Below are 69,308 nucleotides of genomic sequence, written 5' to 3'. Positions count from 1 at the left end.
TTTTTTTTTTTTTGGGTGAATGAGGGGGTGAAGACACCCAAACGAAATAATACATGTCACTAATAACAATAGAGCAGCCCATAAGGGCACCTACAAGATCATCCGTTAGATGTTGCATAAGTCATTGAGGAGGAAACTGAAAAGAACACAACCCAAATTTCAAATTGTAGCTCCATTTGGTTAGCTGGTTTGTAACATAAATTAACACATTCATGTTCATCGAGCTTTATTATAAATTTTCTGGCTGCATTATCTCAGTTCTCATAATTATATTTTGTAAATAATGACCTCTTAACAACTCTTGTATTCCCAATTAAAAAAAAAAAAAAGAAGAAGTCTTGTACATAAATATATTCCATAAATAAACCACATTAAAAAAAATGTAATTAATTTTAGTTAATTTAACTAAGATGCATGATATTCGTTGCTGCAAATAATATCGAGTATGACTCCGATCTTTCAGGTCTAAGATCAGACACATGTGTTAAACATGATGGTGAGAATAACCCTAAATTAGATATTATGAATGCAAAATATTTAAATGCATCCAAATGTCAATGGCAATATATTTTATGGGTATCATATAAATAAAAGAATAATTTAGTGGCAATTCAATAAAAATTAAAAAGTATGTAATCCCACTGGAACATACATAGCACAAATTACATAAACGTGAAATACACATAATGTTTTGTGTAATAAAATTTTTAAACTCAAATACATATAATATAATTCGTTTGGAAATGCTTTTAAAATAAATGAAAGCGTTTTTGATAAAAATATTTTTGAAACTAATTCTTAGTAAAAATCCAAGTGGATTCTGAAATGTTACTTTAAGTGTTTCTTGCAAGAATCACATATCTGGTATTTTTTTCTAAAAAACACTTTAAGTGTTTAAGTGTTTTTGAAACCCAAAATCAATTACACTAAAAACATTTTTTTATCATTTTAAAAACACTTACAAACAAAAGCTATAGACCATCTCTCCTTCTGAAGTTTTTAGTGCACGCGTGTACAACCATTTCAGGGGTAAAAGTCACTATATAGGTTGAACGTATAGGTATGGTGCGGATCACCATATAAATTATAATACACAATTACTCGAAAAAGAAATGGCTTAGTCCTATAGTGTTTGACATAAATATCGACACACCACGATCTGGAATGTTCACTTGGGCTTCAAATTGAGCTGTGCTGGCCGACATCAAGAGGGTGATGAAGCCATAAAGTGTAGTGATATGGAAAATGTGAATAAATTTAAACCTAAAAGTGCCTAAATATAAGAGTGCGCTAATGAGTGGGAATGAACTCATTTCACACGTGATGTCAGAGCATAAGTAAAGTACACTAAAGTAGGATGAGAATTATACCATCGAAGGTAACCAACCATACTGAGATTTGCCAAGAATCTTCGTCGACACAAAAGCACAACTACTAAACCTGGAGGGGCAAAAAACACAAGAATGAGTGGGTCTAAAAATAAAGTTTTGTAAAAACCTTTTCGAAAACATCATAACCCCTCACTGTAAAACAAGTATAGTTTTCAAAATATACATACTACATATAGTATGAAAATACTTACCGTAGCAGTATCTCAAGACTTCAATACTAAACATATAACCTCTAGTAATCACAATATCTCACAGAAATAAATAAATCACATCGAGTGCTCATTGACACATGCTGACACACAATTTCATGCTGAGGTATTCTGACATGAACATGACTGGGTGTAATAATGGTTTACGCTCTAATACTACAATCATGTGAAGACTGATGCTATGGGCGTCACATACAAGTCCCAATTGCCTATAGCAATTTAGGATAAGACTGACAACTACAATGGATCCAAAGTGAGCGTACGGTGCGATGTGAACATACATGTGAATGACTGGCCCTAGCCTAGGCAAGTACCAACACCGGTGCAGCAACGATGAGCAGATAACGTAAAAATAGTCATACCACAGTAATTCGATAATTCTAGTCAACATATATTATTCATGGCTGAAAATATAATTAAGGCATCCCACACATACCTGTGCATCCCGCAGGATTCAGAATAATTTCGTAAATTCCGTCATTTTGCTAATTCTTGTAAACATTAGTCTAATCTAGGCATACGTAGGAAATTCTTTTTCAAATGTATAAATGAAAACTAACAAATATGTATATACTATATAAAAGAAAAGACTCACTCACGGATATTGGCGAGGACATAGCCGTTCGAACTAGGAAAGCCAAAGTCTCCTATAGTAATTGCACCTAATCATAATATTGGGACCCGTTAGTAAGACTAAATTAAAATGTTTGAATTTGGAAAAACGGAGTGCCAATTTGGAATTAGAGCATCGAAATACGCTCAGGAGGGACCAGGGCAAATTTTGTAAAAAGTCAACTAAGACACCCCGGTGGCCAACCACGTTAAAACTTTGGAATTTCACTAAATGGGTGTCAAAAACGGACTCGGGATATCTAAATTAGCCTAGGAAGGTTTCCGAGAAAATTTCGAAAAAGTCAACACAAAGAATATTCCAGAAAATATTCCAGGAATATTCTGGGTCTCTACCGGAAAATTGGAAAAGTCTCTCGGAGTTGGTTTCTGCACCAGATTGTCACCAAAACATGTATGCAACTAAAAAAAATCGAATCAAAACGTCAAAGAGGAAGAGATCGAAGGTACTTCGAGTCTTACAACGGTTGGAAATTTTGAGAACTCGCCGAAGTTCTCCATCTTCTGTTTCTCCAGTTTACATGCAGGCCCGAGGGTTTAGTTCAAATTTCTGGGCTCAGGGAAATAGATGGGACGAGGTGATAAGTTTGGATTGTGGTACTAGAGTGTAAACCATTATTACACCTAGTCTTCTTCATGTTACAATACCTCTGCATGAACTTGTGTGTCAGCATGTGTCGATGAGCACTCAATGTGATTTATTTATTTCTACGAGATATTGTGATTACTAGAGGTTATATGCTTATCTATGAATTTGTGACGTATTGAAGTCTTGAGATACTGGAGACTATGGTAAGTATTTTCATACTATACATAGTATGTATATGTTGAAAACTATACTTGTTTTACAATGAGGCGTTATGATTTTTTTGAAAAGGTTTTTACAAAAATTTATTTTTAGGTCCACTCACCCTTGTTTTTTTCGCCCCTCCAGGTTTAGTAGTTGTGCTTTCGTGTCGACAAGGATTCTTGGCAAATCTCGGTATAGGTGGTTGCTTCGATGGTATAATTCTCATCCTACTTTATTATACTTTACTTATACTCTGACATCACTTGTGAAATGGGTTCATTCCCGCTCACTAGCGCACTTTTAGGTTTAAATTTATTCACATTTTTCACGTCACTACACTTTATGACTTCGTCACCCTCCTAGTATTGGCCAACACATCTCGATTTGGAGTTCAAATGGACATTCCGGATCAGGATGTGTCAAATATATTATATATAGATCAAGATATATACCCCTCTGCCTCCTTACTGAAAAATAATTAATAGCTCCAAAAGAAAAATTAGATGAAATTTCTAGTTGTTACTAAATCATGATCATTTGCTTTAAAAAAAAAACTCCAACACTTACAAGCTATGGTTTCGAATCCAATAAAGCTCAACAAAATTCATAATTAAGTCAATTATATGACATTGAAACCAATTCCTCTTCTTAATTAATTGATTTGTTTTACTGGCTTATCCACTTCAATGAGACTACTAATTATTTGGTCTTCCACAAGTTTAAGTGTATTTTATTCCCAGATATAAGACATTTTTGTTTAATTTTTATAGCACAATTGCTATACTGGTGTATGAGTTTGATATATATGATTCAATGTATTAATTCTAGGACCCATCTAATTCCTAATCTATTATTAGTTATTCTCTTTTCTCTTTTAAAAAGTTGGTCATTTATTGTATAGGAATCAACCTCATCTACTTCCTAAACAAACTCACGAGTTCACTATTGAACTCAAGAATTAGAATAACTCCCTAAATCTAAAAACTCCATAGCGCCCAACCCCTTGCTTTCGCTTGGGGCCGGTGGCAACTCCTATCTCCATTCGTCTAGCCTTCCTCCTTTATCTTCTAAGGGATTGTTGTTTATTTATTTTTCTTCTTAGTATTTCTGTTAATAAGTGGTTATATGTGAGCCTTTCTTCGTGAGTATGTTAATTTTATGTTGTGCAAAAAATTTATATCAGTATAGACACTAGTTGGTTCATTATTAGTTCTTCTTCAGAGTCAACGCTGCTCGTTGTCAAAGAGTGTCCTCGTGTTCATTATATTCAAGGCTTCGTGCGTAGAAGTTTTCATCAAGAATGGAATTTATTTGGCTTTGGAGTGCCATCTCAGTCATTTGAGTTTGGGTATAAATGATTTCAAGACTTGGATGCGTTCCTTTACTTATCATCGAGCATGTTTGGCCCTCAAATCCATCAGTATGGTGGCAATTAGTTTGGTCAACTTGGCCTTTTATTTATGTTAAAGCTTCTTTGAGGACCTCTTGAATATTATCTCGAATGTCCTCTTTGATAACTGTATCAAATCTTAATTTTATAATAAAATCGCTTTTATTTCATCTAAAAAAAAATTAGAATCACTCTCATAAAAATATCAAATTTTTTGACCCATATAAGATATTATTCTTTTAGATCAGAATCAAACTTAACTTTTCGGTCTATTGTGGAAGAAATAAGGGACAAAATAAAATAATCTAGTGCGGTTCAACATGCGTTCCTTTTGTCAAATTATTGTATCTGACGTAGGCTTCTTATTATACATGAGAGGATAATTAGTCTTTAGTAGCCTTAATAGTTGTCCCACTTTGTCTTCTGGGATACCCCCTCATACCCGTGATACAGTCACAAACACAAGATGTTGGTTCTTCATATATATATATATATATATATATATATATATATATATATATATATTCCATTATATCTTTTTTTTTACTGTTAGATTTTATTATATTCGATCTCAGCTGTTAGATTTAATGCATTTTAAAATTACATTTAAAAAAAAACAAAATTTGAATCTGGACTGTTGGATCAACCAACGATTCAAAAAGCCCAACGGATCCCACCCTGTCGGGCGCTGAAAAGCTCAACCCGAGTGGGCCAAGTTGAGCGCGTGATCGGGTCGGGTTTGGAGGGGGTGGGGGATATATATATCACCAACTGGAATTTTGGTTCACTAATATTAATTTGTATTAATTTGCCTCCACTTGATCAAAAGATGTCTCCAGTTCGATGCCTATGTGTATGCGATAATCATTTCAAATTTTCTATTGAACAAGAAAACTCATTTAAATATTTTTATACACAGATAGGGTAGCGTAAATTACTTTATAATTATGAGGGTCTTTTCGCGTTACAAAATATTTTTGTAAATGCCTTACCGTCTTATAACGACGAGGGATCAGGTGGTTAAACATGTATATCTATGTGCTGAGGTAATTATTTGTATGAGATACAAAACCTCGCTCAAACGCATCTGCTTAATAGTTGGCTTCTGAGTTTATCATGACTTGTACTTATTGGCTGGTTGCTTTATTTTTTTGGTGAGCATTTTCTAAATAAAACCACATCTCTAATTAGTGATGTCTTGATCCAGCTGATAAAAGAAAAGGATGACATCTTGTCGATCTAATACTTAAAGAGTGGTTTATTGAAGTAGTAGTGGAGGGTGCTGTTGCATCAATTTGGTCCTTGTACAAGTCAGCAGACGTCAAACGTTTGAAAAAAAAAAAATCGCAGTTTATATGCTTTACGCAGGTATATATCAGCAGCTAAAGATCGAGCGGTTCAAATTTGAACCCGATATTTGATTGAGTAATTGAATGACGTTGTGACAAAATGATTAATCTGTGTCAAATTGGCAAATTGGTTGTCCTGTCCACTTATGGTTTTTCGTCTGTTACTCAACAAAGTGAACATTCAGATATCAAAAGGGTTTTATTTATTTAGTTTTAAAAAAATACTTGACTTGTGATTGTTGGACCTGACACGGAAATATTCTGCTCTCATACAATATTTTAGAATGAGCGCTAAACAATATTTGCAGTCTCCCGAACGGAATATTCCTCTCAACTTAACTGCGCATGTAAAAAGGAATACCCTACTATTTCCTTGGATGTATCAGGAGTCATGTAGTTTTTTACATGGGAGTATATAGTTAGAAATAAAAAGGAAAAGAAGAAGAAATTTTTTAACATGACATATGCAATTACTTAAAAAGCCAGGTATACGTAAGCATGGAGGTAATCAATCATTATGCCGAAACGAAAAAGAGAAGAACGATGATCTCCGACTTTGATGATTTGACTAATATCTATACATGCGTGAATACATTACCATAGTTGAAAAATCAAGTAATGTTAGGCGCTCTTAAGTTCCAAGTAAGAAGACTATTATTAATAAGCCAGTCAAACCAGTCGAGTTATTCTCTACATATTGAACTCCACTTCAATCTTATTGTGAAAACTTGCTTATCTTAATCATTGAACAGTCTGAACTTGATCCATGTAGAAGATAAGAGATATTTAGAGCAGTGGTTCCTGAATTTTCATCTGATTGAAGCTTTGGTCCTTGAATTAAAAAATTATGAGTTTGACCTGAATTTGTCACAATATGAAGCGGTAGTTATTTTTTGTAACTCTGTTAACTTCAACCCCTTGTTTACCTCTTATATCCATTCATTTGGACTGAATTCTAGCGGTGTTGCTGAAAAAAAACCATTGCTTCACATGTGACAAGTTTAAGAACCACTATACCAGTTTTCTCCTCAAAATAAATACGTTAAGCTGAAGGTAATACAAAGTTTGATGAGATCATAAGTTTTATGGCATGTTCACTAGAATTAGGAATTAGAATTATGTTATATTCATTATTTCCCAGATGTTGCTATCACATATGTAATGCCTTGAGCATTATATTAGTTAGGTGTAATATTGGATTTTTTCGCACTCTTTCTTTCCCTAATAACGATTCATGTTCATAAGTTCTCTCCATTTTTAGTCGGTAAACATGCCAAAAGTTATATCTTAATTACGTAATCTGAGGATATCTGAACTGATGCATGGCAATCACGGTTACCAGCAAATAACTGTTTTCCACAAACTAATCATGTGACAGCCCGTTTCGAAAATTTTAAAACGTACGCGTGAAAAGACGATTTTGCCCCTAGTTCGATTTCTTTACGTTTTGAGTTATGTTTTGGGTTTTGTTGGCATGTTTTGAGCCACACACACTCTCCCACACTCCACACCCTTTTCTCCCTATCCCTGCACCTGTCCCGAGTCCCCTTTCCCTTCCCATTTTCCATACAACGTACAGACACACACACAAACCACCCAAATCGTCACAGATCGAACGAACAAAGTACATATCCATGCTCGTGAGGCTCGTAGGAGTCCAACCATACCATTTTCAGGTAAGAATACCTTCGTTTTCACGTCGAACTCGGGATACCCGATTTTGGGTACTGTTCATGCACACGTAATTTCTCATGTTTTTTGGGAATTTCAAGCTTGTAAGAAGCTTGGTGAGGTCTCTAGGAGGCTCGGGGTGGTTCGTTTGACGGTTTTGGACGTCGGGATCACGAGTTTCGAGGTTGGCCGGAGTTGGGGTGAATTTCCAGGTGAGATTTCGTGGTTTTTAGCACTTGAAAGTGGTATGATTGTGTTCCTTTCGTTGTAAGCTTCATTTTGGTACCAATTTTGTGAAATTTGGTTGAAAAACGAAGAAGTTACAAAGGTTTTAAGTTTTTACGATTTTCCAGCGCTGGCGACGGCGCCGGAGACGACGACGGAATATTCTGTCAAATCTGATGGAATATTCCTGACGCCGTTGACGGTTACCCTTAGGGATAACGGAATATTCCTGACGACGTCAACTGACGCCGTCAGCGTGCCAGGCACGTGCCTGCGCGTGGCCGGTGCGTGTGGCCGTGCCTTGGCCGGCACGTGGGGGCGCGTGCGACAGTGAAAAATTATTTTAAAAATATGGGGATGTTCCTGAGGTTGAGTAGATCACGTTGGTGTATTCATACACCCCATTTGAGCATTGTATGAGAAGTTATTCCTTAAGTTTGTTTATGCGCTTTAAAATTAACGTTTTTGTAGTTGTTTCACATATAGGTGAATCTTATCCCAAGGACGAGCGTGGTCACTCGAGGCAGGGGGGTTACGACCCTTCCACATACCAGTGAGTGGGCTTTTGGTTTTCCATATATACCTATATACTTATATTTCCCCAGAAAATGATTTGAATTGTTTATTCGTTATATACCATATATTATATTGCCGTTTGTTATGCATGGTTGCTTGCATTTATATATGTGTGTGTATTGGTGCTGCGGATGCACAGGTAAGTGCCAAGTGAGTGGTGATTTATATTTACGTTCATTAGTGATTCTAGATACATAGAGAGCTCGTAACCTGCACCCCCGGTGTTAGTGCTCCCGCCCAGAGTTGGGCACAGTCCTTCACGTGATGTTCACCTCCCGCGCCACACGCTCAGCTTGGATCCAAGTTAGGTGCACAGTCCTGTCGTACAGACCACTTTAGGTGGTTCCGACTCGTAGGTGACCCGCGATTATTCGCACAGCCTTCATGTGATCGTAGCACTTGAGCGTGTATATATATATATATATATATATATATATATATATATATATATATATATATATTACACCCAGGCCTGTCGTACATACCACTTTAGGTGGTTCCGACTCGTGTGTAGGTCCAGTTAGTGAGATTTAGATTTGAGCTCTAGATTCAGCTGTACAGGTCACGTTAGGTGACTCCGGCTGACAGTTTATATGATTTGGATGTGATATTACCTGAGCATTTGCATTTCATTTGAGGTCCTGGCATAGCATATTCTTGAGCATTGGTATATATATCTATATATCTATTTTTCTGGGAAGTATACAGGTTTTACGGCGAGGGGTTAGAACGTTTTTATTAAATGGTTTTCGAAAAGCTTTGTTTTTGCCCACTCACGCTTTTGTTTTGCGCCCCTCCAGGTTTTAGTTGGCTACCACGTTTAGTGGTTTCCCTGAGGATTCTCCTGGCATATCTGAGAGACGATCACCAGCGTAGGACCACCTTCGGGTGTACTTTTGTTGTGTCATTTTCTCCCGGACTGCTTTAGGATTTATGCTCTGAACTAAGTGTCGCACTTACGCTTGCACTTGTTTTTATTATTTTATGTAAGCTAGTTTTATTTATCCGTACTATTTATATTACTATTTTACTTGCTTCCGCAATGTGCACATGGTTACGTCACTTCCACGTGACGGCCAGCATACCCTGATCTCGATCGGGGTGTGTCAAATCAACACTCTTAAGCCGACACGTGTTGAAACTAATTGGGACTCATATACACTACAACCAATGAGAGTGCACCACATCATCACAAAGTGATGCCATATAGGCAACAAAGGAGTAGGCCACGCCCATATATGCATATCTAAATCGTAAAAAATTGTGGTGCATACGGTTTCGTCTTCAATTTATTGTCTTCCTATTTTAAGTGGCTCTCTTTGCTGATTAATATATTATAGAGTAATATTATTGTTTGTAATAAATTTTTTTTAAAGAAATAGAAATTATAAAGGAGAAAAGAACCAGAATATTAATATACGTGAGCTTCCCGGATTTTTCCTCCTCTTCGGAGGAGAAGTGAACAAAATAAAGCACGAGGTGTGCAGCTAGCATTTTTGAAAACCCTTGCAAACGTGTCACCCTTTAGTCACTAATACAATACCCCATCGTGGGTCCCCAAACGCATTCTCTTAAAAAATAATGAAAAATCCAAACCAACACGACCGTCCTCCACTTGTATATATTTCCCACAAGCAATCCCTCTTCTCTCGATCAGCCTCAACAATCATCTTTCTCTCCATCCTTCCTACAACTTCTTCTCCTTGATTTCTCACCCAACTTCCCACCACATCCTCCAAATCTTTCTCCAAATTTAGCATTCCCAATTCGGTGCCAGAGCATCCCAAACCCATTCAATACTATTATAAATTGTGTCCTTTTAATTTGTTCGTACTTAGCTAGTTGTTCGGAATCACTCCCCTTTCATTTTATCCGAAATCACTTCCCTTTCATTTTATTATGGGTAACGTTGATTACGCGCACCCTTCAACCAATGTGGAGAACTCTCCACACCGAGTAGAGATCCCACCAGCTCAACCTTTCATCAAAACATTGAAGTCTTCTCTCGAGGAGACCTTTTTTCCTGATGACCCTTTGAGGCCGTTTAAGAACCAACCTGCTTCAAGAAAATTCATTCTTGGCTTCCAGTACTTCTTTCCCATCCTTGAATGGGCGCCTCGCTATACACTCGATTTCTTGAAATCCGATCTCATTTCCGGCATCACCATCGCTAGCCTCGCGATCCCTCAGGGGATTAGCTATGCCAAGCTTGCTAACTTGCCACCAATTCTTGGCCTATGTAAGTAGCCTTTTTTAAAAAATTAGTCTCATTTTTTTTTCTTCATGTTATTCACGCTCTCAATTTGTTGTTCAGTGTTCAAAAAAAAAAAAACGTGCAGATAAGATTATGGGGTCGGAATAACTTTTTTCTTTTTTTTTTCTTCAATTTTAACGTGAATGGATTAATAATTATGTCACATGTGTCATGTGCGAGTTGCGTTGTGATAGATTATTGAACTTTGATTCTTTTATTGAGTTAAAAATAATTAATAATGTAGATTCAAGCTTTGTTCCACCATTGATTTATGCCATGATGGGGAGCTCAAGAGATTTGGCTGTGGGGACTGTGGCTGTGGCCTCACTTCTCACAGCTTCAATGCTGGGGGCTGAGGTCAATGCCGCAGAAAACCCTACCCTTTATCTTCACCTTGCCTTCACTGCAACCTTCTTCGCCGGAGTTTTCCAAGCTTCCTTGGGTTTGTTGAGGTCAGCAATTACTAAAGATTCTATTCATTTTAACTATAATTAGCTAATTAGAAGCAACTTATTAACTTTCCAAAAAAAAAACAAAAAGCAACTTATTAATTTAAGTAGTGGGAACAACAAAACAAGCTCAAATTGATCGAAAAAGGTTAAGTTTTTACTGAAACATCTTGTACTTATATATATTTCTGGATTTTTTGTCTTTTATGAGAATTTGACTTTGTCCTTGTTCAATTATGAATAGACAAACGCTAATTTTTGTAACTGATTGTATTCAAGAATCTACAGAGAGTGATCGATCACTGTCAGCTTCATATATAGATTGGAAAATACACAAGATATGGATAGAAAGAATATAAAAATTATAGTCCCAAATTTTTTTCTTTCTATTTTTGGTATGTATTTCATATTTTACAAGGGAGCTGAGACCGCAAATTTGCTTATATATATATATATATATATATATATATATATATATATATATATATATTTCTAATAAACAATTAATTTCGTGTATATATATACATATACATATACATATATATTTATATACGTGGTTGATTTTTAATTTGATTCGACTGGATTTTTGCAGGCTAGGGTTTATTGTGGATTTTTTATCACATGCAACGATAGTAGGGTTTATGGCGGGGGCAGCAACTGTGGTGTGCTTGCAACAGCTAAAAGGAATTCTAGGGCTTAACCACTTCACCAATGGGACCGATTTTGTGTCAGTTATGCGCTCTGTTTTCAGCCAAACACATGAGGTTTGTTGTCCCTTTCCTGCCTTTTCCGGCCACAGAAATATATAAACCAATATCACAAATTTATAAATCTCAAACGCTCGTGATACTTTTCTTGATATTTAATTTAATTAATGGAAAACTATTCCATGTGAGCACATAGGATCAAATTAATGGGTGTCAATCAGATGAGTGGAAATTAATAAATTTTAACTTTAAAGTTGCATATAATACTGTTTTAGAGTTATCTGTGACTTGTCTTATCATATCTAAAACTCACGTCATTATTCTAAGAATAACATTATATGTATACACTCACGAGAAAATATTATGAAAAAATAGAACTCTTACATATCTGCGTCATCGTAAGAGGAGTTTGATTCTTGAACTAGCTCGTGTGGCCATGCGTACTCTTTTGAGTAAAAAAAAAATGAAAAAGTGAGGGGATTTTTCTAAAGCTTGAAGTGTTTTTATTTCAAAAGGCATATGATGTGTTGAAATAACAATTGGCATAGAAGAATTTGAGCTAGAAAGTTTGCATCTTTGGTTTTCGTTTGCATATATAATTCTATTTCTATCTCAATGATTGATGGTTGTTGCAGTGGAGATGGGAGAGCGGAGTTTTGGGTTGTTTATTTCTTTTCTTCCTCCTCACCACCAAATACTTCGTAAGTGAATCGAACCAGCCATATCTTAAATTTCTTGTTTATTAATTTCAGATACTTATTCTTTGTATCTGCCATGTTTTAATTAATCTTGATTTAAAATTAAACTCTCTTCTGTCACGCAAGTATATGCTGTTGGCCCAAAAATTAAAATATCATGAAATTGAAAGCAGAAAAATATGGTATAATTCGATTGGATTAATAGGGCCATTACTGAAGTAATTTATAAGTAATTTACAGAAAACTATCACTGGATGGGATCATATGTCCTAATCAGAAAGTTTCTTGAACTGCTTAGCATCTCATTTTTCCAAGCCTCTATTTTCCATGGTTTGGAATCAACTTTTATATATATATATATATATATTTTTTTTTTTTTTTTTTTTTTTTTTTTGTTTCTTCATCAAAATTATCCTTTCATTTTCAACCCTAACCTACTCCCACTTTCAACATTAAGTAACAAAACCTTTCAAAGACGATTGACCTCGAGCTGCATCTGCATCCACCTTGTTCAAGTAATACTAGCATTTAGTAAATAATTAGAAAATTTAATTAATCCATGAAAAGGGAGCTTTTAACATAATATAATTATTAACCATTGTCTTGACGCTTTCTCTGGCTTTGTCCTTAAAATTATTGCTCTAGTTTTGTTTACGTTGCAACTTGTAAGCATGAAGAAAGTGAATTTTAAATTAATGCTAATGTGGCTCATACAGTTTCTTTGTCTTTATATGTTGGACAACATGATAATGCAGAGCAAGAAGAAACCTAAGTTCTTTTGGATATCAGCCATGGCACCTTTGACGTCAGTGATTTTGGGAAGTGTTCTGGTTTATCTCACCCATGCTGAGAAACATGGCGTTCAAGTGGTGAGCTTACACATCAAACTAAAGGGAACACATGCATAACCCCAATCTCTCCTTATAAGAAAAAACTTCATAGGATGGCCTATAGCTTTTATATGTCTATCTCTCTTGAAAACGATCAGAAACATAAAGAGCTCATGAGATCGTCCCATATACATTTTTCTTCTCTTGTGCAAGAGATTCTTTTATGTCATCGAGTATATATACATGTGTGTCTGCATCTCACACCATGAAAATCACATGCACATGAGGGCATAAATGGCAAACCATCTATCTCTCATGCGAGAGATTACTTCATGATGTTAGGTGTATAAACTCGTACGTATATTTATGTTTGACATCGTGTAACGAGAGGTACAGACACCCGAATACATACAGTACACACTGTGTGGAGTCCGTGATCACCAACTAGACTGGCTTAGTGTGGAGAAAGACATTAGGAACAATTTGGACCACCATAAACAGAGACAAAGTAGGTCTACCTCCCCATGTGCTATAAGCCTTTCACAAATTAATCTTGGGCCAAAACCGAAAAATGATTGTTCGAGCACTCTGTCGTCTACATTATTTGAGTCCCCACAAATAATAGCACTGTGTAGTGACTGGGTGGACCCCCAACTTTGCCTTACCTCCCATAGCATTATGTGATAGTTCTGGTTGCTAGGTCATGGTCAACAGATTCAACACGTTTCCTTTTCATTTCTTTTGAATTTAAAAGTAAAATAAAAATTCCTTCTTGTTTGCTTTTTGTTACTTACCCAATGACAAAAGGTTTCTAATTAATGCCTGTATTTTATGGTGAATATATTCAGATAGGAAATCTGAAGAAGGGGATTAATCCATTGTCGTTTGGAGACCTTGTGTTTGTGTCTCCTTATCTCACAACAGCTTTTAAAACTGGCGTCATTACGGGCATCATAGCTCTGGCTGTAAGTATATATATCTAAATTAAAACCTTAATTACTCTACTAATTATTGATTAACACGACTGATCACCATAATTAATAGCTTAAAATAATTAATAAATTGATTGTGGAATTTGTTGATAATTATGTGCAGGAAGGAATAGCAGTTGGGAGAAGCTTTTCCATGTTCAAGAATTACCACATTGATGGGAATAAAGAGATGATTGCCATTGGGATGATGAACATTGCTGGTTCTTGCACTTCTTGCTACCTCACTACAGGTACTAATTACCTACATTAATTACTTAATTACTGACAATTGTTAATGTTGAGGAGAAACACTTCTAGAATCATGTATACTATAGGGAAAAAAAATGGAATCATCTATCAACTATTAATGTTGGACGCCATAATAGTTGAGTTCAATAACAATTGAATCCAGTCTTTTTTACAATGAAATTGTGATTTTGAGGATTAATATTTGTAAAGAGCCCTTTAATTAACTTCATGTGCTAATTATCTTCTCTCATTAATCACATGAAATTTCTTCAATAATTTTCAGGGCCATTTTCCAGATCAGCAGTGAACTACAATGCAGGATGCAAGACGGCAATGTCAAACGTTATCATGGCAATTGCAATGATGTTCACATTGTTGTTCCTCACACCATTGTTCCACTACACTCCCCTTGTTGTGTTGTCTGCCATTATAATCGCCGCCATGCTCGGCCTTATAGATTATGAAGCTGCAATCCACCTCTGGAAGGTTGACAAGTTTGATTTCGTTGTCTGCATGAGTGCGTACATCGGTGTCGTTTTTAGCAGCGTTCAAAACGGCCTAGTCTTAGCGGTACGTATGAATATATGTCACACTATCCTAATGAAAATTATTGTGTGTATGACAGTAACAACAGGTCAACAAATTACTGTGGTTTGACTTATTTATGCAGGTTGCAATATCTGTGATGAGGGTGCTTTTGTTTGTGGCAAGGCCTAGGACCTTTATTCTTGGAAACCTTCCGAATTCCATGGATTACAGAAATGTTGACCAGTACCAAAGTGCAAGCAATATTCCTGGAATTCTGATACTTGAGATCGATGCTCCCATTTACTTTGCAAATACCAACTACTTAAGAGAAAGGTATTTGAAAATTAACTATGTTTATATAAAAATTAATAGGTATTTAAAGCTTGATGTTAACCTAAACTGCTACATATTTTCAGGATTACAAGGTGGATTAATGATGAGGAAGATAGAATAAAATCTGCAGGGGAAAGTAGCTTACAATATGTGATATTGGATATGAGTGGTAAGGGAAATTATTAAACAATTATTATGCATTAATCAATTCACCTAAAGAAAATAATGTAAATTATTCAATTAGTGGTACTAATCACCCTAAAATTGATTCCTTTGCAGCCGTTGCTAACATAGACACAAGTGGAATAAGCATGTTGGATGAGGTTAAGAAGCTAGTTGATAGAAGGGGGCTTCAGGTACAGTTTATAGTCTTTTATCGTGGCTCTTGGAGTGTTAGTAATAGTTTTAATATACAAAGAACACTAAATCTAACACCGTGTGTCATTTATGCATTTAGCTTGCATTGGCGAACCCCGGAGGTGAGGTGATGAAGAAGATGAACAAGTCGGAGTTGATCGAGAAAATAGGTCAGCAATGGATTTATCTCACAGTTGCAGAGGCGGTTGCAGCATGTAAATTCATGCTTCACACCACCAAACCCAACCCAATCAAAGATCAAGAACCCGGCGATTGGAATAACGTCTGAGTTGCGTAGCTAGCTTAATTGGCTTGCCTACGTAGTACGTACCAATATTTGGATTTATGTATCAGAAAAAAGCAGCATGCGTGCACGTAAAATATGATGAGGTCTCATTGAAAAATGAGGAATGAGTCTCGTTGCTTTACGTCTATTGGTTTGCTTAATTAGTGGAAAGTTGGAAGCGTTAATTTTTTTCCTTCCAACATTATGTAATTTGCATAATGTATATCTCATGACGAAACAAAATTTTATATCTCATGATGAAACAAAATGTTATGTAGATTCATTTTTGTGAACCTCAATTATTAGGAGTAGTCAACTTATATGTTATTGTCGAAATAGGTCTGGCCACTATGATTTCACGCAAGCTTATATCGACTTACATATCAAATCAACCCCTCAAGTGACTGGTAAAGAAATTCTTGTTTGTTATAATACTTTCCATTTTGAGTTTGTGAAAAGAAAAAAAAAAAAAGTGCACCTACTTTTACGAGTTTTCAAATTTTAGTTTTCATTTTTCATATGAAAATAAAAAACAATACAATTATCAAACAAGCTTTCATTTTAAAAAGAACGTAAACAAAAAAATCACATAAACAAATTTAAAAAGAATGTAAACAAAAAACCACATAAACAAATGAAATGGTTATCTAGTGGACCCTAAAATACATATTTTTCTTAAATCATAGTATTGTTATTGTACATGTGTTATTTATGTACTTATATACTTTTCACATTTAATATATTTATTTTTTCTTGTTTATTTTTGAAAATTTCTTTCATACTACGTAGCATTAAATGTTACGAACATTGGATGACTTAGATTAATTAAATTATTATTTTTTTATTATGATTCTATGAATCCAGATTATCCAATGCTCGTAGCATTTAATGCTACGTGAGGAAGTGTTTTAAGAAACTTTCCAAAATAATACACACGTATTTTTTATGTATCCGTTTCATAACGAGTTTTCTCCAATTTCAAGAGCCGGTTTTGCCACTTAATACCCTAGTAATATTTCTCTTCACTTGTAAGGTGGAGGTCTTAAGTTCGATTCTCACTAAAGGCGAATTTAAACCACATTATTGCTAACCCTATGTATCCGTTTCATAACGAGTTTTCTCCAATTTCAAGAGCCGGTTTTGCCACTTAATACCCTAGTAATATTTCTCTTCACTTGTAAGGTGGAGGTCTTAAGTTCGATTCTCACTAAAGGCGAATTTAAACCACATTATTGCTAACCCTTTGTGAGGTTAAGCCTACTCCTTATTCTTTAGTGTAGATAATATCATTTGTTTAAAAAAAAAAAAAAAAAAAAAAAAAAAAAAAAACTGGTTTAACCCAAGACCAACTCAATGTTCAAATTGCATCCACAATCAAACCAGCCCACATCCAGTCGGCCCTGCTGTCGTGGACTCCCTGTTAGACCAACAGTCGTTTCCGTTCTGTTCCTGCAAAACAAATGTGGACGACCGAGACTACCGGCTCGAACTCGGTTCAGTGACTTTCAGTCATCAAATGTCGGAAACGATATGTTGGAGATGAAGAAAACAGTTCCAATTTATTAACTTTCCGTCACTTTCCTTCCATCCAAGCATTTTTTCTCTTCTGGGATCATCAGAGCTTTACCTTCCATGGCGCCTCCGAAGAAATCGAAGAAAAGCAAGAAAGACAGGAAATTGAGGAAAAGCAAGAGCGTGGTGGTTCCGGTGGAGGCGAAAGCAGTTGATTCTGATTGGTGGGATAGTTTCTGGCAGAAGAATTCTTCAACCCCAGCAGGTTTTACCTTTCACTCAGCTCGCTCACTCTTCAGTAACCCTCTTAATTTACTGCTTTTTTTTTACTGGAAAATGTTACATTCCACGAGAAAAATTGATGTGGGTTTTATCTAAAATTTGTTCTGGAATGTTAAATTCGGCAACTTTATTCAGATTTACAGCTCAAAACCTGTAAAATGTGGTTTTCAAGTTGGCTAGAATCGTGAATTTGATCACTGAAATGGTAAGAACTCAGAACAGCACCTGAAAATGCATGTTGTTATGAAGATGTGGGTTAGGCCAGTTGGCTAGCCGCCCCCTTGCACCCAAGTTCAGATTCCCCTCCCCTTAAATTGGAGTAGGTTTTTCATACGAGCGAGGTATTCTAGTTTAAACTAATCTAAGCTGCGTGGAAGGAGATTCGAACTTGGATGCATGAGGGGAGCGCATCTCTAGCCCACGTCTGGTCTGCGTAAATTAGAGTAGTTTAGAATATATATCATCTTGTCAAAAAATGCAAGTGGTTGTGGTAAATATCTGGTGGGTGTGACAAGAAAACTAGCTATCAATTAAGTATTTAACATTTTAAAGGCGCTCTAGCACACAACTGCATAAATGAGAGTAGTTTAGAACATATATCTTGTAAAAAATGCAAATGGTTGTGGTAATTTCTGTGGCCGTTACAAGAAAACTAGTTATCGATTAGGTATTGAACATTTTTGAAGGCGCTCTAGCCGACTACTGTGTAAGTAAGATTAGTTTAGAATATATATCTTGTAAACAAATGCAAGTGGTTGTGGTAATTTCTGGTGGTCGTTACAAGAAAACTAGCTATCGGTTAAATATTTAACATTCTTAAGGGCGCTCTAACCACGACTGCATGTATAAGAGTAGTTTAGAATATATATCTTGTTAAAAAATGCACGGTAGTTGTGGTAATTTCTGGTGGCCATTACAAGAAAACTAGCTATCGATTAGGTATAATTATAAATTTAGAGATTTTGGTTTGACATCTGCAGTAGGGAAATTGTTGATTTCTATTTTAGTAGAGATTTTTAAAAGTTGATTTCACTTTAGAGAGTTTCCATGATAAACTTTGTTCTGCACTTCTGATTAATTCACACGTGTGTAGGTTCTTCAGTATCCAATGATGAGGAGGAAGGATTTAAGTTTTTCTTTAGGGTTTCGAAAAAGACTTTCGACTACATATGTTCACTTGTAAGAGAAGACCTTGTGTCGAGGCCGCCATCAGGACTCATCAACATAGAAGGAAGGCTTCTCAGTGTTGAGAAACAGGTTGCTATTGCCATGAGAAGGTTGGCATCCGGGGAGTCTCAAGTCTCAGTGGGAGCTGCCTTTGGGGTTGGCCAGTCCACAGTTTCTCAGGTCACTTGGAGATTCATTGAAGCATTGGAAGAGCGCGCGAAGCACCACCTCAAGTGGCCCGATTTGAATAGAATAGAAGAGATTAAGTCTGAATTTGAAGCATCCTTTGGATTGCCGAATTGCTGTGGAGCCATAGATGGTACACACATCATTATGACCCTTCCAACTGTTCAAACATCAGACGATTGGTGTGATCCGGAGGAGAACTACAGCATGCTCTTGCAGGGAATTGTCGACCACGAGATGAGATTTCTCGACATTGTGACTGGTTGGCCCGGGGGCATGACTGTGTCTAGACTGTTAAAGTGTTCGGGGTTTTACAAGCTCTGTGAAGGCGGACAGCGTTTGAATGGAAATGCTAGAAGTTTATCTGGAGGAGTAGAGATTAGAGAATACTTAGTTGGTGGGGTTGGCTATCCTTTGCTTCCCTGGCTCATAACTCCTTTTGAAAGCAATGCCGGCACAGCTTCCATTTCTTCTTTTAATGCCACACATGAGGCTGCAAGGTCGCTTGCAGTAAGGGCATTCTCGCAGTTGAAGGGCACTTGGAGAATCCTCAGCAAGGTTATGTGGAGACCTGACAAGCGAAAACTTCCAAGCATTATCTTGGTATGTTGTTTGCTTCACAATATAATCGTCGACAGTGGAGATATATTGGACCCAGATGTTGCTTTATCTGGTCATCATGACTCAGGATACGGAGAACAAAGCTGCAAGCAAGTTGATCCATTGGGGAGGACCATGAGGGATAACTTAATCAAACACTGGGAGCGTGGCAAGCAGACCGGTGCACCAAAGTGAATTTTGTTCTGCGGCTCTGCTCATCTGGTTTAGACGAGTTGAAAGCTCGGAGCCTCCTTGCACAGGGCGCCCTACAGATACTGTTTGAGGAGACGTTGAAGCTTGTAAAGCTTGAAGAATCTGTACGCATTTTGCCTTGTCTTCAGTGCAATTGGTTTTGGCAAATGTCAAGGAAAAACTGTTTATGCTGTCACTTTGCCCTTTTTCCTTGTGCATGTATTAGGGTTTTGGACTACAGACCGAAAGTAACATGTCGAGCCGTGGAGAAAAACTTGGGTGTAACCGGCGGTATATCCCCTCACTCTGTAGTGCTACAACATATGTGACGAGTGCTGCAAGGCGAGGGTGATATACTCCCGCTTACACGTAAGGATCTCCCCGGATTCCGGAGAACGAAAAAAACCTGTACGAGAACTTGTAATGCAGAAAGAATGTAAACACCGAACCAACAGGAGGAAAAAACATGAAAGAAAGCAAACCCCATCAGAGTGGGTTTCCTTTGAATAGAAGATGGGGCCTGAAATATACAGCAGGATCTCAGAACTAATTCAAGACCCAATACTCTTCCTTTCTCTCTCTAAAATATGGCAAAATAAGTAGAGCTCTAAAAGGTAAAAAAAAACTTATGGACAATGAGGCAAAACTAGTGCCTCGTCATTTTACTGGAAACTAATGAAATTTCTTGGCTTCAATCTCCCCTGGTTGGGGGCTGTATGCATGCACAGAAGGGCGCTTTCTTCCGTTTCCCTTGGTTGACAGGTTTTCTCACGCCATAGAGGTAGTCACGTAGAAGAACGCTTTTCTTCTGCTCGAATATTCTAGCTGATCCTTTGCTGTCAGTTTTGCCATCGATTTTCAGAAGAAGAAACTGCAGTTTCTGCACCTGCAACTGCAACCGCCCAATTTTTTCCGACCCTCTTTTTGCTTGTTCTGAAAGTCTCCTCCTTCTCACGCTCCCACTTTCATCTGGTACTTCCCCAGAAGCTCCCTCCGAGGACGGAGGAGGAGCATCTTCAACACTCTTCATCAACTTTTGATTGGCGTCAAACAACTTTGTAATGGCCTCTTCAGCTTCTTCCAGCTGCCCCTTTACGCTATCAAGTTCCATATCTTTGCCATTTTTGCTCTGTTCAGTAATCTCCACCTTTGTCTTAAGGTCTTCCACGGTTATCTGAAGGTTTGTCAACTTCTGCACATCGGAGTCGAGTCTTTCTAGGATCCTTCTCTTGTTCCCTTCTTGACGGGGCTGGGTAAATCTCCTAGAGAGCTCTAATTTGTCAATGCCCAATTCCTTCTCAACCAATGACTCAGAAGAGGGGTGTTTTTTCTTGTGCTCCTTCACTGCCTCCATCTGACCGTGGTCAGTAGGTACCACGGCCCCCTTCTGGGATTTGCCAACCATCAAATCAATGCTGCCATCCTGGTCAGCGGTCTCCCACAACTCAAGCATCTGAGCATCAGGCTCTGTGGTTTCTCTCCTGCTTACCTCATAGGATGAACACTCCGATATGTGATCAAGAATGATGTCTTTTGTCAGAACTTCATTCCCTGATCCAGCTATTTCACGCTTCTTCCGAACCCGATTTGTGGAAACATGACTTTCTTTCTCCACCACTGCCTTTTCAATAGCTTCAATCCTTCTTTGTAAATTCTGCAAGTCCAAAACACCATCTGATACCGTGGCCATTTGATCTCCATCCGTTTGAGATCTTTCAGCGTGCAGAAAGGCATCCTGGATATAAGAATACAAATATGTTAATTTCAAATGATATCCGAAATCACACCATTGAACTAGAAAACAAAGTCGCTACGTCTTAAGCTGAACAATCCATGTCCAACCACCAAATAAGCTTTAGACAGAAACCGGCTTACTTTCTGAAAATTTTGCCAGAGATAAACCATGAACTTTGATGATAAAGCATGAATTCAAATAACGGCTTGTGATAATTAAAACTTTTAACTGCCAGAGGGAGCATATAAACAGACATGAATCTTACCTCTGATTCTTCAGTGTCAAGTTTATGAGATCCGGTGTCTGCAAGCATATGCTTCTCAAGTGATGTTATGCACTCCTTCAAAGACATGACAGCTGGAATATATGCTGCCAACTGAGCTTGTAGCCCTCCATTTTTGTCTTCCAATGCCCTGACTCTTTCTTTCATGATTTTGTTCTCGATGCCATTGGAATTGCTTCTGTCTTCGAGTATCTGACATGCTTCAATGAGCTCACGGACTTTTCCTTCAAACAATGTTTCACGAATGGTGGACGTCTGTAGTTCGCAAAAGAATGTGACAGCCTGAAACAACCACATTTCTATCTCTTGCCTTTCCTTTTGCAGTTCAATGATCAAACTTTCCTCTTTAGTTTTGGTTTTTTCAGCTTCTCCATGCATTTTCAGCAGTTCAGACTCCAACTCCTGATTCACTTCGCGAAGGCTGCAAGTCTCTTTGGTTTGATGTTCATTGTCTGCAGAGAGTTTGAAAATCTGCTTCTCTTGATGTTCTAGTACCACCTTAGCCTCATCATAATTACCACTCAGATCCTCCACTAACGCATGCAATTCTTGCTTCTCATTCTGTAGCGCATTGACGGCCTGATGTACTTCCAAAAGCTCATTTTCTTTATGAGACACTGCATCCTTTGCATTTGCAATTTCACCATTCAATTGATAATTGACATATTTAACTAGCTCCAGCTCATTCTCGGACTTATTTAATGACTCCTTGAGCTGTATGTTGTCCATCCATGTAACTTCCAACTTCCCCTCCAATATTCTTACCTTATCTTCCAGGTCATTCTTTCCAAGATGAAGTTTATCTAAATAGTCAGTGAGCTCTTCCAGTTCCAGCAGCTTTCTGGAAATAAAATCTTTGAGAACAAGTGAAAAGTTATTGTGATATATCGTTTCACCAAACATGACAGACTTCTCCTCTTCGAGGCCACGATTCTCTTCCCACAAATTCGATACCATCCTTGTCAAAGCTCCTTTCTCTACAAGCATCTTGCCATTCTCTTCCAATAGATTGTTGTGTGCACTTTGCAAGTCCAAGAACTGCTCGTGCAGATCATCTATTTCAGTCCTCAATACTTCCTCCCTGCGGTCGCCTTCCACTACTTTCAACTTCAATTCTTCATTCTTCTCCTCAAGTCTTTGGGCCCCACTCTGCAACAACACGAGCTTCTCAGACTGGTTCTTGAACTCTTGGTCCAGGGTGTTTCTTTCTCTCATAAGATTTGCCGCCTCTAGTTTTAGTTGGTCAATCATTTCTATGTGAACTGACTTCTCAATAACCAACTGTTGATTTTGATCACAAGTTTCAGACAGAGATTTTTGCGCCTCTTGAAGTTTGACAAGAATGTGGTTAAAAAGTGTTTCGTCTTTCTCAACCTCTCCTGCACAATCGAGGTTTGCATCCACGTCAACAGTCTTCAACACCTGATACAGCCCCATTCTCAGTACTTTCGTTTGCAAAAGAAAGGATTTAATCTCCATCTGCTGCTCAAGATTTCCATGCTCTAGGTCAGAAATCCGCTTCTCTGACATTTTGGATGCCTCCAACAGCTTTTGACGCTCAACCATGAGGGACAAGATCTTTTCTTCCAGATCTTCTATGCATTTCTGCAAGACAAAGATTTCAATCTGCACGTTCACAGCTTTATCTTGTTCCACTTCATATTCTTTCTTCCTGCACATGCCTTCTGCTTGGAGATGAGAGATCTGCAATCCCATACCGGCCACCTGGGTTTCACTTAACTGAACAAAACTAGCATGCTTTTGCTTCTCAGAATCTAAGAAAACATGTAGCTCTTCCACTTTACGAAGTGCAAATTCTCTTTCCTTCTCCAGAGAAGAGAGTTTCTCTTCTATTTCTACATATCCTTTTTCCAGACCTTCCAGTCTTTGCCGAGTAGCGTCCAACTCAGAAACTACATTTTCTCTCTCCGTGATCAGACCAGACTTCTCGTTAATAAGCAATAAACAGCACTCTTCTAAGCTCTTTGATTTTACCCTCAAGACTTCAAGTTCAGCATTTGCATCGCAAAGGGAATTCTCCAAAAGGTTGTTATTCTCGGAAGATTTCTTCAAATTCTCAGTCATAATCTGTAACTGAGAAAGTAGGGCGGCATTTTCAGCAGCAATTGTGCCTTTTTCTTCCAGATGAGATTGACATGATTCTTCTAACTTCCTTACCTTCCCTCTAACCCCTTCTAACTCAACGTTCAAATCAGAAAGGGAATTCTCCAAAAGAACATTTTTCTCCATAAGTTTCTGCATGATTTCCAACTTTTCTAGCAGTGCGGCTTTCTCACTTCTCTCAGCCTCACACATCTGTTCTAGCTGTGATTTTTCATCCCGCAGTTCTTTCACAGATGACGCGAGGCACTCTGGACCCAAGCCGACTGACTCGACCTGCTCTAGCATAGCTTGGTGTTTCTTGTTCAGATCATTGAGTTCCTCTTTCAGGCAATAAATCTCTTGCTGGAGAGCGTTTCTTTGGTCTACTCTAAGTCCAACTTCCTCTTCGAGTTTCCTAATTGTCTCCCTCAAGATTAAGATTTCATCTTGCAGATTTTTTATTGACATGGATGAAGACAGATTGAACTCACTCAGGCTCTTGTTTTCCTCCTTCGCCTTCTGGACTTCATCCTCCAAAACTAGATTGCGTGTTTCCATGTCCTTCATAATTAAAGCTCCATTCTGAAGCTCAGAATACATAGATCTAAGTTCCTCCTGGGATTGAGAATGCAAATGCTGCAGTGTCTGGAAAGCAGTTTCCGCCTCCATGAATCGCAAACGCTCTTCTTGTATGCAAGTCCAGAGTCTGCCCAACTCCTTCTGCTTCTCTGTAAGTTCTTCACCCTGAGATTCCATTTTCTGCACCAAAGACTCCAACTCAGACTGGAGAGTCTGATTAGATTGTGCCAGCAGAATACACGTTTCTTCAGAACCCTTTAACTTTGCAATCCCATCAGCTATTTCAGAGTGTAGCCGTTGGGCCTCCTCTTGGGCACTAGCTATCTTATGCTCTAGAGTAGATTTGGTTTCCAAGCACTGCTGGTACTGGAGAGCAGCAGCTTCCTTCTCTTCATTTAACTTGGCAATTGCTTGCTTCAAGGTTTCAACTTCACCTTGGGCTTTGACAGCTCGCTCACAAATTCTTCTTGCATCCTCCTCAATATGCAGTATTTTTTCCTCCAGATTTGGTATTGTTTCTAGACATTGTTGATATTGTGCAAGTGCAGCTTCTTTCTCTGCTACGACATTTGCAAGATCTTGCTTTAGAGCTCCAGCTTCAGTTTCAGCTTTACTCGCGCGATCATTGAGCTCTCCAGCATCCTTTTGGGCACGAGAGATACTGTTCTCCAGATCAGTGATTTTCTCCAAACACTGCTGATACTGCAGAAGGCTAGCATCCCTTTCAGACTCTAATTTGGCAAGTGCTTCCTTCGAAGCTTGAACTTCAGCTTCAGCTTTGCTGGCTCGTTCGTTCAGTCCCCTGGAATCACCATGTGCACGAGAGGCTTCCGACTCCAGATTATTTAACCTCTCTAAACACTGTTGGTACCGAAGTAGGCCAGCTTCCTTTTCGGCTTCTAATTTAGCAAGGGCCACCTTCAAGTTTGAAATTTCTGTCTCCGCTTTACCCAGTCGATCAGACTCGGACAATGATCGAGCCTTGATGTCATGGGTCCCATTGTTCTGCATGCTGCGGTCTTTTTCTTCTGCATCATGAAAATTGAGGCCTTTTTTCGCCCTTCCTTCTCCAGACCCAAATAGATCATTCAGCTGTTTCAAGCCCTTTCTGCTTGTTGCTGAGTCAGATTCATCAGTATAAGCTCCATTCCTTTTGACACCGAGGAAATGGGAAGAGGAGATTCCCAGAGCATCTTTTTGCAATTCATCAAGGTCTAAGAATGCCCGCATTGGAGGTGGCATCTCAGGGGTATGGGGATCAGCCTCACTAGCAGAGGAACCTGCAGGTGAATCATCTCCCATTGCAAAGGGAACTTGGTTGGGAAATGCTTCTGCCATGGTTCTATGAGCCTGGCGCAGCGCCCCAGTTGCATGATCATATCTTTCAGCTAACGCACGGTATGCTCGATAGAACTCTTCAACCAATTTCATTAATTCTGGGCGCTGTTTATAGTACATCTCTGCCCTCCTAGCAAAGGAATCGGCATCCAATTCAATGAGCTTGATCATGTGTTTGACTTTGACATCCATATCTGTTCAAGAAGTTCAAACATAATTAACCCCATATACATCTAATACATAGAAGAGAGAGATGAGGGAGAGAGAACAATATTGCTGTTATGAACAGAACATCGAAAAGATAAAATCAGAACTGGAAAGATGCACGAGATCAAACTGCGAAGTATTGTGATTATCTTGTTGGCAAATCAGGATCACTGCAGTTTACAAGCCCGGTACTACCACACTGATGTCACCTCGAGCAGTCGACAAAAGAAATTGGGAAACAACCGTCATACATATTTACACTATTAAGACTAACTTAAATAAGGTCTGAGTTCCATTTCTTAGCCATCCAATATCCCATATTTGTTGATGTAACAGTTTAGGAAAAAAGAATTCGTTATACATTATGAACATTTCTCGATAGGAAGAAGTTAAAATCATGTCACAATATGCAATGCAGTTGATCAAATATGTATGGTGTCCGACGAGACAGCATTACTTCACTCTACATATGTGAGAAACGCAGCAACAAAACAGCAAATCAAACCAGTCATCTGATGTATACCTGTAAGATTTTCCTGAAGCCATCTCGAATTCTTTGGGCTTATGTGGCTATCCCACCACCAAGAATACTTGCGTCTAGAGTCTGCCTGCAACGCGGTAGCCATAACTCTGGCCAATAACAGCACCACCTTCGATACTGCTTTTGTGATACTCCGATCCACAAACCAACAAAAACCGAAACCAAGATGGATAATTCAACAAATGACCTGATAACCAGGCTCTATACCACCAGAATTCAGTAATTCTCGGTAGGATGAAGCCTCGTATACTCTGACTTCTCACACGATCAAGCCTAATCACCAAAATCCACAATCGAAAATCAGATTAATTTATAATTTAGAACAACATGGTGGGTGAGATCAGATTCTTAAGAACATGGACTAAACTAGAAAGATCACAAAAGGCAAGCAATTACCTGATCAGTAAAACTCTGGTCCGGAATCATATGCTAAAACTGAATGATACGATTCTACAGAAATACCTGATCAGAGACAAACCAAGAGCCAGATGGTCAGAATTTAGTTAAAAAAAATCAACAAATTCACAAGCTTCATAGAATCACCAGATTTTGAAGCAATAAACTAAAAACGCAATTACAAATCAACCCAATTCCTTAAAAAATTACAGAAAAACAAAAGGATCAAACTTTTACTTACCCAGGAACCAAAAATTAAAAATTTAGTCAAACGAAAGTCATGGGTAGCAGGATCAAGCCCAAATAAACCACCAAACGCATTTTCCCACGAAGATTTAGACAATGGCATCAATTTTCTCAGCAGAAGAAGCGAAAACTGCAGAAAAAGGATCAAAATAACTTACCCAGAAGCAAAAACGATCACTCAAAACAATTTCTCTTCTTCCTTAATTTGCGTTTGCGATTGGCGACAGCAGCAGCAGCGAAAAAAAAAAGCACTTCCAGCACCAGCTGCTTTTGCTTTACTCTTTTCTCACCCCATGGCTGATAGATCGCAACGTATCCGTCACAGAAACTGCTTTCTCTGTTTTCTCTCTCACTACGTTCTGCTTTTGCCTTTTATGCTGTGTATTACCAAAGAAAAAGGTGGGTGGACAGACCGGAAACAGTAAAAAACAGCGACTGCAAAACAAATGGTAAAGAGAAAAAAAAAAAGCTTGAAGTTAATGCTATTTTTAATCCATTTTTTTTCAGATTTTTGTTACCAATTTCGGTTTTCACTTTGATTTGGAAAATCTTGAGCATTTGCAGTTTTGTTTTTCTGATAGTAAAACCTACTGATTCTTGTGAAAATGGCTGGGACTCAGTGAAATGACTAAAATGTCCTTGGTTTGGAAATCAAGAATGATTTTCTTTCCTTGGGGTTTGTTGATGTTTGGCTATGATTTTGTGCATGTTTTAAAGATAGTGTTTTTGGTAGGATTGAGATCCACTCCGAATCCGAATCAGCAGATCAACAGATTTTTACTTTTGATAGAGAGAAAAAAATTCGAACTGTCCAAGTTTTTTAAGTTTTTTTTTTTTTTTTTTATCAAAAAGTTTGAGTTTTATGAAATGAGTAAATATGATAGTTAATAAGGATCTAAGATTAAAATTGGATAATTCAGATTTTTCGATCCGCAGACTTCAAACACAGTGATTTAGAGCCCATTTCTAGCCTTACCAAAATTACCAAGAGCCTTCCAAATTTTTTATTGTTTTATTATTTTTTTCTTCCATTGCACATTATCTTAGTTGTCTCCTTTATTAGAATATGAATTTTAGACACGACTATGACTCCCCAATGGTCGGTCAGATGTGACCATGCCTATCATCCTAATGTCATATTATATTCAATGTGGCAAATAAGTTGTCTAATAAGCAATATTAAATCTTAGACCATAGTTATTCTAATAGATTAACGACTGCTTAGCTTAATCGAGTCTGCTGACTTTAAACGGTATTATATTTTTATATATATATATATATAACTAACTTATAAGTTATAACTACAATTTTTATCTGGTTAATAAGATTACTGAATTTTCCTTCCCGCATAGTGAATTTGGAGAATACGACTACTTTAGTAGAAATCAAAGTCGGGAGTTTGGTCACTTAATTCCCATGCACCTTTTTTTTTTTGAAGAAAATGTACGATATTCATTAAGCAAATTAGAATACGTATAAATTGAGAATAGTGTGCATAATAGGCCTCGATAAAAACTTTGTCGGGAATTTCAACCCGGTCGAAGGAAAAAAAAGTGTTCTATACAACAATAGAACCTATCCTCAAATGAGCAATAGAAAGAAAAATTACAAACTATCTTCGAATAAAATATCCCTAAGCAAATCCGAAGGCGCCTTGAACCACACAAATTCTTGAGAGCTACTAAGTCCCATACGAGCAAGTCGATGCGTTGTGGAATTACATTCCCGATGAACATGGTTGATCACCGATTTTGGCAATCCTTTGAGAAAGAAACAATGTGAGGAAAAAAAAAAATCTATCTTGAACTTCCAACTTTTAGTTGTTGGTTTATTTAATGGTTTATAATTCATAAACAATAATTTTGATTAAGTCATTCTGCACTACGGTTTGGTGATATTCCTCTTCAGTTATAAGTGAAAGGTTTTAGGTTCGAATCTCATAGGTGGCGAATTCGATACCAAATTAGGTTGTCCATTATGTAGTTTAGCTGAACTCTCTCTCCCCTTAGTAAAATACATCTTTGTACTAAGAAAAAAAATTATGATTAAGAATATGATTTGTAAACAATAAAAGCATACATTTAGTCTAGTTTGGTATTGTTGTGCTTTAAAATAAAATAAAATAAAAAACTGCTTCTGTTGTGTTGTAAGAATAAACAGCTGTAAAATAAAGTTGTTGAATGTCTCATAAACTTTTTTTTTTTTTTGTAAAAGTACTTTTAAAAAAAACAATGTTTGAGTGTTTAATAAACTTTTAAATAAATTGTTATGAATATGTTAAATGACTAAAAAAGATACGGTATTAATGTGATATAATAATTGTCAAATAGAATAATGTAGGGACAATGACTGTAATTTTGTAAAATATGTGGGGTATACTTGCTATTTGAAATTTTTATTAAATGGGCACTGATTACGATACTTTAGACTCTACTTCTGCTTTTCTACTATCAGTGACAGCAGTATTTCAAAAAAACATTTTTGTTATTTTATTAAACACATTTGATGTTTCAGATTTTTTTGAGTAAGCTATTTTTTTTAAAACATCACAATCTCAAATCAATCCTTAATAATAGATTATCCTAATAATTAGAGTCTCCTACTTTAATCTGTTGTGTTTCATGTTCAAATCCAACTCTCTCTGTTAACATACTGCAAAACGTCGCTTGTATTAAAAAACTTAAAAACATACATTTGAGTAGCATACCTACATTCTTATTTAGCATTTGGCAGTGAAAGGGCGTTATGGTAAACAGACCGGAAAAGGAACCGAGAATCTTTCTGATACTTGGCAGAAATGACACGGTGTCAAAAGGTGGGCGGTGCGGCTGCAAAGCTAGGACGGTCGTCATTTGTCACGCGACTAATAAAATTCTCCATATAAAAATTGTCAAATTCTAATTCTATCCACACCCTCTTGTCCATATTAGTATGGATCGAGTGACATTGTGTAGACATTACGATCTCGTTTGAAAATACTGTTAAAATAATTTAAGTATTTTTTTTTTAAAGAAATTGAGCTTCAAAAATATTTGAAGTATTTTCTTATAAATTACTTGTATTTTTATTAAGAACTAGTTTAAAAAAAATTTCACCAAAAACACTATTAGTTATTTTAAAAGAAACCTCAAATGAGTCATACATTTATAGATAATATAGACTCTACATTTTTTAATTTTAATCGCCAAAGTGTCAGCAAAAAAATCTTAACGGTCATGTTTGATTTGACTTTCAAAGGTGTTTGGATTAAAGAGTAACAACTAGGTATATAATTGGTATCTTATTTTTTTTTAACAAATAATATTATCTATACTAATAAATAGATCAGTAATGATGTGGTTCAAATTCGTCTTTAACGAAAATTGAATATAAAATATTTCACTTATAAGTAAAAATAAATATAACCAAACTATATTAATAAGCAAAATAATTAGTATCGGAAGAAAAAAGAAAACTGAAGAACTCTTAACTACCTTATTCACCCAACAAATAATGAAATTCCAAATTTCCAACTTCCAACTAAAAAGACTTGACAGTTGCATGCTATTTGACAGCAGTCCTTGCTACGGATTATAAATAGGCTGCAAGTCTTTTTCCTAAGAGAGGGAACTATGTTTTTGACACGGCTCCTAATAATATTAAAATGGTTTAGAATTAGATGCTCAGAAACATGTAAAATGTGAAATGATTAACAAATAATTGACCTACTTTTTAATTTCCTTTTATTTATCATGGGATGTGCTATCCACACATATTTTTTTTACTTCTCATACATCCTTTATTACTTTATATCCATTAATTTTCTTCAATTCATCCGATCAAACGGTCTAAAATTAGAAGGGTGAGGATATCATACCCCTTTATCATAAGGTAAAATTTTATTGCCAACACACTATACATACAAAACTAAAGGCTCATATACACGAAAATCTCAAAGCAACAAATCCACCTAAAAAAATAACAAAAGAAAAGGCCAACCCAAGAGTTGATGTCACATCCCGATCCATGCCCCTACCATATTCCGGGATCGACTCCGTCGTAAAAGGCCTCGCACTAGGTAGAGATGGGAATATACATATAAGGCTTACATTATCCACTCCCCTGGTTGATGTGGGATGTTACAATCGACCCCCTTAGGGGCACGGCGTCCTCGTCGGCACACATCCGGCCAGGGATTGGCTCTGATACCAAATTGTCACATCTCCGCCCAGGCCCCTACCACATCCCAGGCTCGACTCCACCGTAGCACGATATTGTCCACTTTGGGCCCCAACCATACCCTCACGGTTTTGTTTCTGGAAACTCACACGAGAACTTCCCAGTGGGTCACTCATCATTGGATTGCTCTCGCACGCTACTCGCTTAACTTCAAAATTCCGATGAACTCCGAAGCTAGTGAGCTCCCAAAAGGCCTCGCGCTAGGTAGAGATGGGAATATACATATAAGGCTTACATGATCCACTCCCCTGGACGATGTGGGATGTTACAGTTGAGCCCAAAATAGAAAAACACACAAAAACCCTAAATGCATGGATCCTCTTCTGTCATCGAAGCGCTTGCCACCGACCACAAACCAACCCCCTGAAAACACCTAAGAGAAAACCCAGCCAAGTCACAAAAACAAAATAAACAAATTTCATCGTTCTCAAACAGACACTCCACATATTCAAATTGCAACCACCAGGAGAAGGAAGCCACTGGGAAAGTACCCCCTTATGAAACAACAATGCTAGAGTCGAGCAAGTTGAGAACCTTGGTGTATGCTCGTTATATACCTAATCATTTGCCATGTGCCTTTTTACTTAACCTTAGTTAATTTTTTCAAATTTGGAAAAACAACATTTAATATGAAAGTTAATTAGAGTTACTTAGAAGGAGCAAATGATTATGTGTATGGTAAGCATACGCCACAATTATGGTGATGAGCAAAAATACTCCCAAGTGAGAGTGTGCTTAGCCAAGAAGGCTAACTAGAACTACTACTACACAGAAGTTGCCTGAAATACAAAGTGTTGGGGCTATAGAATGGTTTTCATTTTTTTTTTTTTTTTTTTTTTTTTTTTTTGGGGATAAGCTTGTGTTCTACTATAAAATTAATTGACGATGTGGAGAGTAACTTAAACTTTTATAAGCTCTTACAAAATTTCTCTTTTACCGATATTAAACTTTTTTACCTTCACATCCTCACAATAATTATAGGTTAACCACGATTTTGCATGTAACTGTAAATGAAATAGTTCAAATATAAAGTTGAAACAAGGTTAGTAATTAATTTATTTGAAAAAGAAAAAAAAAGCCAAACCGTTATAGTGTTAGAGAGCAAGCGTGGTGTAATCATAACACTAGTTGAGGAACCTGAAAAAGTAGCTGTCCACCCATCGAGTTGAGGAACCTGAAAAAGTTGTTGTCCACCCATATGCCTCCATCACCCGAGTTAATCTACAGTTCTCGAACCTTTTTCCTTTTGTAAAAGTTTTCCATTTTTTGTTTTATAATCTGAAAATACTGAGTAGTCCGAAAAATAAACGGTAAAGATAGTCATAAGAAATTGAAGTTGGACTATTGAAGACAAACCCATGTTTATTAAAAAGAGAAAAAGAAACGAGAGCTCTTCCTTTTAGTTTGATCACGAGATGTCCGTTATTATAAATTTCGATAATATGTCTTAATTAAGATAGAGATAATTACCATGACTATGTTGTTTGTTGCCTTAAGTGTATAAATCTACACAAATTATGCTAGATTGGCAGAAACGAAGAGATTAGAAAAGGGATCAAAATTAGGTTTGATCATCTTGTTGGTTGCTAGGGTTCTCAAAAGTCTATATGAGTGGGAAGTGATATTGTTTAGACTCTTGTGCCGAAAGGGATTTTGAAAGATGAATTATTTATATATAAAAAAAGAAAAGAATAATATCTAGATTTGATTACTTGATTATTATGAATTATTCAATAAAGGTGTCCAGAATTAGCAGCCTCCCAAAAAACTGAAAAAGGCCACACAAAAACCAAGCTCTGGAGGCTTTGACCGTTAGATAACAATCAAGTACTAATTAGAAAGGATGGTCCATAATGAATTTTTTTTATGTCCTAAGAAGAAAGTCGGTACACAAGTGTCATAATATAATTAGTTGAAATAAAATTTCTTCAAGTTTCCAACCATTCAATGTTTAAAACATCTATGAAGTTGTCGATATTTCGGTTGAAAAATGAAGGATATGAAAAGAGGGTGAAATGGAAACTTCATTTATATCGGCGAGATATAGAAAAATCAATAAATATCGAGGATCTTAACTGATTCACTATTTAATTTTTGCCGGAATCCATTACTTCTTTCGAACTTTATAAATTTTTCTCTAATTTCGACTAAATCTGAATGAGTTTTATATACCCACCCTAGTAATGAATATCGATGATATTAACTGATTCACTATACAATTTTTGCCAGAATCCATTACTTCTTTCAAACTTTAGAAAATTTTCTCTAATTTCGACTAAATTTGAATGAGTTTGATATACCTACCCTAGTGCAAATTTCCATAATTTTCCGTCGAATGTAACTGATATCAACATCGATATTTTCATAAATTTGCATATCAATTTTTACCTGCATTGATATTTTAAACGTTGTTTGTATTATAACAATTAATGTAACAGGTACCTCGACACACAGAAAAATCTCTAGTTAAGAATGAAGGTTTAAATTGAAAAGAGAGAGAGAGAGAGAGAGAGAGAGAGAGAGAGAGAGAGAGAGAGAGAGAGAGAGAGAGAGAGAGAGAGAGAGATGTCTTCTACGTTAGGGTCACCATGCATGGTTGGAAAATTGGAGTGTGACTGAGAGCATTAGTCTCTCCTTGCAAGTTGAACATTAGCTCGAGATATAGAATTTTGGCTAAGGCAATGAGACTTTGCTATTTCCAGAAATTTTGATCTGCTTGTTTTTTAAGCAAAAGCAAATGGTGACTTGAAAAAAAGTCACCAAGCCACATGGTTTCACAAAACTTGCGTGGAGGCTAAACCCTACAAATCAAAGTTTCAGTTATGCTTGTACACACCCTCTATTTATCTCTAGGATAACATATAATTACTACAACAAGAATGAAGTAATCATAGTGATGAAGAAGCTCAATAGTGTTTTTGGAGAGCACTTATGAGTTAAGGAGTGAAATGATGTGAGTTTTAGCTGTTGATGCATAAGTATAGTTCTTAAAAAGAAGAAGAATGTAACAGTTATTCGTTTATGTTTTAGTGAGTGACTATCAACCGTTGATGCATGTAATTCGTAGGCGTCTTAAACATTGCAAAAACAAAAAAGTAGTTATAATAAAGTAGAAGAGCCTTTGATTAGTTGTCTACGTATTAGTAGATGATTCTCAACCGTTAATGTATATTACCCCGCTTAATTAAGAATAGGTTGAATAGCGTGCGAATGTGAAGTGTGAGAACAAGCAAGCAAGATACACAGTGCACTGTGTGAGTGGGGGCTTCTAGGACTGACCACAAGACAAATGCAGCGTCCAAACCTAGGTGCCAACTTTGTCAGCCACCAAAACGAACTACCCTCACCAATCCCTATCACATAGGAAGTCCTCCACGTTTACTAACTATATATTCATATTCACATACATGCAATAAAATTTAAGCTACACAGTAATTTATTTATCCTAACTTAATATCGGATTCATTATTTATAAAAGTTAAAATAAAAAGTTTTCACTTAACAAGTAGTGAAATGTATCATACTATATTAAGACAAAACAATGAGGGCTGAAATTTAGTCAAAATGATTTTTGAAATTAACATAATTTTTTACTTTGATTTCTAACAACGAAAATCAACATAAATGACTTTTAAGTTTGTCCATCGTAAATTATTGTAGTCATTTTGTTAAATATCTGTCAATTACGTGAACAACCACGTGACTACTTTTTTAATGGTATGTTTATCAAACTAACCACTCCACTTAACAAGGATATTGATAGATTTTTTTTGCAAAATGATTAAAATAATTTACTATGGACAAACTCAGATACTACTTCTATTGATTTTTAATGTCAGAGATCAAAATAATGAGTTACAACAACCTCAACGGAACATTTTTGCTAAAAAGCTAACAAGTGAGCAACTAACTGGCCCGTTCTGAAAGTACATATATAGAATATATTAACGAGGGTAAATTCTAGATCCATACATTTGGATTGGTTTGGCCAGCAAAGCAAACATGTCATAGATTCTAAATTGCTTTTTATCATATGGTTGCGAATGCCATGATGGTGTTAGGTAAAAGTGTAGACAAGTGTGAGGCTGGTGATGATGCATATGCTCTCCATCTTAATCACAAGCTTCGACAGATGACACGCAAACGATGATTTTCCATTGGAAATAATAGCTAGGGTTGTTGCATCTTGGGATAATAGCCGGTCCTTGCATTTTGTCATTTCTTGATCAATCAAACCTTTGTTATTTTGTTCTAACATAGAAAAAGTTAATTGACCCACTAACTAATATTCTTGTAAATATTGTCCCATGCGTATATCAAATAATTGATTTGTGTATAATGTCTTAAGTAGCTAAGATGGGGATTTTCCCCTAAAGCTTTAAGGTATGTTTACTTACTTAGGTTACGATAAGTCAGAAAATAACTGATGGTTGATAAAGATATGAGAATGACATTTGGTTACTCAGGTATTAGATAAATGATTCTCATGGTGGTTTTATGTTTGGTTGTTTAGGTATAACATACCTAATTTCTTGTGTGTTAGTACTTTAGATTTTTCAACCAACCATAAGAGTTTGATTCCTATATTATTGGTACCACACATACTTTTTCGGATGGTGGAAGGCCTAATGAAAGTAAAACAAACCATCTTCTTCATCATAAATGATCTACAAGAGATGTCACATTTTAAATATAAAATTTAAATTTGACAGCTTATATGACACTTGGACATTTTTCGATTTGCTCTCCATCTGATATGTCAAATTAAAAGCCTTTAATAATCAATTAAAAGTAATAATAAATATTTTTAGAACACAAAATAATAATAATGGTAAAACATTAATAATCAATTAAACATAATTTGAAATTGCTGTTAATTTTGGCTGCAAATGTGATGGCTGTCATTCCACATCATGACACATCAGAATTGGCTTTTCAGTTGAAAAATATTGTTGCTGTCTTTTTTATTTTTTTATTTTTTTACTGTTAATACATATTTGAATTTTTACCGTCTCTTTTGAAGATTCTCTAATTTACTACCTACGACCCTTGATCTAGTATTGCTTGAATCTCCACTTTGTTGGACGAGGTTCTGATTTCTAAGTTCACATCCACGGTCATTTGTCGAAAGAACAAAACTTAGTGTTTGTATAAGCCCAATGAAGCCCAAAAATAATATGCAAGTAGCCCGGCGAAGCCCAAATATATTGAGCCCAAATTGGAGTTGGTATCGGATTGGATAGTTTTGCCAGGCAAGCACCTCATCAGTGTCAGTTTCCATGTTTATCACAAACAATCCCATCCCAAACCCATGCTCTGAATTATCCTTAAAAAAAAAAAAAAAAAAAAAAAAAATTTCTATACGCAAGTGCGAAACACGACAAAAACACGAACCCTGTATACTGTCTCCACTGCGTCACACTCGCAGAGCTCAAACCAAAACGATGCCGTCGTTCGCCACCGTCCTCCGCCGGAAGCTCTCCGGCAAAGCCTTCCATTTCCGGTTAGTAACAGTAAGAGATTTCTCGGCCTCTGAGACGCGGAGAGTAGAGAAGATTCTGATAGCGAACAGAGGCGAAATAGCCTGCAGGATCATGCGGACCGCCAAGCGACTCGGGATTCAAACAGTCGCCGTTTACAGCGACGCCGATAGGCATTCGCTTCACGTCAAATCGGCCGACGAGGCCGTGCATATTGGACCTCCACCGGCACGGCTCAGCTACCTCAACGCCTCCTCGATTCTCGACGCCGCCGTTCGTACTGGCGCTCAGGTCAGAATCGCCGAGAATATAGCTCAGTAGCTCAAATATCTTCATTACCTCATTGCATTGCCAAAGTTTCAATATTTTTGGAGAATTAACAAATAATTTGATTGTTTAAAGCTTTAAAGTTGTGCTTATTGGTTTGGATATGTTTGCTTGATAATTGAAATGGATTTTTGTTCTTGGATTAGTACATGGATATGTTGTTTCGGAAATTGTTGACTGTTTGGAGGATTGGAAATGGTTTGATTTTTCTAATATCTGTGCTTATTGGATTGGATAATTTTGTTCTTGGATTAGCACATGGTTCTTTTGTTTTGGAAATTTTGTATTACTGCTTGGAGGATTGGAAATTGGTTTTATTTTTCTAAAATTTGTGCTTATTGGATTGGATAGCTTTGTTTTTGTGTTTACTAGGCTATCCATCCTGGCTATGGCTTTCTGTCGGAGAGTGCTGACTTTGCTCAACTTTGTGAAGATAAAGGTCTTACATTTATTGGGCCTCCGGCATCTGCCATTCGCGACATGGGTGATAAAAGGTATGTGTCACTGCCTCCTTACTGATGCTGCATGAATTGGTTGTGTCATGGGTTTGTTTCCGTTCTAAATGGTTTATTTTCTTGTTTCCTGAGCGATCATTTCATTCCTATTAATGTTGAATATGGTTATCAGTGCTTCAAAGAGAATAATGGGCGCGGCAGGGGTGCCGCTTGTGCCTGGATATCATGGTAACGATCAAGATATTGATCTAATGAAGTTAGAAGCTGACAAGATTGGATATCCAATCTTAATAAAGCCAACTCATGGAGGTGGAGGAAAGGTATCCCTTCTTTGCTTCCCGTAGTCAAAAGTCGAGATATTTTTTTGTTTCTCTTCACAAGATGTTCTTATAGTTCAGCTGTTTCTTCACATAATGTTCTTATACTTTAGATATTTCTAGGGTATGAGGATTGTGCAGAGTCCTGATGAATTTGTCGAAGCTTTTTTGGGAGCACAACGTGAGGCTGCTGCTTCTTTTGGCATTAGCACAATATTGTTGGAGAAGTATATTACACGGCCAAGGCACATAGAAGTTCAGGTAACGCCCAGCACAACTTAGAAGTATATTGTAGTTGATACTGTATCCAGTAAAGTTCAGCTCATTGTCATATCAATTTCACATAAAACCGTATGATTTGATTTTTGGTGATTGTTTGATATTGTAGATCTTTGGGGACAAACATGGGAATGTTCTACATTTATATGAAAGAGATTGCAGCGTCCAGAGAAGACACCAGAAAATAATTGAAGAAGCCCCAGCTGTAATGTTCATTTCCTGTCTTGTCAGTGTAGATTTGTCATTGTAAAAGTAGAGTTGTAATGGAAATTCCTTCGTGCAGCCAAATGTTTCTAATGACTTTCGATCTCACTTGGGTCAAGCTGCTGTATCTGCTGCCAAGGTGAGGTACTTTTAATAGTCATCTGTTTTATACCTGATACACAAATGGCCCCTGATTAGATTAAGAATGATGGCCTTTACTGATCACCATTCTTGTTTTATGATACTTAGCCAACCTGAGTTCTATCTAAACATGGGTCACTACTTTTGTGCATGGAGTGTTTAGCCCCCATCAAAAGCTAGAAGTTAGCTAACTGTAATTACAGTCTCTCTATATCCTTATAATTTACAAAATTTCGGCTCACAGTTTGGGGGAAGTAATAGTTTCTCCAGATTATGTAGACACGTTTCTCTCAATTCTCAGGCTACAAATAAAAGCGTACAATCTCTCTATATCCCTAAACTTTGAAGTCTCTGTTGATAAATAAAGGCAGTTGGTTATCACAATGCTGGCACTGTGGAGTTTATAGTTGATACAGTCTCAGGCCAATTTTATTTCATGGAGATGAACACTCGACTTCAGGTGCTTTAAGCCTTTAACCATCCTGTTCTATTCTATTTCAGTCAATGAAATTACCAGAATCTTATAGGTTATTTGATGTTTCTGCAGGTTGAGCATCCTGTGACTGAGATGATCGTCGGCCAAGATCTTGTAGAGTGGCAAATTCGTGTTGCAAACGGAGAACATCTTCCTATTAGTCAGTCACAGATCCCCTTATCAGGTGACCTTTTTTTTTCTTGAACAAATGTGAAGAAGAAAAAGTCATGAAAGAGGTCTTAGCCAAGCTTATGTGTGATTACATATACAATGCTATTCCAAAATGACTCTTGACTAGCTTTAAGCTGAGTGCTTGGTGGTTCTATATTGATTTGACTTAGTCAGATATTGCCTGTTCTATGACAAGGGTACCTTAAAGTGCTGTGCTATTAATTTCAAATTACAAAATATTCCCTAGATGCCAAAATTTGTTTGATGAATTTTATCAGGCAATCAAGAAGCTCATTTATGACATAAAATGAATATTTCGTAATAACTTGGATACGAAAAATCTTAGAATTCATTGACCCTATATGGGCCTTACTATTTAGCTTACATCAAGAAGCTCATCCTCATTCTAGGGATGACCTCCCATTACTATCATTTTAACCCTAACTCTTTTTCTCTCCCAAAGGCTCTCAAGCCTCCATGTACAATGTAACCTACGTTATCATAGTGGAAACAGAAACTACACCAACATGGATGTAGCCCAATTTGTGTGAGCGACATATATTTTGTGTTCCTGTGTGTTTGTGTTGTTTGGTGGTATATAAGCTAAATAACTTTAGGCATCAACAGAACTAATGCAAGTTTGCTCATTCTATATGTTGAAAGCAAAAATTTATTGAGCCTCTAGGTTTTTGATATAATTATTCATTATGATGAAGGTCATGCTTTCGAAGCCCGAATATATGCTGAAAATGTACCGAAAGGATTCCTTCCAGCAACTGGAGTCCTTCATCACTATCATCACGTTCCAGTCTCACCAACAGGTATGTCTCAGTACAAAACTTATATGATTCATCGAAATTAAAGTAAAAAATCCATCCCCAAACACTCAAGTTGGCATAGATTGTTTGAGCACCAGTTGCTATCCAGGGATATCACAGCTAAACAAGTCCTTGATTATTATCATCTCCTGTCCCTTGGTTATTTGTATTTGTTTCTTACGTTGAGTCTGTCCTTGAGCAGTTAGAGTTGAGACTGGAGTTGAACGTGGAGACACTGTTAGCATGCATTATGATCCTATGATTGCTAAGCTTGTAGTATGGGGAGAAAATCGCACTGCAGCATTGGTGAAATTGAAGGATTGTTTGTCAAAGTTTCAGGTACAACCAATTCTCAAGTTGCATCCTCTGCACATTAAAGTACATTTTGCAATCATTCAATGTCATGCTATCTTTTTTAGATGAATTAGATATCTGATGCCCATGAATCAGCAAAGTTTAAAACATTAAATGGCTCCGTAGACAACACGTGACATGTGGAAGGCATATTGCAAATTCATATTGATCCTGTAGTTTCAGTATATTATGGATCCTTGTGTTTTAATGCTAATTTTCATATACAGGTTGCAGGTTTACCAACCAACATCAATTTTCTGCTAAAACTTGCTAACCATCAGGCATTTGAAAATGGTGATGTGGAAACCCATTTTATTGAACGCTTTAAAGATGACCTCTTTGTCGACCCTAGTAATTCACTGCTGGTGGACAAAGTGGCTGGTGCTGCTAGATTTGGTGCTACACTCGCAGCTGCGTGTCTCATTGAAAAGGAAAATTATGAATTTAGAGAAAATCTTCCTGGTAAATTGGAAGTCTTTAATCTTCAAACATATTCAGTTCTTAAACCGCTATAACATTTATTTCTCCTTATCTGTTCAGGTAGCAAAGGCATAAACTCCATATGGTATTCTTCTCCCCCCTTCAGAGTCCATCATTGTGCTAGACATACTATGGAGCTTGAGTGGGAAAATGAATACGATAGCAGTGGCTCAAAGTTACTGAAGATTTCAACCACTTATAAAGAAGATGGGAGCTATCTGGTTGAGGTAGTCTTACACTAATTGGCCATATTTGCAACTTCCCTTATAGTATCTTATGTGCAAGTTGTTTCTTGTCTGTGTTCCATAAAGTCATTCCCTCAGCAAGTTTCTATACGTCTGTGCAGGCAGAAGAAGACAGTTCCCAATGTGTGGAGGTTAAAGCAACTTGCATAGGCAACCACGATTTCCGAGTTGAAGCTGATGGTGTAATCACGGAGGTTTGCTTAGCTGTTTACTCCAAGGTAATACCGTTCTCTGCATGCACCCTCACAGAGAACTACACTTTTTTTATTTCTGTTCTTTTGGAGTTCAACCATCATTAATTCGTTGATTCCAATTTGCGCTTGCAGGATCAAACCAAGCTCATTCATATATGGCATGGGTCACATCATCATCATTTCAAGCAGAAAATTGGTCTTGAATTGTATGATGATGATGATCTCGAACATAAGCCCAGATTTGAGAAATCATCATACCCTCAGGGCAGTGTTGTTGCGCCCATGGCTGGGTTGGTGGTCAAGCTTCTGGTCAAGGATGGGACAAAGGTGGAAGGAGGACAGCCCATACTAGTTTTAGAGGCAATGAAGATGGAGGTTTGTACTGCTGCTACTGTTGCATAGTGCATCCACACTTTATTTCCATGTGCAATATTCAAAATCAATTCTTATCTTTTTTTCTTTCCGTTTTTTACATTTTGAAGCATGTTGTAAAGGCACCATCAGCAGGCTATGTCCACGGGCTTCATCTAGCAGCTGGCGAGCAGGTTTCTGATGGTGGTATTCTCTTCAGTATCAAGGTTAGCCGTTTGCTTTCTACTACCATCTGTATGAGTTATTGAAGCTTTACTGAAACAGAATTACATGCACAAGCGTAAAAGCTGGTAGCACAGAATCATTAGAACGCGGTTGCATGTGTTGTGTGGCATTTGTCCTGAAACAGTACATGACAACCGTTTCTTTTATCCCCTTCTTGTTGAGGACGGCTTAATGCTTTGAAGTGCAAGGCACTTCTGGACAAAATATATCTCCGGTCCTTGTTTACAGACTTCTAAGAGTTGAACTTCATTTAACTGTTCTCTATGCATGAGTTTTTGGCCTACGATTTAACGTGGTCATCATAACTTGCACACTTCCATGTTTGGGCTCTAAATTTTGAATGAATAATATGCATCTGTGCAGGAGTAACAATACATCATCAAGTTATCGTTTCTGAATAGTTTCGGCAAGAGCCGTGACCGCACTCCAAAGTTGTGCTCGAGTAGAGTGAGTTATCGAGACTTTGACACGATCTCAGTTGTAAGAAACTAATTCATAGCCTTGTTTGTATATAGTCATTCATATAATAAAATCTTACAAAAGAAACCTCATGTCAACAACAACAACAACAATAACAAAGCCTTACCTCACTTAGCGAGCCGGTTGTACAGAGCCTTATCCCACTAAGTTGGTCGGCTGTATGAATTCTAGAACGTCACTGCGCTCGGTTTTATTTTGTTTCATTTTCCAGTTAATATCTCTATAGCTCCAGATCACTCTATGCCCTTGAAATTTTTATATTGCATAAGATTCATCAGCCGAATTTCCAAAAATGCAATCCATTCCTGCATCAGAATGTCTCAAATTACAGCTAGCTTGTGCTTTTGGTCAACAAATTGTAGCTAATTGTTGTCTACCGTCACTTTAGGCTGAAAAAGAAAATTGTTAGTAAATACTCTAATTTACGGGTTGACAATTTGAACTCGGGTGCCATGGGGTTGGATACACTGTTCTAACTAACTGCCCTAAGTCACAATCGATGAACTTTTTCAACCTTACCCAGGGGTCGATCGAGAAAGGACACCAATTGTTTTTATGATCCCTTGGCTAATTGAGTTAATGACAGCTTAATTTTGGCATCTAATTCATTTGTTTTTAGGAAAACTAATGAAAGGGGCTTGAAAACTTTGAGTTTTAACGCTAAAGACAAAATAAAAGATAAAGTGAATGGTACCAGGATTGATTTTCTAGTGTAAAAATGTGGTTTTTCGTTAAAGTGAACAGTACTGTAGGTTTTTTGTTAAAACTCCCTTTGTTTTTTCTTCATAAGGAAGTAATCTCTAGCATCGTACAATTCTTCAAGTTAGAGAGATATGCCCTTTTTGGGTCCCAAGTGAGTTAAGCGAATTAAACCAAGGGATCATTCTGCTAAGAAAAACCCTAGAGACCTCTCGACAAATGCTCGAATCTCTTGGCCAAAAATTTGGCTAAACGTCTCTTCACACGTCTAAAATTTGGCTACCTCCTAAATCCTTACAAATGTCAAGAACCATTTCGGAAAATGACATGGAAAGTGCCTAGACATTTATTTATTCTTCTTCTAGTGCCTAACTTTATTCTTTTAGTTGGTCAACTTGATGGGTGTTGTAGGGGACAAAGGGGGATGTCATTCAATTTCTTCAAAAATTAGGGGAATAGGGGAAAAAGGCATCATGATAGTTTGTCAACGCTTGATTTTATTTCAGCTGTGAAAAAAATAAAAATAAAAAAACAGGCAAATGCTTAGTAAGCTATAATGCTAAAAATGCTTTTAGCGTAAAAAGAAAGAAAAAAAAAAAGAAAAAAAAAAAAAGCACCTAATGAAAAAGCGCATTTTTGAGAAACATGGTTAGAGTTGATTTTGTTTTATGTTGTTTTAGACTCATTATTTGAAAAAAAAAAAAAAAAAACAGTTTTTTCCTTTTACCAAGCACAAGTTTAGCTAACTTTTTTTTTTAAAAAACAATTAAGCAACCATAAACCAACCCTAAAATAACCCAAATCAAGTCACTAGCAATACCATCCAACATAGCATTATTATTTTTCATTTATGAGTGGACAGATTTTTATGGAATGGGTTTGTCCTCATTGCGGCTGGGGTCATTAATACAAGTTTATGTATAAGGAGCTCTGTACATGACCTTTTACTAGTGACCTTATAAGTCATAGTACTGATGAATTTGTTCAACCTGTAAGTGACAGTTATCACATTTAATTTTAATAGTTTGACATGTTTGATATCTAATTACGACGGTCTCATTATATAGCTCTCTCAACATTGTTACAAAATCAAAATTAAAAATTGATGAATGTGTTTGAAAGAAGTACGTTGTCCGGCGAATATACCTACCGAACTTTAGGTACCAACGAACGAACTAGACATTAGAATATTTGTGGCGTCGGTGACTTCGAAAATTCAACTTGTTTTATTATTATTTTTTTCTTTTATTTCCATTTTTGCACTGCACAGTTGACATCAAACAAAAATATTCTTTGTTTTCGTTTTTCTCACCTATCAAAATTAAATGATGCAATCCCAATCAGTTAGAAAAACTAAAAAAATTAGGATTTGTAAAATAAATTAGAAATTTTTTTTATTCGATGAAGTTAAGATAAGGCGGCTCTAATCATATGATTTAGGATCAAACAAACCATATTTTTATTGATTTTATCGAGGAGTCATATATTTGGACGGACAATTTTTAAATGAGAGAAATTTTACATGACAAGAACACGAAACATTACACAAATTGAATTATTATACTTATTTTATTAAACTGTGTTTTTGATACACTAAAAAATTTATCTCGAAGACGAAATCATAAAATACCGGTAAGGCGGTTTAACAAGATGGTAAATAAACTCCGTAATCAAGCTGGGATTTTTTACCTGACCCATAAATTTACTGCTCTAATCGGCGCGTAAATTTTCCAAATATTATTGTCTTTGTTTGATCTTTCTCTCTTTCTCTCTTTCCGATTCTATCCACTCTCTTTCTATTGTCTTTCTTGCTCTCCTTTGGTACCCAAAACTCTATTTTTCTCTGCTTTTTCTCTTCTTTTTCCCATCCGATTTTTTTTTTCTCGATTTGATGTGATTTTTCATCTCCAAGATTTCTGGGCTCGTTTATATTGTTCCAGTTCCTTTGTCAAAGTTTCAATCGAGCTTTCGGGGGGTTTAAGTAAGTTTTTATGTTGTGAAGTTTTGAGATTTGGCGTCTGTTTGTGTTAAAGTTTTGAACTTGATCAGCACAAACAAGTTTTTGGTTGGTTTTGATTCATGGGTTGTGTCGAAATCGCGTGTTCGTTATTGGGTTTCTTTGTTTTGGGATTTTGAAGTTCGATTTTTCGAGTAAAAGTTTGGGAAGTTGGTGAAAAATGGAAGTTGGGGGCATTCAGAGGTCGAGAAGTTTGGGTTCAAAGGGGAAGGATGTGGGAGGAGGGGTTGATAAAGAGGTGTTTTTTCGTGCCGACAAGATCGATTTCAAGAGCTGGGATATCCAGTTGGAGAAGCACTTGAGTAGGGGTTGGGAGAGGGAGAGGGAGGTGAATGCAAAGATGGAAGAGTGGGAGATTGATTTGGGTAAGTTGGATATAAGACATGTTATTGCTCATGGAACCTACGGCACCGTGTACCGCGGTGCCTATGATGGCCAAGATGTTGCAGGTACTTTGATTTCGTTTCAATCCAATTTCGATTCTTTTTCTTTGTTGCAATTCTGATGAAGTGCAGGATGTGTTTGCATACCCAAGTTTTCCATGTTTGAGACTTTAAAACATAGTTTAGTGGTCAATGACTTTCACCAGAAGTGAAATGGAATTGAGAAATTTGACATTTTGTTGAGTTAGTAGACGGTAAGCCATTTTGTTGAGAAATTTGACATCCTGTAGAAAACTATTCTGCTCATAAGCACTTATACTAAAAGTGCTATAGCGATACCAAACGGGCCATAAGTATTGACAGGAGGTGCTAGCGATTGTGTATTAGATGGTTAATGAATCTATTAAGAATGGTTTTAGTGTGCTGGAGTCAATCACTTTCATCGTTATTAGACTTTGGTGGTTTACTTCATTGGAGAAAAAGAAGACATGTGACTGTTTGCCTAGGTATATATACAAATTTACAAATAAGCGGTGTTATTTGATTGAATAATGAACCCCTAACCGTAGGTTATCCTGTATTTTTCTTGTCAATATTGTTCTCATGGCTTGATGTATTCTTGATATTATAGTGAAGATATTGGATTGGGGGGAGGATTGTATTGCCACGGCAGCTGAAACTGCTGCTCTTCGGGCGTCGTTTCAGCAAGAGGTTGCTGTTTGGCATAAGCTTGACCACCCAAATATCCCAAAGGTAAAGTTGATATATATTGGTTCTTCATCTCAGTATGCATAAAGTCACAATAGCTTCAGATGAAAACTTTGATACCGTTTGCTGTCCTAACAATAAACTATAACCATTATATTTGTGACAGTTTGTCGGAGCTTCAATGGGAACTTCCAACCTTAAAATCCCCGTTAAAAACACATCAAACGATAGCCATAATTCTCCTCCTTCAAGAGCTTGTTGCGTTGTTGTTGAGTATGTTCCTGGTGGGACGCTGAAGAACTTCTTGATCAGGAATAGAAGAAAGAAACTTGCCTTCAAGGTTGTGATTCAACTTGCTTTGGATCTCTCCAAAGGGTGAGTTGGGTTCTTTTTTTTTTTTTTTTTTGGTGCTTGATTTAATTCTGTCTTTTTGTTTGGGTTTTAAACTAATGGATTTGGTTCTCGGTGTTTCGTTCTCTCAGTTTGAGTTATCTTCACGCGAAGAAAATTGTACACCGTGACGTCAAAACGGAAAATATGTTGCTTGATACTCATAGAACATTGAAAATTGCTGATTTTGGTGTTGCTCGAGTAGAAGCTCAGAACCCAAGGGACATGACTGGGGAGACTGGTACCCTCGGGTACATGGCCCCAGAGGTACCTACATCTTTTCATTAATCATTGCTAAATCTAGTTGTAAACGAATTTGACGTGAGTGACATTCTTTTATTTATAGACTCCCCTCCCTGCAAATTGGATTAGAATTCTAACATCAAGGTTTTTGTAGGTCCTTGATGGCAAGCCATACAACAGGAAATGTGATGTCTATAGTTTTGGTATTTGCTTATGGGAAATCTATTGTTGCGACATGCCTTATCCTAATTTAAGTTTTGCTGATGTCTCATCTGCAGTAGTGCGACAGGTTGGTTTGTCGTTGCACATAATGCTTTAATTGCTTTATGAGATTTTAACCGAATGTAGCAAAACTTGTTCGTCTTTGGCTTTTATGTTATGTTGTTCACCAAATGTTAGTCCTAATACTTTATGCTTGGATGGCAGAATTTACGACCAGAAATCCCAAGATGTTGTCCGAGCACATTGGCTAGCGTCATGCGAAAATGCTGGGATGCAAGCCCGGATAAACGCCCTGAAATGGAAGAGGTTGTGAAACTGCTGTATGCAATAGATACGAGCAAGGGAGGCGGCATGATACCTGAAGACCAGTCAACCGGCTGTTTCTGTTTCGGCACACCTCGCGGTCCATGACCTTCTTTGTTTCGTGTAATGTAGCTTTACAGATTGTGCAGTGCATATTAAAACTAGTTTACCAGTTCAGCGCTAGACTGCAGGCACCAGTCAGTCTTTGAATAATCACTTCACATCTCTGAATAATGCACAAACAGCGTTTTTGGAAAGCCATATTGTTGTTTGTGGTTCCTTCTTCATTCTTATTGTAAATTAGTTTGGAAATCAAGCTTTTACAGCAATGTCTGGTAGTTTTATTCTGTTACTTATACTGTCATGGTTTGGTAATTTCTTGATGGGACAGTTATACTCTAAACAGGACGTTCATCCTTCATTAAATAACAGATTGTCGATATGATATAGATCATATGTTGATAACATTGGCTGCTAACATTGTGTTATCGTACAAAAATTGACATTAACATTGTAAAATCAGTTAAATTAAGAAAGAATAAACGTCCTGCAAAGAAAAAACGAGTAATCGATGGGCATTTCTTTCTTTAAAATTAAGAAAAGAAAGAATCCTACTAGAAACCCAAAATCAAATTGGTTTCCACTTTTTTGTGGTGCAGTGCATATTTACCTAATGTTCCACTAGAAATCTCAAAGGACACTTCCACTTGATACGTGTGGGCCTTTAGGGATCTTGGATATGGAAATTTGCTGGATATCCTTTTGCTACTTGTGGACTTTTAATCACCCCCAGACTATATCCACATGAAGCACACATGCAATTGGCATGAAATCTACCAACAATAAATAATGCACATAATAAGGTACCCCCTTCACATTTGGTAGGGACATTCTTCAAATTGAATACTAGTATAAACTTACTAACTATTATTATAGTCTAGTGACTGTTCGCTTGTAATTAAAAGATCTTAGGTTTGACTAATGTAGACATTGAAGATGTATCATTTTTGCAAGTTTTGACTTCCTTAGAGTTCGTTACCTAGTGTGTGGCTGGTCTATTGTACGGTCTAGCCCAATCTCCCCTCCTCTTATATTAGACTTTTTCCCATTTCCTCCTTAGAGGAGAGACATGATTTGTTAACGCCTAAAATACGCTAAGGAATCCATCAAAACTGTTCATTTTTTTTTATATCAAACCATGATTGAATACAGGAAACTTTTACACTCTTTTAAAATCCTGATTCAATGCACTCAAATTCTGTGGACTTTTATAAACTCCTTTAAATCTTAATTAAATACCTTAAAACTTTCATGATCTCATTTTAAATTCTAGTTGAATATTCTTGATCTTTTAAACTCTTTTAATTTTTTTTTAAAATGTCAGTTGAATACACCATTTACCTCTCCATCCAAATTCTTTTCCCACAGTCGAGGAAAACATATTAATCCACAGTTTTTGGACTAGTTTATAAATATACCTAGATATTGGGGTTGGGATAAAAAGAAAGTTGATTCAAGCCACATAATGAGTCAATTATATTTAGGAGCGAAGCACACCAACTACGAGAGCCGGATTCAAATCCTCTCATTTACAAGTGAGAAAAAATACTACTAAACATGAGTTTCATTCCCGAAAAACCTAATCCACGTTACCCGCGGACATTTTGTTATTATACGAAACTTGAGGTCGAAATGCTAATTTCAAAAAGTAAATTCTTATTTCTTGAGCAACCAAAAAGCTATAAAGAGCAAAAACAGAGGTGGGAGCCAGGTGTTGGCGGTTTAGTTAGTTTTTCCGGTTTCCTCACAACTACAAATACAAAATTGACCCCACACATTCACAGAGTGGTTCTTCTGTTGACGACGGGATGGGCAGCAGCAGCGGCGCTAAAACGCCGTCGTTAATGAGGGACTTTCTCAGGCGGGCGGGCGGCGTTGCGGTGGTCGACGGTGGACTTGCCACCGAGCTTGAACGCCACGGTGCTGACCTCAACGATCCTCTCTGGAGCGCCAAATGCCTTCTCACTTCCCCTCACCTCATTCGCACGGTAACCTCATCTCTCTCTCTAGAAAATGTAGATGTAATTGCTTTGTTTTGTGCTCTGACGAGTGTAGGTATGTGCAGAATAATGGGTTTTTGCCAAGTTTCAAGTGCTAATTTTGCTGTGAATTTTTTTTTTTTAATTTTTGACAATTTTGAGCTTTGTGTTTTTGGAATTAGCATTCGATTTTTTGTTGGGATTTTGGTTTTTGTTTATGAATTTGGACCAAAGTTGTCAGATTTTGTTTGGATCAGAAGGAAACTTGCAATGACCGAGATTAACATGAGAAAACTTGTTGCTCTGCTTTGATCATGTATTTTAGTGAGGAATGTGACTTCTATAAGCTGATCACAACGTTAATTCGTACATTACGCTACCACTAAGTCAGGCAGGATTGAACATGTGCTTTCTTTTTGGGGTAAAGGATTCAGGTTTTGTTAAGACGAAATCAAAAGAATGGAGATTGATTTAAGTCAATGTAATTCATTTATACACTTGATTAACTAATAGGACCATGTACCGTGTTGTTTTGTTCCGTAATGGAGCAGGTACACATTGATTACCTTGAAGCTGGTGCAGATATCATAATCACAGCGTCCTATCAGGTAATGCCGGTTACTAATAATGGCTCTCTTAATTTATATTTTTTTGTGAAGCTGAAAGTGTTAGTTGCTATGCAGGCCACCATTCAAGGTTTCGAGGCCAAAGGATTTTCAACAGAAGAGAGCGAAGCCTTGCTTCGGAAAAGTGTTGAAATTGCCCGTGAGGCACGTGATGTGTATTACGACAGATGTACGCAATGCTCTTCTGCTGACAGTGCAAGCGGTAGAATTCTCAAGCGTAGGCCAATCTTAGTTGCAGCGTCTGTGGGGAGCTATGGTGCTTATTTGGCTGATGGGTCTGAGTACAGGTGAGTCAATTCTGCTATTAAAAGTCATTGCATCAGCTGTTATTTCTGTTGAGTTTGGTTCCCAAAACTCGCATGTAAATAGTTGCACGCCTTTAACTGCATTGTTGATGTAATATGAAGAGAATTTTCTCTTAGGGAAATGTACTCCTTTGATCCCAGAGTAAACTTTGAAAAATGAAGTTAGATAGTCCCTCCTGCTGTTATTTGCGTGGAAAGGGCATCGTTGTCTGAACTTGAAATGTTCACAAGGATAATTTATATTCATATTTTTGGTCTCTTCCTTGGTAGTGGAGATTATGGTGAGGCTATGACTCTAGGAGGTTTAAAAGATTTTCATCGGAGAAGGGTCCAGGTCCTAGCAGAATCAGGTCCTGACTTACTTGCATTTGAAACGGTTCCAAATAAGCTGGAGGCTCAGGTAATTCTAGGCTTCCTACTAGACTAGCTTACAAATGATCAAACTGTTTAATTAGGTGACTAATGTTTTTTGATTGGTCAGTACTCAAATTTGTGACCGAAAGTGATGGATATAAAATTCAGCAAATGGGTTAATGCTCAAGAGACGTATAGTAACCATTAATCATGCTTGGTGTTTATGCAGGCTTATGCTGAGCTTTTGGAAGAAGAAAACATGCAACTTCCTGCGTGGTTTTCTTTCAACTCTAAAGATGGCATCAATGTTGTTAGTGGTGATTCTCTCCTTGAATGCGCCTCAGTTGCTGAATCATGCAATAAAGTCGTTGCAGTTGGAATCAACTGCACCCCCCCTAGATTTATCCACGGACTGTTAACACTAATTACACAGGTATGATCATTTAGGATATTTGTATTGCGTTTGAATAAGTTTATGGTCCTTATTTTTATCAAATCGTTAAAAAGTTTTAAAACTTTCTGTGACCAACTGTTGGGGCAGCAAATGACACGTCCTATTCATTTTTTATATGCCATATTTTCCATATATATTACGAATTTGTATGATTTCCTAAATAATTGCAACATGACCCTGTTTTTCGAGCTCCTGTACTTAGTTTCATGTTCAATTCCTTCAGGTGGCTACAAAACCAATTATTGTGTACCCAAATAGTGGTGAAAGCTATGATGCAGATAGAATGATGTGGGTGGTAAGTGAAATTTCTATGGTTGTATCGTGTTTTCGATGTAATTATCTATCAAAATATTGTTGTTATCTAGAAGATGGAATTAGTGCAGGAAATCTACGATCATGATATACTTGTCGAGACACCAACTCTTCTGATATTTTCTTTTCTTTTTTCCGCATTGCAGCAAAACACTGGGGTTTCAGATGAAGATTTTGTCTCGTATGTAAACAAATGGTGTGAGGTAGGGGCTTCCCTTGTAGGAGGTTGTTGCAGAACAACCCCAAATACAATCAGAGCAATATACAGGACTCTTCACAATAGGTCAACATCTCCACCAGAGCAGTAACCACTTTGGCTTTGCGAAGAGAGATCAGTCGAGCAAGACTATGAGAAGGCTCATCTGTCGAGCAAGACCTGATAGAAGCTGTCCACAGTTTTTTCATGTCACTTGGCATTTTGCATCGTCTTCTGGCTTACATACGAGGGATCTACATGCATGGATTATATCCAAGACCAAGAGTTTTCAGTTGTTTGAATGCAACTGTATGTGCTTAACCAGATCAGTTTAGTTTTTGAACACTCTGACTCCTGTGCATTATAACTAATTTTATTGCAGACTCTTTCATTCGGATTTCGCAAAAATATGATCAGTTATGTAATTAAGATGAGTGGAAGAGATTGTCTTCAACAAACCCAGAAATTCTTCGTCGAAAGCGACATTTCATAATCCTGTGGAAGATCATTGACAAATTACAAATTACATGTGAAAGTTTTAACTATTTCTAAGTATCAAAACCAGAGTAAACACCACTATCCCTCAGCAACCTCTTCTCTTCTTCAACGTAGTTCTTCCCCCTGCTTGCCTGCCCAAGCTCTCTCTTCCTCTTCTCCTTCTGCGAAAACGACAGGTTTCGCTTATCGCTCCGGGTCAGCGCAGTTTCAAGCTTCTCTCCCGAGGCCAATGCAGCTCTCGTCTTCTGTCGTTGTTCATAAGATTCTTCTTCTTCCTCAGTTTTCTTGGTTCCGGGCTTGCCGTCCTTACCATCCTCCCTGCCGGTAGACCAAGTCCAGTTCGGCTCCTGCTCCGGCGCTTTCGGTGGCGGCACACCCAGCACAGACGGCCCACCCTTGTAGCCATGTTGCTTCAGTGCCTCAAAGTCCACAACTTTGCTCTTTGGCTTCCCAGATTTCACTGCAGAAATAACAGAGTATGCAGCCAGCTAAAACAAATTCAATACACAGATCACAAAACCCCAACCAGTACTTATACAAATATATATATATATATATATATGTATATGTATATGTGTGTGTATATGTATATGTACCTTGTGAAGCTGTTTTCTTGGAGGGTGGTGAATCTGATGACTTCCCAGATGAGGAATCCGAATCTCCTTCCTCGTCACTCCATGTAATTGCCCTCTTCATGCTGGGCAAGAATTTGGGTCCCGTTCCTACGAATTAGGGTTTCTAGGGCTATGGAAGATTGGAAATTGACTTACCCCCAAATTTCAAAAGAGGGGTTTAGGTTTAGGATTCCGCACATAACCACAGATAATGGGATCGTGCGTAAATTGTGATCGTTCGGGTCGTTCCTACTCGGGTTATGGGCCTTCTCAAGCCCATTATTCATTTTCAAGCACTGTATGATTTTGACCCCTAAACTTTGATGCTTGTTCCATTTTGGTCCTCATTCGCTTTTTCTATCTCCCAAGTTGGTTCGTAAACTTTTCAAAATGTGTCAAAAGTGGACAACGATTGGCGATAGGTGTAATTCAATTTTTTTTTTTTTTTTTTTAGTATAAAACGTTTAGTTTTGGACGCAAAATTTCACATATGAGTAAATGAATGACACTTAAAACGTAGACGAATTATCGAAATCGTCTTAAAAAAGTGATCATGTATAATTCTATAAACTTTTACAATAAAAGTATACTTTCATTCCTTAGATCAATTTCGGATAAAAAAAGATTGAAGGATCAAAATGAAAGATCTCTATGATTTATGGTGCTAATTAGGGCTGGGCAAAAGGGTATAGGAACTGCAGGTTAAGACGGATACGGGCTCGTTCCAATTTTTTCATAAGAGAAACGGGGTGGGGCAGGGCTAAATTTATAAAAAAAAGGGTCCTGGACCGATCGGTTTGTAATTGCTATGGACGGACGAGATTGAAGTGTAACCTACCTCCAATCTGAACCGTTAGTTTTACCCTAGGACCTAGGTCTCCTCGAGCTCGACTCTGTCACTGGAGTCTGGAGTACTCGAACTCGACTCGATTCTCTCTCGCGGTCTCTCCTCCACCACGCCGACATCATCTCCTCCTTCCGTATCATTGGTAAGTGATTCCTTCCTTTTCTCATACATCTCTGTTACAAATTTCGTTGCCCTTCTGAGATCCAATAAATTAGATGTAAAGTTCCAAAATATCTGGAGTTATGGCTGTCTTCGTGTTTGATTAGATGGGTTGCTTTAATTTTCTTCTGGGTTTTCTGTTTTGCCTTTGTATTGGTAGTTTCTGCTGGTTCTGGTAAATATATAGCATGTATGATGGAGTTGATTGTAGTAACAAAGTGCCCACCATGTGCTTGAAGAAATGCCCGAGTGGGTGTTGGATAAAGGGTGTGTCTTGAATCTTGATTGAAATCGGAATCAGTGTGAAAAAAGTTTATTTCTTCATTTGGATTTTTTGGTTTGAGTTCCTTCTGTAGATTAGTGCCCGTTTGGAGAATTTTGAATTCAATGTGGGTTTTCGGTTTGAATTGGACTGTAGTTCTTCCCTTCAATTACATAATTTTTTGATTTCATACTTGTACAAAATAGAATACATCAAATCTGTAATAACTAATATTAATAAGCCCTTTAACACTTCGATTATAACCTACTCCCCATCCCTGTAGCCTGCAACATTTGATTTCCCACCCGCAATGTTTGTCACACCTGCAAACAATTTGCATTAGAATTTCAGAAATTGTCACACCTGTTTGGAAATCTGTTAGTATTGGAATTCTGTGGTTCTGTCATATATTTGCTAAATACATTATTACATTGGGTTGGCTTGTTTCTGTAGTTCTGTGGTATGTCATATATTTTTGATGAGATTTAAGATGGATCAAATTGATCATTGCTTTTCATTGTGTTGATTGGTTGAAACTTGAATATGAATTAAGATTTCAGATGTTTTGGTATAGTATGAATATTTTCAAAATACTAACTGAGATGAAAGCCCAGTCGGCAATAGGAATAGAATCATAATATCTTGAAACCACCACAAACATACAAACTGTAAAATCTGTATTTGAATCTGTGCATGAAAATTGTAAAACTGTAAAATCTGTAAAAATTCAGTGTTTTTTTCCCCCAAAAAAAAAAAGAAAAAAAAAAAAAAAGAGGACCTGTGTACCCAGACCAAACCAGCCCGTTTAAAATGGGCCGGGTTAGGTCCGGTTCCTGTTTTAAAATCTGTTGTACCCGCCCCAGACCGGTCCATTTCTTTCAAAGCCTCGTGCGGGAAAGTGGAGTGGAGGGTTCCCAAATTCGCGGAATTGCTGAGAGGTTCTTCATAACCATTGGCGGCGAACAAACTAAACAACAGAAACCCAAACTCATCCTTCACTCCCGCCGCCAGCCTCCGCCGTTTCTCTGCCGCCAGCCTCCGCCGTTTCTCTCTCTCTCTTCCTTCTCTTTCCTCTATTGGGTCGGTGACTCTAAATGTCAACTAAAAGTGAAGGAACTTGCTTTTCTCTATCTCAAGGTTTGCTCATTTCCTTTTGTTCCACAAGTTGCAAAATTTTGTAGGTTTATACGAGTAATTAAATGCTATCCTATGTGCTTTTAATTGGGTTTTTTTCTTCAATTGAGTAAGTTGCATTGGATGCTTATAGCTGAGCTGCAATCAGTTGATTGTAATCTTTGTTTGGACTGCTGTGGTTGTAGAGAGAGAGAGAGGGGGGGGGGGGGAGGGAGAGAGAGAGTTGGAAACTTTATTGGTTTGTAGTTGTTGTTGAGTAGTCAAAAATATTCGAGAGGTTTTATTTTGGTGTTTTCTGCTATTAGATACACTTTGGGTCTTACCATTTGGAGCCAATATAACTTTTAATATTTTGGCAAAAGAATGTCGAAGACGAAGAATTCTGTGCAACAGATTGTGTGTTTTGGTCTGAAGACTCAAGAGTGGTTAAACGTTTAGGCTCACACCTCAATCTTTCTGTTGAATAATGTAAAAAGTCACACATCGGACTTTAGAATAAGTTCATAGAAAACTACGGGATAAAAATGGTATTTTCTCATCCCCAAACCCATGGAGCTCAGCTTGTTCCCATTTTGTGGGGTTTAGAGAGGGAGTTTCAGATACCTAGGATAAAGGTTCTGGATCCGGGTTTTGGGTGTTGCAGCATTCAAAAGTGGTAACTTTTATAGTGTTCTCTTTTGTTGAATCCTTATGGTTGCATGAAAATTTGGTCCATCCAATCTAAACCCATTATGTAAAGTTAGAAATGTTATTGGTTTGTAAAAACATTGAGATGGTTGGTTTGGTTTTGGGTAGTCATGCAGAAAGCAAAAAAGGTGTTTGTTTATGTTCTGTTTAGCTGAATCGTTTGCATGAAATTTTTGGTCAGGAAATCTGAACCCAGTTATTTTCCATGGAAACCAAGGTGGATGGTGGAGGTAGCTCGCTTGTTCTGATCAAGCAAGGAGCCGAAGCTGTGAGTTTTTGTATTTTAATGTGTAATTTGAACTGGCTAAGAAATTGGGGCTAAAACTTTTCTATTCCTCTATTTCCAGAGGGTTTTTGAGTCAGACTTCGCGGGAAGGAGGTCAATTGTCAAGGAGCGTTTTTCAAAGAAGTATAGGCATCCGTCTTTGGATGCAAAGCTTACGCTCAAGCGCCTCAATGCGGTTTGTTTTTTCTTTCTTGCTGAGGTTTTACTTTTGTGACGAAATTCGCTAGTAGCCTTTTTATACCCATCTGATTTTTCGCTAAAATGGACATGTTGGAGCAGGAGGCCAGGTGCATGACGAAAGCAAGACGGCTCGGGGTCTATACTCCAGTGCTTTACCATGTAGACACTGTGCTGCATACCCTAACATTTGAATACGTGGAGGGTCCTTCTGTGAAAGATGTATTTCTTAGATTCGGGTTAGGCGATGGAAGTGTTGCTGAAGAACGCATTGATGATATTGCAATGCAGATTGGTCAAGCAATTGCGAAACTACATGATGGTGGCCTCATTCATGGGGACTTGACCACATCTAACTTGTTAATCAGAGCTAGTACCAATCAGTTGGTGAGTGATTTACTTATGTTCACTTTGTTCTTCCAATTTTTGCTCAAGTGCTTTTACAGATTTGCATCAAATTCGAAATTTTCTTCTCCAAGGTTGTCATTGATTTCGGTCTGAGCTTTACATCAACCCTTCCAGAAGATAAGGCTGTGGATTTGTATGTACTGGAAAGAGCTTTGCTCTCAATGCATTCTTCGTGTGGGAATGTGGTAAGCCAAGTTTGTTCTTTTTCCAGTTAATCTTTGGTTTTTCAAAATCTGCCTCATCTTTTCGTTAGTTCGTAACTTTTGTATTTTTCAAGAAAATGAAATAAGTGTAGTTCAGAAATGGTGGAACTGAACAGAGTTCTAACAGTTTGTCTTGGCCCGAGACATTCGTCTTAGAGCAGTTGTTAGAGTACAAGTTTTACATGATTTCCATTTTATCAGTTTCGGAAAAGACTGAGTTTTCGAAGCTGTATTCAAACTCTACGTTGAATAATCAAATTTATTCTCATGCTTTCATTCTTGTACAGATGGATCCGATACTTGCTGCGTATCGGAAGTCCTCAAAGCAGTGGTCATCCACCTTAAACAAGTTAGCTCAAGGTGTGACCTCCCGTTTCTGCTCAGTCTGTTTCTCAATCTGAAATACGGCTTTAGAATTCCATTATACTTTCTTTAATCCTCTTTCCTTTTAAGTTTTCTTACGACTTCACAATTTTTACAGTGAGACAACGAGGCCGAAAGCGCACCATGGTTGGATGAGTGCTGCTTCAACTATCATTCACATCAGGATAAGCAAAAGGAGTATTTGCAGGGCGACATGCAACGGTACACTCGTTATCTTCGTGTGATGTTTAGTTGCAAGTTATGAACATGTATTCCGACTTTGAATTCAGTAGTAATTTATGTCTAGAGTGCATGTCCTGGAACTAGCTATCGATCTGATGCCTTACCTCCTCTCCTCGTTGTTTACAATTGAAATTTGAATGCGTCTCCTTTTCATTTTTGATTGTTTAGCCCGAACATTCTATTATGCGCCGGTGTGTGGCTTGGACCGGAGCTATAAGAAGAAATGAATGTTCAGCCAAGGATCCGGCTGTATACGTGTTCCGGTGCATACTACAAAACCCCATTTCGACATCTAAATTATAGAAAGTTCTGTGTTCGAATTTTTTCCCTGTTCGAATGTCCATATTTTGAATCGTACCTCGAATTTCATGTCATCATACATCAGTACGTCCAAGACACAAACCTCCCCGAATTCTTGGCCTTCGACCTCAACTCTCCCACCCAAACCCCATCCTCGGACTCAATCTCGAACATCTGTCCTATTGTAATCGGCATCACAATTGCAAAGGTCAGCCGTCGGCGGTGGAGGTGGTGCATGTGATGTACAGCGATTTTGAAGGCACTTTTGCGACGGAGCCTACGACGCCAATGACACCATCTACACCAGAAACTAGCGCTCCAACGATACCAATCCTACCACTGCCATCGGTACAGGTAATGCCACTGCCGTCGCCACCACCTTCACTGCCATCAATCACCCCAGATATCATGCCACCGTCGCTACCACCATTGCCAATCATGCCACCGCTGCCACCACCAGTGCAAATCACACCACTGTCGCAATCAATCACGCCACCACAGCCAACTAAACCACCTGTGCTACCGCTACCATGTTTCATTCGTGACACTAGAATGGTTTGAGGGACCTCTTTGTTATCGAATTTCTAATGCAACAAGCAAATGATTTTGTTTTACACACTTTTGATCTTGTACACATTTTTCTTTATTTTTGACAATTAAATTGAACAAATTTAACGAAAATAATGATCATGATTAAACATGAGTAATGAGCATGTTTACCATTTTCCTGGTAAAATTATGAAGAAACAAAAGTTGTGGCAAGAAGTGCTTCACCTAAAACGAAAGGAGTATGACTCTTTCTCTTCCAAATCTCACTTCCTTTCAGTCCTCAACTATTTGAACGGTCAAATTAAAGGCCCAAATTAAATTTATTTAGAGGACTAAACCCAATGTTGAAGCCCAACTCAATCATCCAAATGCTCAATACAACTCACAACTCACAATATTCCCGGATATTGTGTTATCCTGATTTCCAAAAATAAATAAATAAATGCTCAATACAACTCACAACTCAGGGAACAAAGTTTTGCTAGCTTTCCCTAAAACTATACCTGGGATTCGTGTCTTGTTTTCTGTGTTCGTGTCGTTTTCGTAACATATTTGATATCTTAACGGGTAGTGTCGTGTAATACCTATTAAAGTAAATGGGTAATATGACCCGACCTGAAATCGACCAATTGATATTATCAGGTAATATGGCCTGACCCATTATCTGTTACCTGTTAAAATAAATCAATAGATATTGAAAATGAAAAACATAATTTGACCAAAAAAAAAAGAAGAAGAAAAAAGAAAGCATAATACTAAATTAGTATATGTATATCACATTGTCACATAAATATAACTTCAAAACATAAAAAAATAAAATAAAAATAAAATAAAACATTTGTCTTTCAAGTATTATATACTCTAAAATTAAGAGTCTAATGAAAAAACATTAGTACAATACTATAAAATACCAAATGTTCAAGGATATGGAAAATGAAGGGAGTTACGTTTCAAGGTTGAGGAACCTTGCATGTTTATATATGTTTTCACATTTTTCAGACTTGTACATTAATAATTATGAATTTATTTATTTTGAACTCCCTTAAAAAGCTATTCATGAGGGTTGGTATGGCTTTAAAAATTCAAACAAACCTATACTCAAAGTGTAGAGAATGCGATCATGAGCCTTTGCATATCTTTTTCACATTTTTCTCAGTTGTAAATTAATTATTATAATTTTTTTTAATGTGTTTGGTATTTTTAAATTATTTGATATTTTATTTTTAATTTGTTTTATAATTTTTTTAATCTTACCAGGATACTATCTAAATAAATAAATAAAACTTAAAATTTTAAATTTATATAAATAATACAATGATACGTATTTAATATACAATATGAGATATTGGCCATTGTACTTTATAGTAAGTTCATTAGTAGTTTAAAAAATTAAAATCATCAAAATAACTTATTTCTTACCGTGTCAAAACAGATTATCCACGTGTCATTGTTGTGTAAATTTTATTAAGAACTCATTATTAACGGGTACTTCTCGTGTGACCCGATAACGATCTGATTAGTTATCTTATTGATCAAAAACTTTTTATTTTTGTATCGTGTACATGTCGTGTTAACGGATCGTGTAAGAAATTACCAAATACACCAAAGACGATAATATATATTCAGATTTATAACCCTAAGGAACGGCTTTTAAGCTTCTCTTCCGCCTCTTTGGAAGCCATTCATTTTCCAGAAACCTTCTTCCTTGTCTGCAATTCCATTTCCTGACCAGAAATTAAAAAGAAAAACATTCTCCATCTTATTATCTATGTCGACTTCATGTACTGATTCCTCAACCGAGTCAGATGATGAGGACGGGAGTGCAATGATTTGTCTCACAAAAATATGGGATTTGGTGGCATCGGTAATTAAATAGGTAAAGTTCACTTTTCAATCATAAATTTACTTTTCTCTAATTTATTTTTTCAGAACTGTTTGGTATTTACGTTTGTTGTTACGACTTCTTGCAAGAGCAAACGTGGAAATGGGAGCGGAATTTTAGTCTTTTGTTCTAGAATATCGAGGTTAAGACGAATGGGGACATTGGAATGGTATTTCTGTGTTTTACTAATTTATTTTAAGAGAAATGGTAAGTAGACTGTCTAGCATTTCTCTCAACTTTTCACCTGCCTTACAAGATTTTTGTTATTAATATTCTTTAGTAGAATTTTCGAACCTGAACGCGGAAATGGGCATTCAGTCCTTACCGTGTGTTGGGAAGTGCTCGTTTCCATGAATCTTGTTGCTAATTTGGGTTAAAAAATGGTTTGATAGGGAAGAGGTCGATAGCATCTCTTGGCGGGATTTGAAGGTTGCTACGAGCTTTTGGTATGTGAACAATTGCCTTGTAGGGCGCCAAGTAATTGTTGGTGAGTTTGACAAGCCATTAGTTGAGAATGAGTCGGACCGTGACAGGATGATGAAACTATGTGTCTTTGTAAGTGTTAGGATGATGAAACTATGTGTCTTTGTAAGTGTTAGGATGTAATTTCCTTACTTTATCCTCTTTTTTCTTTGTCATTGTTTTCCTTTAACACTAACGACCATCCTATCATGTAGGTCATGATCGAGTATGATGATAGGCTAATGACGGTCGAGCAATGCAATAAAAAGCTTTGAGAAGACAAGAAGCTAGTGGATGCCGCCAAGAAGGAGCGCAAGCCTCGGATTGAGGCCATCTAGCTCAAGGACCAAGCTTTGGAGAGGGTAAAGCGGCGAGATGAGGATAACCTAAGGCTTAAAAAGCAGCTGGATGTTGTGAACACGGAAAATTTCTTGAAACAAGAAACAAGAATACGTGTACAAAATAATATTTTTGTGTTTAATGATTTTGGGGTTACGATCTCTCTCAAATTTGGTCCTCTGATTCTATCTTCGTAGGGTGTAGGTTTGTGGATGAGTTGTTGATCCAAAGGGCCGTCGGGGCTTGATCTCAGGATGAACAGTTGATGAACGGATCTTCAAGGGGCGTTGGGCTTGATCTTGAAGAATGGGTGTATGGGTTTGTTGAGGTTGTTGATCCAAAGGGCCGTTGGGGCTTGATCTTAGGATGAATAGTTGATGAATGGATCTTCAAGGGGCGTTGGGCTTGATCTTGAAGAAGGGGTGTATGGATTTCTTCAAGGGCTTTTGGGCTTGATCTTGAAGGTTGATGGATGAGCAGATCTTCAAGGGCTTTTGGGCTTAGTCTTGAAGAACGATTGGATGTGTGGATTTGTTGAGGTTGTTGATCCAAAGGGCCGTTGGGACTTGATCTTAGGATGAACGGATGATGAATGATGAACACTTTTTTCAAGGGGCCGTCGGGGCTTGATCTTGAGTTATGGTGGGAGTTCTTCAAGGGCCGTTGGGGCTTGATCTTGAAGGAGGATTTGACGAAGAACGAAGAGTGCTTTCTTGATCCTTCGGGATTCTTGGGAATTTGGATGCTTGAGAGCTTTGGAGTTTCAAAGCTTCAAGGATTTGGGGAATTCTCTTCCAATTTGGGAGTAGAGAAATGTATTTGTGAATTGGTTTTTTTTTAGGATGAACAATTGATGAATGGATCTTCAAGGGACGTTGGGCTTGATCTTGAAGAATGGGTTTATGGATTTCTTCAAGGGCTTTTGGGCTTGATCTTGAAGGTTGATGGATGAGCAGATCTTCAAGGGCTTTTGGGCTTAGTCTTGAAGAACGATTGGATGTATGGATTTGTTGAGGTTGTTGATCCAAAGGGCCGTTGGGGCTTGATCTTAGGATGAACGGATGATGAATGATGAACACTTTCTTCAAGGGGCCGTCGGGGCTTGATCTTGAGTTGGTGGGAGTTCTTCAAGGGTCGTTGGGGCTTGATCTTGAAGGAGGATTTGACGAAGAACGAAGAGTGCTTTCTTGATCCTTCGGGATTTTCTTGAGAGCTTTAGAACTTTAAAGCTTCAAGGTTTTGGTCCCCCTTGTGGGGAGTATTCTCTTCCATTTTGAGAGTAGAGAAATGTATTTGTGAATTGGTCCCTATTCCTCTTGATGGAGAAGCCTATTTATAGGTTTTGAGAGTGAATCACCACCATTCATTTTTTTGGTGAAGTGAGTGGAGGTTGTAGGTGAAGTGAGTGGAGGTTGTAGGTGAAGTAAGTGGATGTTGTAGGTGAAGTAAGTGTGTGAGGTTGGTGAAGTAAATAAATGTTGTAATTTTAATACATTGGTTAACATTTATTTTACTGAAATTTCGATGTCTACAGATGTGGTTATCTTTGAGGCGTCCAATGCCAGAGAGGAGTAAGATAGTGCCTTGGTCAAGGTCTCTGAGCTAAAAAAGAGTCTCCCTGATGAGAGGGAAGATGCCGTGCATGAGTTTTTGGGCACTCAGGACTTCCACAAGTTTATAAGGCCTTACTACACCCCAGGAGATTCGGCATGAGGGGTGGCTATTCTCGAGCGATACCATGGTGAAGGTGTCATTAAATGGTCATGCTTTGAGAAATACCAGAAGGAGGTGGAGCATGAGGATGATGCCAGTGTCGACGAGCAGACTCAGCAGGGTGAAGATGGTCTTGGAAATGGCAATGGTGGTTGTGATGTCGATGGAGGTGGATGCAGCATGATGCTAGCGAGAGTTTGGCCTCAGATGAGGATGATTCGTAGTGCCTTCACCTGTTATATGCATTACTTTGTTGCATATACGCCATATGTTAAGACAGTTAACCCTCAGTTTTGGGGCCACCCATGTGATGGTTAACATCTATAGGGGCAATGGGCCTGTGAGATTGAGTCTGCCTAGCCTCATTGAGCATCCCGAAGAGCTTCTCGTACTGTTCATGGAGGATCTCATTCCTGATGGCTATCTTATTGTTTTGAGCTTCGGGCTCTTTGTCCTTAGCTTGAAAAGCAAAGTTCTTTATTTCCTTTCTTCGCTGCCTCACACTAAGCACGAAGGGGTGTTGTTCTGTGTGTTGTGGCTTCCTTTTCTCCCCATGTTGGAGAGGGATGCATGATCAAAAGAAAGTGTACAAACAATGGAAACTAGCTTGACGAAGCTCGTGAGAGTAGAAATAAGTGTTGTTTCCACAGACGGTGCCAAATGTTGATGCATAAATTTAATGAGACTTTGGAACAACGTGAAATGTCAAGTTTGTGACATTCACATGGTTGCTTTGATCACCTGGTGTGGATAATATGTACAGAGATATAGATAGGGAAGTAAACACAAGATGTACGTGGTTCACCGTAAGTTTGGCTATGTCCACGGGGTAGAGGAGTTTTGATTAATAGTGAAGAATTTACACAATACATATGTTTAAGCATAATCATCACTAGTAGGTTATAATGACGAGTTTAAGTACAGTAATGCCAATGGTCTTCTTTTATAGTCGAGGAGAGTCCCTCGTTTTCATTCACGATTGATGTGAGACTCTAGGAGCTTTATTATGATGTTGACACATGTCGCATTGTGATTGGCCTCTTGGTTTAATATAATACTACTATTTATTAGTTTTCTCTTTGAAATTTGGACTCTAAACATTTGAATCTCAAGGATTTTGCGGACCAACCACCCCTCGCAAGTTTATATATTTTGGGAGCAGAGCATGCAAAATGGAGCAGGCTTTAATCTATTTTTGCTTTAAGGAACCCTCCTAGCCACCAATTACAAAAACAGTATGACCAAATCTGCATTTCAAAACGGAGAATGGCAACTTGGCCTAGCCATTTAAATCAATTTAACTATTTAGACAAATTTTAAGAGCATTACTACTCAGGGTACCCTAAAAGTAAAGAACAATGTCATAGGATTACAAGGGTTAAAAATTTGATGCACAATGTCATAAGATTAAAAAGATTAAAAATTTGATAAACATGCTAAGATGTGTCTGTAACCCCAAATTCATAAACAATATTGTTCATTTCAATTTCCAAATTCAATCATTGTAACAATGTTTAGCAATTACTAAAACTTGAACACTTTCGTGAGTGTTAATATTTTCAAATTTCATCAGATCCATTAAGCCGATAAACCCGTCATTTTGTGAACAACTGCCTTGCGGGGCGCAAAGTAGTTGTTAGTGAGCTCGATGAGCCGCTAGCCAAGAAGGAGACAGACCGAGATAGGGAGATGAAGCTGTGTGCCTACAGAAGTGTTAATTTTTCATTTCCTTACTTTTTCTTTTTCCTTCTTTGTTTTCCTTTGATACTAACAACCATCTTGTTTGCACCTAAAATGTGCACCATTTCACTTATTTGGGCATTTGGGGTAAAATATGACATTTGGAGGATTAATGTGCAAGAAGGCTAACTTGGAAAGATATTTGGCTGCAAGCGGGGTAGTTTGACATTATTATATTATTTTTCCTTATTGTATAGGTGGTGGAGGTTTGCCAAGAGCTTTGTTTAAACAACAATTGCATGTTTTCCTAATGCAAGTGGATGGGAAGACACATACATTCTGACAGAGGATACATGGTGAAAGAGACTAACTTGCTTCTTTTAATTAATAGTTTATTGCAAATGGTGAAAACATGTGGTGGAAATGCAAGTTCCCCTTTTAATATTATTTCACAATGCAAGTTGGCCAAGCTTCTTTCGGGCAAGTTCATTGTTCTCAACAAGGGAGCTCTTTCAAATCTCTATATAAAGAAGCAGAGGCAGAATGATTATGGACACTCAAACAACCAATCAATCAACTCTACTCAAATCAGCTTATCAGCTTCCTTGTAGACATTTAGCTTTAGCCAAGTATCCATTGCTTTCCTTGTTTATTAGCTCTGCTGCTCACTAGTAGTATCGATCTCATTTGTAGTTCATGTACAACTCATTTTCAGTCATTTAAATTACAAGCAATCTACAATACTAATCATTTACTTTCCTCTGTCAGTTGCACTTCCAGCAACCCTGCCATTTACATATTGTTCCACCTCTCCATATAAGTAAAGTCCTTATCCTTAAGGCAAATAAAAAATCTTGATCTGAGCCACTCCCACTCAATGGCACAATCTCTTGGTTTGAAGTCGAACTCAGGTGCAACCTCAATCATTTTGATCTTGTCTACTAGCAACATCTAGTAGTGGAACGCCCGCACCCACCAATTTCATGTTTGAGTAAATTCTCGGCATGCCCGGAAGGCCCATGGCGAATTTAGGAAGCAAACACATCTTGTTATGTAGGCCATGACTGAGATTGATGATAATTTTTTCAAATCTAATCTTCATTGGTGTTATGATTCTCTTGATTAAACCAAATTAATATAAAATTGATGTGAATAGAATATAGATGTATTATCGTCAATATTAACATAGATTAATTTTCTTTTGCTTTTGCAAATAATGTTGGAAGCTTGGGAGAAGATGGAGCTAATAATAAATTGGACAACATATATGTGAAAGATTCAAGTGTAATGGATAACACAATTGCACAAGTTAGCCCTCGGCCGTGGTGGTGGCGGATGCGACGTACAACGATTTTCAAGGCACTTTTGTGACGGAGGTGGTGATTAAACTCCATTGCGGCCAAGTATCTGATGGCTGTCATAATGTTCTGATGGATATGATTAATATAAGTAAGAGCAACTCCATAGGAGGCTATAGCCCGGTGGACAGGCGACCAAAAAAACCTAATAGCTTCCCTCCCTTACTCCAACCCATGCGGGCGATTGGGTTTGGTGGGGAGGCCTGGCCTCATGGCGACGTTGGTTCACTTCATACTCTACATGCGCTTCATCAAGTCGCTCGAGATCGATGCCCTTCTCGATCGCTTCTCAGAAGCCAGAGCTGTTGAGCACGTTCGAGTCTTGACCCAAGAGATCGACAGTCGCTAGGTGAGCTCATTTTTCAATGCCCTCATTGCATTTTTCTCCCTTTTTTTTGTCCAAATTGAAGAAAAAACAATTTGAGATTTTTTTCTTGGTTTGATTTGAATTCACCATTGTCATTGCTATTGGAGAGATTGGGTACACTGTTTGGTTTATGGGTTGAGGTACTTATTTGCAGTTTCCTAATTTGTTGATAGGAAGGGCGTCCTAGCTTGACAGAAGCTACTCGATACATTACAGGTAGTTGGAAATGATAAAATTATTTTTTATTATTTTATAAAATAAAAAATACTAATATTTTATTGCCGATTGCCTTGGCTATTCAGTTTAGGGGTGGAGATACAAAAGGCAATTACTGTTCATTAAAGGCAGTTACTATTCACTGAAGGGGATTGAATAGGAAATTACCTTAGGAGGCCTTTCTCACGTTGGAGTTGCTCTAATGTCAGCAGTGGTGGATATGAAGATTTTTGCGTCTTGAAACAATGCCAACGGAACTTATGTTTGCACTACGGTGCCCAAGTTCCCTTGTTCATGTATATCTGTATGTTTATAAGATAACGAAGAGGGGATCTATTAATCTAGGGGTGTGATATCCACACACCCCATTTTACTTCTCACACATCTTTTTAATTTTCGGCCGTCGGATCAAATGAATTGAAGAATATCAACTGACATAAATTATCAAGGGGTGTGTGAGAAGTAAAATGGGGTGTGTGGATAGCACACCCCATTAATCTAACGTATGTCACCTGTCACCTACGTATTTAGGAATCCATACTGCACATGTTATTACTTTAATTACTTCACATTTTAATTTTGGAAGTTTTAACGAAACACTCATAGTATTGTTAACTTTTAACGAAAATGACATTTTTATTCTAAAAAGTCACTCGTGGTACTATTCACTTATAACACATTTTTGTCATTTTGATTAAAACTTAAAGTTTTCAAGACATTTCATTAGTTTTCATTTTAATTTTTGCAGTGTTTGATGCTCTAGCTTGTTGTGAAATTGAACCCTATCATAAAAAAATGTTAGGGGAAATGCTTGAAGCAAACTAGTTGTGCAGAGTAAGGCAACCATTACTATTTACTAATGTCGGAAGGAAGACGAAAACGATTAATCGATGAAATGGACAGAGAACTCAAATAATTGATGGGCAACAAGCATCAATATGGATTAGATCACTAGATGATGATAAAGACCTTAAATTTCTTTAGAGGACCAAACCAAATGTTGTCCGACCCTTCGAGACCTCGATTTTTGTCGTCGTTGTCAAATTGAATAAATTCAATGAAAACAAAAATCAAAGTTAAACACGAGTATGTACAAAAAGAAGAAGAATATGTTTATTATTTCCTTATAAGATTAATAGGAAACAAAGGAGGTGAATTGTATGCCCTCTCATTTCCATACTCTTTTTATGCCCTCCTGTGATGTGTGGTCACAGTGAAGCCACGTTAACATTTTATATTAATTTTTTATAGAAATAATAAAACAAAAAGTAATAGGAATATAAAATATTGACGTGCCTTAACTGTGACCACACAAATAGAAAGGCATGAGAAGATCATGAAAATGGGAGGACAGACAATCTACATTCGGAAACAAAAGCTGTGTCAAAAACGAAAAATAGTATGTTTATCATTAGACCCAAATCAAATTTCTTCGGAGCCCCAAACCCAATGTTGAAAGCCCAACTCAACCATCCAAAAGCTTGAAAAAACCGAGGGTGTACGAATACTGTTCTGCTAAGTTGCCCTGAAACGAGAGTATACATTCAGACTTTATAACCCTAAAGAAGGGCTTCTAAGCTTCACCTCCGCCTCTCTGGAAGCCATTCATTATCCAGAACCCTTCTTCCTCGTCTGCAAATCCATTTCCTGTTTGCTTATTTAGCTGAGAATCCCATCCCTCTCCCTTTTACTGATCAGAAAAAAAAAAACAAAAAAACTTTTCTCCATCTTGTTCTCTATGTCGATTTCGCGCACCGACTCCTTGACCGATTTAGACGATGAAGACGGGGAGTGTAATGACTTGTCTCACAAAACTTGGGATTTGGTGGCATTGGTAATTAAACAGGTGAAATTTCACTTTTAAATGATAAATTTATGTTTAATTTATTTTTACAGATCTTATTTAGGATAATTTCCAATTTTAAGATATTGGAATAATTTTCAATTTTAAGTAGCTCTTCATTATATTGTTCTCCATCCTTTACTTCTTTTTTAATATTGGTTAATAAAGCTGTGAGATTTCCTGTTTCTGTTAAGATCTTCTCCAATATGTTGTGCCGAGTTATTCAACTCATAGTACTAAATTGGTTGGTTGTAATGTGAGTTTAAATTCATTTAATTTTTTCTTTCATCAAAATTGAAAGGATAGCAGGATCATTTTTGTAAATTGGTTGATTATATTGTCCAGCGGTTTATTACTACTTTTGGATGTTGGAAACCATAAACCACTTTTGGATGTTGGAAACCATTTCTATATTTTATCACTGTTGACAACGATCTGTCCATTTTATTTTGCATCGTAATAATCTGAGTATGCACGAAGGTTCGGTTATATAGGTCTAGAGAAGCCCAACTCCCATTTTAAGAGGCAGCTACAAAATGAGCTCTACTTTTTTTGAGATAATATTTAAAGATAGACATTTAGTAACTTATTATCCATATTAACCGATGCAAGCTTTATTTAATTCTACGTCACGTGCATTTAATTCGTGAAATCATTGTCGATGTTAACCGACATCAACTTATTATCCATATTTAAACCCCTTTCTTCCTCATTTCATCCATGCTTTTATTTCCCTCTCTCGTTTAATTCCTCTTTCCTTGAATGTCCATTTCTTCCCCCATTTTAGTCTTTCTCCTTCTCCTTCTAGTAACTTTTGTTATGGATCAATATATCGAAGATCAACATTCTGAAGAACTCTTCTTTTGAAGCTGGTTCATTTTTAAATCATTATTATTATTGTTATCTTCAGTTTATGTTTTGTATTTTAACTAATATTATGATTAAATTGAAAATTGATTTTTGTTTCTTGGT

General features: G+C 37.3%; 9 protein-coding genes across 9 annotated transcripts; 6 read left to right on the top strand and 3 right to left on the bottom strand.

The window, feature by feature from the left end:
* The first annotated feature begins 9,902 nt into the window (after positions 1-9,902).
* Positions 9,903-16,236, top strand: LOC137742700 (sulfate transporter 3.1-like). Its single transcript, XM_068482635.1, has 12 exons — positions 9,903-10,470; positions 10,730-10,937; positions 11,527-11,698; positions 12,277-12,342; positions 13,095-13,208; positions 14,018-14,134; positions 14,265-14,391; positions 14,673-14,959; positions 15,060-15,250; positions 15,334-15,419; positions 15,530-15,606; positions 15,708-16,236. Exons 1-12 carry the CDS (start codon positions 10,131-10,133, stop codon positions 15,894-15,896), a joined length of 1,974 nt encoding a protein of 657 aa, XP_068338736.1. The 5' UTR covers positions 9,903-10,130; the 3' UTR covers positions 15,897-16,236.
* Positions 16,237-17,282: 1,046 nt separating this feature from the next.
* Positions 17,283-20,072, top strand: LOC137743825 (protein ANTAGONIST OF LIKE HETEROCHROMATIN PROTEIN 1-like). The gene is made up of 2 exons (XM_068483758.1): positions 17,283-17,670; positions 18,781-20,072. Exons 1-2 carry the CDS (start codon positions 17,526-17,528, stop codon positions 19,833-19,835), a joined length of 1,200 nt encoding a protein of 399 aa, XP_068339859.1. The 5' UTR covers positions 17,283-17,525; the 3' UTR covers positions 19,836-20,072.
* Positions 20,073-20,299: 227 nt separating this feature from the next.
* Positions 20,300-27,616, bottom strand: LOC137743823 (protein NETWORKED 1D). The gene is made up of 5 exons (XM_068483757.1): positions 27,419-27,616; positions 27,015-27,080; positions 26,601-26,891; positions 21,833-26,064; positions 20,300-21,567 (listed from the first exon to the last, which is right to left on the bottom strand). Exons 3-5 carry the CDS (start codon positions 26,701-26,703, stop codon positions 20,524-20,526), a joined length of 5,379 nt encoding a protein of 1,792 aa, XP_068339858.1. The 5' UTR covers positions 26,704-26,891; positions 27,015-27,080; positions 27,419-27,616; the 3' UTR covers positions 20,300-20,523.
* Positions 27,617-36,843: 9,227 nt separating this feature from the next.
* On the top strand, positions 36,844-42,609 carry LOC137743519 (methylcrotonoyl-CoA carboxylase subunit alpha, mitochondrial). Its single transcript, XM_068483426.1, has 16 exons — positions 36,844-37,249; positions 37,658-37,779; positions 37,913-38,060; positions 38,181-38,318; positions 38,446-38,541; positions 38,620-38,679; positions 39,049-39,141; positions 39,229-39,340; positions 40,044-40,148; positions 40,348-40,484; positions 40,727-40,961; positions 41,040-41,206; positions 41,326-41,442; positions 41,551-41,793; positions 41,901-41,996; positions 42,379-42,609. The coding sequence occupies exons 1-16, from the start codon at positions 36,923-36,925 to the stop codon at positions 42,382-42,384; spliced, it is 2,202 nt and encodes a 733-aa protein (XP_068339527.1). The 5' UTR covers positions 36,844-36,922; the 3' UTR covers positions 42,385-42,609.
* A 2,374-nt stretch (positions 42,610-44,983) lies between these two features.
* LOC137741953 (serine/threonine-protein kinase 54-like) lies at positions 44,984-47,812 on the top strand. The gene is made up of 6 exons (XM_068481660.1): positions 44,984-45,660; positions 46,226-46,347; positions 46,469-46,677; positions 46,785-46,959; positions 47,090-47,224; positions 47,362-47,812. The coding sequence occupies exons 1-6, from the start codon at positions 45,372-45,374 to the stop codon at positions 47,566-47,568; spliced, it is 1,137 nt and encodes a 378-aa protein (XP_068337761.1). The 5' UTR covers positions 44,984-45,371; the 3' UTR covers positions 47,569-47,812.
* Positions 47,813-49,275: 1,463 nt separating this feature from the next.
* LOC137743373 (homocysteine S-methyltransferase 2-like) lies at positions 49,276-52,119 on the top strand. Its single transcript, XM_068483257.1, has 7 exons — positions 49,276-49,508; positions 50,051-50,107; positions 50,183-50,412; positions 50,701-50,830; positions 51,014-51,217; positions 51,462-51,533; positions 51,697-52,119. Exons 1-7 carry the CDS (start codon positions 49,329-49,331, stop codon positions 51,856-51,858), a joined length of 1,035 nt encoding a protein of 344 aa, XP_068339358.1. The 5' UTR covers positions 49,276-49,328; the 3' UTR covers positions 51,859-52,119.
* A 30-nt stretch (positions 52,120-52,149) lies between these two features.
* On the bottom strand, positions 52,150-53,040 carry LOC137743375 (uncharacterized). Its single transcript, XM_068483258.1, has 2 exons — positions 52,841-53,040; positions 52,150-52,704 (listed from the first exon to the last, which is right to left on the bottom strand). Exons 1-2 carry the CDS (start codon positions 52,938-52,940, stop codon positions 52,295-52,297), a joined length of 510 nt encoding a protein of 169 aa, XP_068339359.1. The 5' UTR covers positions 52,941-53,040; the 3' UTR covers positions 52,150-52,294.
* A 657-nt stretch (positions 53,041-53,697) lies between these two features.
* On the top strand, positions 53,698-57,956 carry LOC137742671 (uncharacterized). Its single transcript, XM_068482597.1, has 7 exons — positions 53,698-53,847; positions 56,129-56,215; positions 56,295-56,408; positions 56,513-56,797; positions 56,890-57,003; positions 57,309-57,381; positions 57,503-57,956. The coding sequence occupies exons 2-7, from the start codon at positions 56,153-56,155 to the stop codon at positions 57,538-57,540; spliced, it is 687 nt and encodes a 228-aa protein (XP_068338698.1). The 5' UTR covers positions 53,698-53,847; positions 56,129-56,152; the 3' UTR covers positions 57,541-57,956.
* A 180-nt stretch (positions 57,957-58,136) lies between these two features.
* Positions 58,137-58,466, bottom strand: LOC137741849 (uncharacterized). Its single transcript, XM_068481554.1, has one exon. It carries the CDS (start codon positions 58,464-58,466, stop codon positions 58,137-58,139), a length of 330 nt encoding a protein of 109 aa, XP_068337655.1.
* Positions 58,467-69,308: the final 10,842 nt, after the last annotated feature.

The sequence above is a fragment of the Pyrus communis genome, chromosome 8 (genome assembly GCF_963583255.1).
Source record: "Pyrus communis chromosome 8, drPyrComm1.1, whole genome shotgun sequence".
In the NCBI taxonomy this organism is placed as follows: domain Eukaryota; kingdom Viridiplantae; phylum Streptophyta; class Magnoliopsida; order Rosales; family Rosaceae; genus Pyrus; species Pyrus communis.
This window is presented reverse-complemented; position numbering and strand designations above follow the sequence as displayed.

Excerpts from the sequence above, each read along its gene's own strand:
- LOC137743373 (XM_068483257.1), top strand. The coding sequence starts at position 49,329 with ATGGGCAGCAGCAGCGGCGCTAAAACGCCGTCGTTAATGAGGGACTTT. Across the intron at positions 50,108-50,182 it reads TAATCACAGCGTCCTATCAG|GCCACCATTCAAGGTTTCGA; the intron begins GTAATGCCGGTT and ends GTTGCTATGCAG. Across the intron at positions 50,413-50,700 it reads GCTGATGGGTCTGAGTACAG|TGGAGATTATGGTGAGGCTA; the intron begins GTGAGTCAATTC and ends CTTCCTTGGTAG.
- LOC137743825 (XM_068483758.1), top strand. The coding sequence starts at position 17,526 with ATGGCGCCTCCGAAGAAATCGAAGAAAAGCAAGAAAGACAGGAAATTG. Across the intron at positions 17,671-18,780 it reads GAATTCTTCAACCCCAGCAG|GTTCTTCAGTATCCAATGAT; the intron begins GTTTTACCTTTC and ends ACACGTGTGTAG.
- LOC137742671 (XM_068482597.1), top strand. The coding sequence starts at position 56,153 with ATGGAAACCAAGGTGGATGGTGGAGGTAGCTCGCTTGTTCTGATCAAG. Across the intron at positions 56,798-56,889 it reads GAGCTAGTACCAATCAGTTG|GTTGTCATTGATTTCGGTCT; the intron begins GTGAGTGATTTA and ends TTCTTCTCCAAG. Across the intron at positions 57,382-57,502 it reads CTTAAACAAGTTAGCTCAAG|TGAGACAACGAGGCCGAAAG; the intron begins GTGTGACCTCCC and ends CAATTTTTACAG.
- LOC137741849 (XM_068481554.1), bottom strand. The coding sequence starts at position 58,466 with ATGAAACATGGTAGCGGTAGCACAGGTGGTTTAGTTGGCTGTGGTGGC.
- LOC137742700 (XM_068482635.1), top strand. The coding sequence starts at position 10,131 with ATGGGTAACGTTGATTACGCGCACCCTTCAACCAATGTGGAGAACTCT. Across the intron at positions 10,938-11,526 it reads GCTTCCTTGGGTTTGTTGAG|GCTAGGGTTTATTGTGGATT; the intron begins GTCAGCAATTAC and ends GGATTTTTGCAG. Across the intron at positions 15,251-15,333 it reads ACCAACTACTTAAGAGAAAG|GATTACAAGGTGGATTAATG; the intron begins GTATTTGAAAAT and ends ACATATTTTCAG.
- LOC137743375 (XM_068483258.1), bottom strand. The coding sequence starts at position 52,940 with ATGAAGAGGGCAATTACATGGAGTGACGAGGAAGGAGATTCGGATTCC. Across the intron at positions 52,705-52,840 it reads CAAGAAAACAGCTTCACAAG|TGAAATCTGGGAAGCCAAAG; the intron begins GTACATATACAT and ends TTATTTCTGCAG.
- LOC137743519 (XM_068483426.1), top strand. The coding sequence starts at position 36,923 with ATGCCGTCGTTCGCCACCGTCCTCCGCCGGAAGCTCTCCGGCAAAGCC. Across the intron at positions 38,542-38,619 it reads TAATTGAAGAAGCCCCAGCT|CCAAATGTTTCTAATGACTT; the intron begins GTAATGTTCATT and ends TCCTTCGTGCAG. Across the intron at positions 41,443-41,550 it reads GCTTAGCTGTTTACTCCAAG|GATCAAACCAAGCTCATTCA; the intron begins GTAATACCGTTC and ends TTGCGCTTGCAG.
- LOC137741953 (XM_068481660.1), top strand. The coding sequence starts at position 45,372 with ATGGAAGTTGGGGGCATTCAGAGGTCGAGAAGTTTGGGTTCAAAGGGG. Across the intron at positions 46,678-46,784 it reads GCTTTGGATCTCTCCAAAGG|TTTGAGTTATCTTCACGCGA; the intron begins GTGAGTTGGGTT and ends TCGTTCTCTCAG. Across the intron at positions 47,225-47,361 it reads CATCTGCAGTAGTGCGACAG|AATTTACGACCAGAAATCCC; the intron begins GTTGGTTTGTCG and ends CTTGGATGGCAG.
- LOC137743823 (XM_068483757.1), bottom strand. The coding sequence starts at position 26,703 with ATGGCTACCGCGTTGCAGGCAGACTCTAGACGCAAGTATTCTTGGTGG. Across the intron at positions 26,065-26,600 it reads GCTTCAGGAAAATCTTACAG|ATATGGATGTCAAAGTCAAA; the intron begins GTATACATCAGA and ends CTTCTTGAACAG. Across the intron at positions 21,568-21,832 it reads TTGACACTGAAGAATCAGAG|GATGCCTTTCTGCACGCTGA; the intron begins GTAAGATTCATG and ends TCTTATATCCAG.